The 72089-nt window shown below is 39.1% G+C and overlaps 3 protein-coding genes and 1 long non-coding RNA gene across 11 annotated transcripts in view; 3 read left to right on the top strand and 1 right to left on the bottom strand.

Moving 5' to 3' along the window:
- Positions 1-373, top strand: part of LOC118576626 (zinc finger protein 54-like) — a 13255-nt gene extending 12882 nt beyond the window's left edge. For all 3 annotated transcript variants that reach the window (XM_036176819.1, XM_036176820.1, XM_036176821.1), the window contains one exon: positions 1-373. This exon is cut by the window's left edge and continues 1736 nt beyond it. In XM_036176819.1, coding sequence (XP_036032712.1) covers positions 1-279 — 279 coding nt within the window. In that variant the 3' untranslated portion in view covers positions 280-373.
- A 21881-nt stretch (positions 374-22254) lies between these two features.
- On the top strand, positions 22255-47398 carry LOC118576629 (zinc finger protein 54-like). 2 transcript variants are annotated; one of them, XM_036176822.1, is made up of 4 exons: positions 22255-22487; positions 26329-26410; positions 30873-31008; positions 32365-33795. In XM_036176822.1, exons 2-4 carry the CDS (start codon positions 26381-26383, stop codon positions 33387-33389), a joined length of 1191 nt encoding a protein of 396 aa, XP_036032715.1. In that variant the 5' UTR covers positions 22255-22487; positions 26329-26380; the 3' UTR covers positions 33390-33795. The 2 variants fall into 2 exon arrangements, 1 of the variants encoding a protein (XP_036032715.1); XR_004943960.1 differs by lacking the exon at positions 32365-33795 and adding an exon at positions 47370-47398 and having other exon boundaries at positions 22263-22487.
- On the bottom strand, positions 34319-53072 carry LOC118576630. The gene is made up of 3 exons (XR_004943961.1): positions 52942-53072; positions 38941-39009; positions 34319-34525 (listed from the first exon to the last, which is right to left on the bottom strand). It is a non-coding gene; the product is annotated as an uncharacterized LOC118576630 (long non-coding RNA).
- Positions 53073-55874: 2802 nt separating this feature from the next.
- On the top strand, positions 55875-66565 carry LOC118576647 (zinc finger protein 54-like). Of its 5 annotated transcripts, XM_036176836.1 has the most exons (5): positions 57786-57869; positions 60762-60808; positions 61721-61812; positions 63219-63345; positions 64446-66565. In XM_036176836.1, exons 2-5 carry the CDS (start codon positions 60787-60789, stop codon positions 66458-66460), a joined length of 2256 nt encoding a protein of 751 aa, XP_036032729.1. In that variant the 5' UTR covers positions 57786-57869; positions 60762-60786; the 3' UTR covers positions 66461-66565. The 5 variants fall into 5 exon arrangements, with proteins under 5 accessions (XP_036032733.1, XP_036032729.1, XP_036032730.1 ...); XM_036176840.1 differs by lacking the exons at positions 57786-57869; positions 60762-60808 and adding an exon at positions 55875-55895; XM_036176837.1 differs by lacking the exon at positions 60762-60808.
- The last annotated feature ends 5524 nt before the right edge of the window (positions 66566-72089 follow it).

The raw sequence follows: 72089 nt of genomic DNA on the forward strand, positions 1-72089 counted from the left end.
CCTTACAAATGTCTGGAATGTGACAAATCTTTTACCTACATGTCAAATCTTAGAACACATCAGAGAGTTCACACCGGAGAGAGACATTACAGATGTAAGGAATGTGACAAGTCTTTCACTAGCTGCTCATATCTTAGAGCACATCAGAAAATTCATACTGGAGAGAAACTTCACAAATGCAAAGACTGTGGCATGTCCTATATCCACCTTTCAAATCTTAGAAGACATCAGAGAGTTCACACTGGAGAGGAAAGTACTGTTGTAAATCATGTGACATAGCATTTATATGGTAGTCTCTACTTACAAACCCCAAGAGTGTACATTATAGAAACAAAGACAAGAAATTTGTGAAAGCCTTTAATGAATTTTTAAATCTTACAAAATACCAGTTTATATTCAAATAAAATTCTACAGTAATAATTATGAATTATTTTTAATTTGTGTGGGTGCTTTGTCTACAAGACTTTCTGGGCACTATATTTTTGTCTGATGCCAGTTGAGGCCAGAAGAGGGCATCACATTTACTGAAGCTAGAGTTCCAGACAGTTGTGAGCTATTGTATGTGTTGAAAATTGAACACAGTGCTCTGGAAGAGGAACCAGTGCTCTTACCCTCCAAACCATTTATCCAGCCCCTGGGAATAGCTGTAATAAAAAACATGTATCTTGTTCAGCATCCAGATAATAATACCAGGCATGGTGGTGCATGTCTTTAATCCCAGCACTCAGGAGGCAAAGGAATAAAGATCTCTTGAGTGTGAGGCCATCCTGGGCTATGTGGTGAGTTCCAGGACTGTAACTACATAGACTCTATCTCAAAAGAATAATAATGCCAAAATTACTAACAAAAAATGTTTATTTTTCTGCTGTGGATATTGTTCTGTATAAATAAAATGCTGATTGGCAGAAAGTGTAGGCGGGACAAGTAGAAGAGAGAATTCTGGGAACAGGAAGGCCATGAGTACAAACATGTAAAATACTAGTAAGCCACAAGCCATGTGGCAAGGTATAGATTTATAGAAATGGGTTAATTTAAGATGTAAAAACTAGATAACAAAAAGCCTACCACGGCCACACAGTTTGTAAACAATATAAGTCTCTGTGTGTTTACTTGGTTGGGTCTGAGCAGCTGTGGGACTGGCGGGTGAGAGAGATTTGTCCTGACTATGGGCCAGGCAAGACTGGAAAAAACTCTGACTACAGTTTTCCTTCTAAATGTGCTGTACATCACTAAATTCATACTTCTGAGAAAACATAAAAGGTACACCATATATAATCCCTATTATCTTGCTGTTCATTGTAAATTACAGTCACCAAATGTATTGAATTTATAAAATCCTTTACACATAAAAGAAAACACAAGAAAATCCTCTGGTAAAGTCTCATTTTTTGTTCACTTTCAAAAATCTTATCTTAGTGTCAAAGCTCACAAATAGCAGAAGGTGAGAAACTGTAAAGAGAGCAGCTGTGCATGTGACATCACAGGCATGACACTAACAGTTTAGAAATCCCCAAAAACTCTGGATGGTGGTCCCTGCTTTTGTTGTAGGAATTTGGCAGAATTGCTGTAAGGGGTAGATATTACAATGAACAGCTATTTTATAGGAGTACTTTGACCTAGAAGAATCCTTGTGGAAAACAGTGATTGTTTGCTGAAGGGGCATTGCAGCCATCCCATGACTTTGGTCACAAGATGCCTTAGACACACCTGAGGCTCTTGTACTCTTGTGTGTTGCAAACAATACATAATAAAGGACGAGAGTCATGGGGCATGTGATGCTCTCCTTTAGTAAGATGTATAAATTAGATTATAGATATTGGTATGAGGAAATACTTTGTATAACTTTCAATAAATATGCCTTCATGTGGCTGTTCAGGATTCAGTTGATCAGATGAGGTTGGACCTTCCTACTGCCACAGAGGCCTTAAAATTTCATGCCTTCTTTCTTCAACTGACCCATGCTACAGGGAACACCCCAGCATTTGGTGACCAATGGTGTAGGGTATGAGGAAAGAAGTGTCCAGACACCCCAAGACTGGAAGTAACATATGTCCATAGTAGTAGTCAAGACTCCAGGATAGGGCAGGAACATGGAGAATTTAAATTCTCCCTCTCAAGTGTAGCAACAAATAAAATGGCTCCTGAGACAAATGATAAATCCAAGAAAAAGAATCTTCCCAGTAGAGAAAGAAAAAAGAAAGGAAGTTTTAAAAAATAAGTATCTTCAGAATAGAGAAATGTGAAGGAACAGAAATGAAAAAGGAAAAACTTTTCCCTCAGAGCAAGAATGACCCAATAGTAAAGGTCATTTTATGGGAAATGGGTTTTTTTTGTTTTTGCATAATAATAACTTATCAATGGACCCTTTGAGGGAGAAAGAAAAAAATTAAAACAAGCCCAATTTGTATTTAAAAAAAAAAACAAAAAACAGTTCCAGTCAAAATACTAAGCCAATGCTGTTTGAATTTCCAGAGGTGTTATTCAGTGTATGAAGGATGTTCTCTAGATTGTCTAATTAATGTTTAATTTTCATAGTAAATGGACTAAAAACAAAATTCATGATTTTAAACTGTAATATTGGGTATGCTCTTGTTTGTTTATCATTTCATTACTGAAAATATGGATCTGCTCCTTAAGTTGCTTTCTGGAAATTATTGGTTAGATTCTATAAAATGTAACTTATTAAATAATGTGATTACTAAGGTAAAAGTTATAAAAAATTAATCTCTTACTGACAAAGAGCTGGTAGTAGCTATTTAGGGGAAATCAAGAATGCATACCCCAAAAGTGAAAAACTTAAGTTCATAAAAAGAACTGAATGGATTATTCCCAGAACAGTGAAAAGAGAACCTTTTTCTGGGGTTCTTCCATTCTATACTGATGCAAATAAATTAGGACTGGCTGGTTATAAAGCAAGAAACACAAGTAAAGTGATTTGAAGTCCATATGATTCCATTAAAACATAGGAGTTGTATGGAATTCTAATGGCTTTATTTGACTCTAATGAATCTCTTGATATAATTACTGATTCTCAATATCCAGAAGGGGTTGTATTACATATTGAAACTGCTGAACTTATTCCCAATAATTCAGAATTAACTTTATTATTTGTACAATTACAACAGGCAATCTGAGAAAGGAATTGCCCACTTTATATTACCCATATTTGGTCCCATACTGGATTGCCTTGGCCATTAGCAAAAGGAAATGGAGAAATTGATCAAATATTAATAGAAAATATATTAGAAGCTTCAGAATTTCATAAAAAAATGTTGATAGTAAAGGCTTGAATAAAATTTCCATAACCTGGCAATAGCTAAAGAGATTATAAAAAATTATCCTAATTATTCTTTGTATAACCAAATTCCTTTACCTACAGGAAGTAACCCTAAGTCACTCAAAGAAATGAAATTTGGCAAATGGATGTATTTCATTTAGCAGAATTTGGAAAATTAAAATATGTTTATCATACTATTGATACATACTCTGGACTTCAATGGGCATCTGCCTTAAGTTGTCAATAGGCTGATTCTGTAATTACACATTTATTAGAGACAATGGCTAATACAAATTAAAATTGATAATGCTCCTGCTTATGTTTCCAGTAAAATAAAATATTTTTACACATTATAACATAACACACACACACACACACACACACACACACACACACATCATGTAATCCAACAGGACAAGCAGTTGTTAAGATCTAATTACACTCTAAAAGAGATGCTTATAAAACAAAAGGAGGATGCAAAGACTCCCAAAGATAAATTACATAATGCTTTACTAACATTAAAATTTTTGAATGCTAATGAGTCAAGGACAACAGCAGATGAAAGGCATTGGACCACAGGAAAAAACTGCAGCTGGACAGTGGTGGCGCACACCTTTAATCCCAGCACTCGGGAGACAGAGCCAGGTGGATCTCTGAGATTGAGGCCAGCATGGTCTACAGAGCGAGATCCAGGACAGGCGCCAAAACAACACAGAGAAACCCTGTCTTTAAAAAACAAACAAACAAACTGTTGAATTAAGACTGTACAACAAAGATGCCATGAGATCTTCATGGAGAATGGGGAAGTTGTTACGATGGGGTTGAGGTTATGCTTATGTTTCTGCAGGAGACAAGAAGTTGTGGATACTATCAAAATTAGTTAAATTAGACATGAGCAAGAGAAGTCTCCCAGATGCCTTGGCTGCTGTTTGGATAGCGTATCTCTAGGAAGAAAAATACCGAAAGCCTTTAAAGCAGACAGCTGATCTCCTACATGGGGACAGCTTAAGAAATTGACTGAAGGAGAAGCAATAGTTTGGCTGGCTTGGGAACCTTTGAAAGCTACAATATTCCTTGCTATGCTGTCTGTGGTAACTGTACAGGTAACAGGGACCAGTCATACCTACTGGGCTTATATTACCAATCCTCCAATTAACAAAGGGGTAAGTTGTGGAGATCTGGATATTTCTGTTATGGTCAATGAATCCTCTTGGCTACCTGGTCTTTATGACCACAGAGGACCTGCTAAGCCTGAGGAAGAAAGTAAGGTAACTACTGTTTTTCTGCCATCATAGCAGCTGCACCTGACTCTACTGCTGTTTCAGCCAGTAAGTGTGATTCCAAAATCACTACCCCATTTCTCAAGCAATGGGCAGGCAGGCCTTCTATATCCCACCAGATCTTCATCCTGCCAATGCCACCAAATGTAGTTTATAACAAAATCTCTATCATTCTATTTCCTAATAAAGACTCAGAGTCAGAGGCTAGGGTGAAAACCTGCTAGCTCAGAGAGGCTGAGGAGCAGCTAGCTGACCTTCCCTCTTTGAAGGCACTTCAGAAACAGAGAGTGTCTCTTCCACCACTCCAAACCAAAAAGGACCACTACACTCAAAGTCCCTCCCTACTACTTCCTACACATTTCTCTATCCATTTTCTGGATACCCTCTGACTCTATGCTTACTATCTGTAAACTAGTTGTTGACCCCACCTCCTGACCCAAGATTGATTTTATTTAATTAATGCAAATGCAAACTCAAGATTCACAGTGTGATCATATATCCCAAAACAGGTAATTACAAATTATACTGTGGGAGAACAAGGAAGTCCTATTTGTATGAATAATAGAAATCACTGTCTAAATATAACTTTTCAAATTTGGCTGTCTATACTTAATCATAATAGTACCCAGGATTTTCATAATAAACTTTATATGCTTCATTCATCTGGTTTTAGGGGACAGGAGATTAATGCTGCTAGTTCCACAAATCTATTGTCTTGTGAGACATGTGTTACTAACAAGGAATCTGACTGGGTACTTTGGCAATAGCGTAATGGTAAGAAACCTCAAGTGCTTACTGATTTTTCCAAGGAGACATCATTGATTGGAGTCCATATAGCTTCCCTCGAGAAAAATATTCTCAGTCAGAATTAAGATGGCAGAAGTATAGTTTTAATGGAACTGTGGACATTACCTCTATTGTTAATGAACCTATCCAATGGCATGGAATTGGGAGGTCAGGTCCTATGTTGCACTTTGGCAATTTAGTTCAGACTAATTTATGGAAATTGGCAAGTACCTTATACCTTCTTAAAATATGAAAAGGAATATAAAAAAGTGGAGGACCTGTTTGATAAGAACTTTAAATTTCTAAAGAAAGATTCTAAAAGAATCCTGTATAATAAAGCAACCTCTGGAGACATCACCATCCCTGAGCTCAAGCTCTACTATAGAGCTATAATAATAAAAACAGCTTGGCACTGGCATAAAAACCGACATACAAACCAATGGAATTGAATTGAAGACACTGACATTAATCCACACACGTATGAACACCTGATTTTTGACAAAGAAGCCAAAACTATACAATGGTAAAAAGGAAGCATCTTCAACAAATGGTGCTGGCATAACTGGATGTCAATATGTAAAAGATTACAAATAGATCCATATCTGTCGCCACGCACAAAACTCAAGTCCAAGTGGATCAAAGACCTCAACATAAATCCAGTTACACGGAACTTAATAGAAGAGAAATTAGGAAGTACTCATGAATGCATTGGCACAGGAGATCACTTCCTAAATATAACATCAGCAGCACAGACACTGAGAACAATTAATAAATGGGACCTCTTGAAACTGAGAAGCTTTTGTAGTGCAAAAGACACGGTCAATAAGACAAAAAGACAGCTACAGAATGGGAAAAGATCTTCACCAACCCCACATCAGACAGAGGGCTGATCTCCAAAGTATATAAAGAACTCAAGAAACTAGACATCAAAATACTGAACAATCCAATTAAAAAATGGGCTAGAGAGCTAAACAGAGAATTCTCAAAAGAAGAATCACAAATGGCTGAAAGACATTTAAAGAAATGCTCAACATCCTTAATCATCAGAGAAATGCAAATCAAAACGACTCTGAGATACCACCTTACACCTGTCAGAATGGCTAAGATCAAAAACACTAATGACAGTCAATGTTGGAGAGCAAAGGGAACACTCTTCCACTGTTGGTGGAAATGCAAATTTGTACAACCCCGTGGAAATCAGTATGGCGGTTTCTCAGAAAATTGGAAATAAGTCTTCCTCAAGACCCAGCCATATCACTCTTGGGCATATACCCAAGGAATACTCAATCATACCATAAAGATACATGCTCAACTATGTTCATAGCAGTACTATTTGTAATAGCCCAAACTGGAAACAACCTAGATGCCCGTCAACTGAAGAATGGATTAAGAAAATATGGTACATATACACAATGGAATGCTACTCAGCAGACAAAAACAATTACAGCATGAAATTTGCAGGCAAATGGATGGAACTATAAAATATCATCCTGAATGAGGTAAACCCAAACCCAGAAGGACAAACATGGTATGTACTCACTCATAAGTGGATACTAGATATAAAGCAAAGAACAATAAGACAGAACCAGGGAGGCTATATAGCAGGGGGGACCCTAGGATGACTGTGCTTATAATAACTTTTGGTTTTACTTGTAGTAGGAATCTTAAAGAGTCTTATTAATAAAACTCAAACCCGAGGCCAGTTATTGGAGTGATTGCTGGAAGATCAGAGAAGCAGAACAAGCCACGGCTATCTCACCTTGCTAGTTCCTCAGGTGATCCTGTTTCCTCATGCTGGGAGCTTCTGAGTCCTCCTCCACATGAATCTCAGCTGAACTGTGTTGCTCCAAAGCCTGAATGCTTAATCAGCCAAATGCTTAACTAACTACATGCTTTACCCTTTAGTTCCTGGTCCTTGCACCTTATATACCCTTTTCTTTCTGCCCCCACTCCCTGGGATTAAAGGCGTGGGTCACCAAGTCTAGCTGTTTCTAAAGTGGCCTTGAACTCAGAGATCTGGCTAGCTCTGCCTCCCAAGTGCTGGGATTAAAGGTGTGTACCACCACCACCCAACTTCTGTTATGGCTTACTCTTCCCATTTTCTAGCCACCATTTCTGGCTCTGTTCTAGTGGCTGTCTGTTCTCTGACCCCAGATATGTTTATTTCGGGGAACACACAATATTTCAGGGAACACAATACCCACCACATTTCCCCTGTTTTTGTCTAAAATTAAAAAAAGGTTATAACTAATACAAGAAATATCATATCCAATAAGTATATACAATATACACAGTCAATATTACATTAATGATGTCTAGTCCATTAACATTTGACAGATTCAGGTGAAAAACTCCATTATCTATAATAATGTCCAGTCCAGTAACATTTGATAAACTCAGACAAAAATTTTTCATTATTTATCCTATCTTTTCTTTTCATAATAGATTCAGTAGTCTACCTTTTGTCATTTTTATATCTTCTCCTTTTTCTTTTTAGAGTAGATCTACCCATTTATCCTATTATTTCTTTATCTTTTTTAGCAGGGTAGATTCAGTGATCTACCTCATATCTATTTTCTCTTTTTCCTTTTCATTTTTTTAACAAAGCCTCTGAATCTAATCTTCATGTTCAGCTTTTTTCCTGACCATTAACAATTAACAACTTGTAACCAATCATCATAAACAATGACAATATCCAAAACTCATTAAATGACCGAAAACCTCCCATCCCACTTTTTGGGGATGTGGGCGTCATCTTCTTAAAATTACTTCCATCATTAGGGGATCCTGAAAAGAAAATTTTTGGGTTAATTGTCAAGTCCTGTAGCATTTGTCCCGCTGCTGCATAGTGAGAAAGTGCAGGGCTTGTTTCAAGTCCTTGTTCAGGTAGTCTGTCAGGCTGGATCATCTCAGCTAGCCATCTCAAAATTGTCCTAAACAGTTTGTAATCCAAAGTCGATCTTTCCATGGCACTAATGGCTTTACCATAGTCCATGTGGCATCATCATTGTGGAGTCCCATCATCCTTTTGAAGATTTCAAAGTCACTGTTAGGCATGATTATGGCTCCCTGTAGATTTTTTTTTCTTTTTTTTTTTTTTTTTTTTCTCCTCTGGTTTGGAGCAATCACAATCTCATGTCTGTCTGTCTTTCGGAACCATGAGTATTGTTCCCTAGAAGAGAAAATCTTCACAACAATTTCTCCCCACCATTTGTCTTGCCAAACGTTTTCAAACTGACCTTTGCCAATGCTTTCTTGTAACATGCTGGTCCTGGCAATTCTTCTCTGAACAAGCAGCAGTAAATTCTTTGTCCCAGGTATCAGCATCACTGCAGTCACCAACACGATGAGAAATAGCCAGCAACTCAAACAGCAGCCACTGCCTTCATGGTCCCACCAACACTGTTTATGTCTAGGCCCCGGCCAAAGCTTCTACTAGGTCGGCCTCAACTCGGGATCCTCCTGCCTCTGCCTTCTTCAGTAAATCCTACCAGCATGTGCCACCACAGCCGGCCCGAGTGTAGCTCGGTCCTGAGCTGGGCCTGCAAGGCCACAGGCAAGAGGCTTTTTCATGAATTCGTACCACGAACGTTGGGCGCCAGATGTAGTAGGAATCTTAAAGAGTCTTATTAATAAAACTCAAACCCGAGGCCAGTTATTGGAGTGATTGCTGGAAGATCAGAGAAGCAGAACAAGCCACGGCTATCTCACCTTGCTAGTTCCTCAGGTGATCCTGTTTCCTCATGCTGGGAGCTTCTGAGTCCTCCTCCACATGAATCTCAGCTGAACTGTGTTGCTCCAAAGCCTGAATGCTTAATCAGCCAAATGCTTAACTAACTACATGCTTTACCCTTTAGTTCCTGGTCCTTGCACCTTATATACCCTTTTCTTTCTGCCCCCACTCCCTGGGATTAAAGGCGTGGGTCACCAAGTCTAGCTGTTTCTAAAGTGGCCTTGAACTCAGAGATCTGGCTAGCTCTGCCTCCCAAGTGCTGGGATTAAAGGTGTGTACCACCACCACCCAACTTCTGTTATGGCTTACTCTTCCCATTTTCTAGCCACCATTTCTGGCTCTGTTCTAGTGGCTGTCTGTTCTCTGACCCCAGATATGTTTATTTCGGGGAACACACAATATTTCAGGGAACACAATACCCACCACATTTACTCAATTACTGGGCAAGCCTCAATGAAACATTTCACTATTAGGATAAGAATTTATACTGTATCAAGCTGATAATAGCAAAATAAATAAATATGAAAAAATAAAAGTGTAATGTAAAGTTCTAGTACTTGAAATCTGTTAAGGATAATAAAGAATGACAGATTAATAATTAGTCATCTATAACAATCAAAAATATGAAAAGGAAAGGTAAATGTTTATGATGGTAAGTATACTTTGTCCTTGAGATTAAATCAAAGTCAAACACTTATAGCATGTATACTATTACCTAAAATATTATACAATTGCACCCTAATAACTATAGTATTATGTGTGAATGTTGTACTCTTCATACATGTATTAATGCTAGTATGTTATTGGATGTCACTTGCAAAAGATTAAAAATTCTTAGAAGAAAGTCAGCAGTCTGGATACTGGTGAAGCTATCAAGCCCGTGGCAAGACTTAACTCTGAAGAGTCTAGTCCAGATACGCGATGAGAGAATATTAAGATCACATTGGATGATTGGACTGATTACTGCTGTATTTGTGGGAATTATTGCTCTGACTGCTACTGCTCCAACAGCTTGGATTGGCTCTGTGAAAATAAATTAAAACTGTTGAGTTTATTACTGACGGGCATCAACATTCCATGGAACTTTGAGCTCAACAGAATAAAATAATGAGATAGTGCAAGAGGTGACTTTAGACAAGCTGTGCTACTTTTGGGAGATCAGTTAAAGACTATGAAGGAAAAAATTAAAATGTGATTGGAATATTATATCTTATTGTTTAATGAAGCAAGTAAGGTTGGGGAAAGGTTAAAATGCATTTGTGGAGTTCTTCTTAAACAACTTGTGATTTACAACAAGAAATTAAGGAAATCTCTTCAAATAAGTTGCCTGATACACTTGGGATGGATTTTATGAAAAGCTTTATAGATGCCGTCTTCATTTAAACCTATGCATCACTTTAATAGGTTTCTTATCCTAGTGACTGTTATACTTGTTTTTGCTGTAATAATTTTACTAGCTTTAAAATGTATTCTTGATCTATCTACATAAGACTATGAGACAGCATAAAAGCGAAAATGTTCTCTTCACTGTGTGGCTACATAATCATCAACATAAATAATTTAGCTTAAACAAAGGGGGGAAAGGTAGGAATCTAGCAGAGGTAAACATTAGAATGAATAGTTTGTTTTGTTTTTTTGTTAAGAAGCACTTTGTCCTTGAATAAATCATTCTGGAAAACAGTGATAGATTTCTGTGATTTACAGAACTGTTTTTCAGAAGGAGCTTTACACCCTCTGCATGACTTTTGTCACAAGATGTTTCTTATATTACTGAAGCTCTTACATTCCTGGATACTGGAAATGGTATGCAAGAAAGACTAAAGTGGTGGGGGTTTGATGTTTTACTTCAAAATAAAAACCCATATAGATTAGATCAGGAACTTTGGTATGAGAGCTTCTTTACTCAAAAAAACTTTGTTTAAAAAAAATCAATAAATATGCCTTTGTACCAGTGTTCAGGGTTTAGTTCATCTGGACTTCCCTGCTGCCACACAGGCCTAAAAAAATCATCTTGGAGTGACCATCTTTGTAGTGATACATAAGTAAAGTTTTTATTCCTGGCTTTCAGTGAAATGCATCATAAAGCCTTTGTGTCTGACTTTGAGAGAAATGTTTCAGGAAAGCCTCTGCTATATTTAATCAGTAGAGACTGAGAAAATATTTTGAGGATGTTTAAATCTTCAAGAAATGTTGTTTCCCTGGGAAGTCTGCACTTGGTGCTACATGAGAGCTTCCAGTTGTAGTGACCTTGTCCCTAAAACACTCCTGGAAGACCTGGAGCTCTTACCTTTCAGTATGGCTTGCCATAATCAAAAGAGACTGAGATTTGTGTGGGTTTTCTCCTTTCATAGGCAGCAAAAACAAAATGACTTTAGTGTTAGAACCTTTCCCAGCCCCTGTTAACCTTGTCTGTGTTTGAATAAAGTCACTGGAGTAAGCTAGACGGGGGGTGGGGGGGGTCAGTTTTTTTTCAAGAAGGTTACCTTTCTGCTCCTTCAGAACATGAAGGCTTAACATCTTGGTGAGCTTCTCTCTCTCTGCTGTGGCACCTGTTGTGCCCAGATCATGTTTCCAAAGAGACCACTGAGGACTGAGGATGTCCAGAATGCAAAAGCAAGGTTTATTTCCATTTACAAGTTTACAAGCAGGGAAACTTGTCCCAAAACACTCACTCATGACTAGCTCTTAAAGGCACAGACCACATAATTCATTCTCCATAACCCTCCTCCCTCTTCTTGGTTAGTATCAGTTCCTTTTTTCCCAGTCTTTCATGTTATCTTTATTTTTCATTTGTTCAGCAACCATGTCAAGAGTTTTACAAGCTATCTCCAGGGTTGAGATGTCTTATAGCCAATTAGTCCCCACCAGATGACCAAATATCCTGACCATTTTTTAAGTTCCTGTAGCTGATATCACCATCTGGGAACTTGAAACGGGCCTAAGTTTTTATCTACACTAAGATATTCTAGTTTAAGCTTCTCTTTGTCTGTGGGGGGCCTTACTGAGGTTTCACAGCACCTACAACCCAACATCAAACAATATCTGGCACAAACATCATGGACCAGAAAGAGAAGTCCAACTTACTGGGACTGGAGTGAAAAAAAGTTGTGCTTACAAGGAGGTAAGTGTGTCTCCGGGGTCTTGGCAGAGGTCATGGGAAATTCAGCAGCTGGTCTGAGAGTTTTCTCATCTCAGGAGCAGAAGTATGTGCAGTTAATGCAATGTTTACTGAGCAGAGTGAAAGAGAAAGAAAGACAAATTGTTGAGCTCTGTGCAGTAACTGAAAATGATTGTCTATGGTTGAAATCAACTCCAAATGCTGAATTAAAATGGTTGTTATGGAAACAAGTGATAGGAGTTTAAGACAGGCCCACCAGAAAGGAGAGGAAATATTTATAAAGACTTGGTCTTTATGTAATTTAATTTCAAATGCCTTAGAACCATTACAAAGTGAACAGAAACATATAGAGCTAATAATGTACAACAGGGTAATCTGTCAATAAATGAGGAGGTTAACTTGGAAGAAACTGGAAGTGAGGCAAGTGAGAAGGATGGAGAGGAATTTCCTCCCCCTCTCAGATGTGATAGACTCAGAAAAGGAAGACTTTGAGTTTACTGCACAACTTCAAATATGTAAACAAGTATAAAAGCTCCTGAGACAAAAAGGCTAACTCCTGAAACAAGAGGAAAATAAAAATGGTTTATTCCTGATATAAGAAGGTTGTAAAATTTTTTTAAAAAGATACTTCCCAAAACAAGAAGGGTACGAAAGACGAAATTTTTAAAATGATGTTTAGACAAGAATTAAATCAAACAAAGCCCTTCTCCTTAAAAAGAGAAGTGTTTAGCCAGGTGGTGTGCTGGTGGCACATGCCTTTAATCCCAGCACTCTGGAGGCAGAGGTAGGTGGATCTCTGTGAGTTCGAGGCCAGCCTGCGCTAAAGAGTGAGTTCCAGGACAGGCTCCAAAGCTACACAGAGAAACCCTATCTTGAAAAACAAAAACAAAGACAAAAAAAAAAAGAATGCCAAAAAGTGATAAGACCAATAAAAGCTCAAGGTGCCTCTCTACATCAATGGATAAAAGCTACCACTGATATTGGATCTGCTGCATATAATGCAACTTCAATTGGAAAACCCTTAGCTAAAGTTTTAACTCTCAGAAAATATGATGCTTTAACTGTGGGAGGCTTGGACATTTGAAAAAAGAATGTAGACATTTGCCTACTAGAGGAAATACAACATTCAAAAATAATCAAAATATACCACCAAGAATTTGTAGTAGATGTGAAAAAGGCAGACATTGGGATAATGAATGCTGATCAGTAAGAGATGTCCAAGGCAATTTTTACCATCAGTAAACAAGATAATGTGTTCACTTGGGGCCCAAGAACAAACAGCATAAGCCAATAATATTCTGTCAACAATGGAAATAGTTCACCAAAAAGGCAATTTGGGGCATATAAACACAGTATTGAAGATTTAATAGATGCTGTTTCAGGTAGTGATGCTCTTGACTTAGTAGTTGGTAAGCACTGTCTCCACTAATTACTTGTTATAAAATAGCCATAGGCATGTATGGTACTATTCCTAGAGGAACAATAGGGATCATTTTGGGAAGTAGTTTCACAGGTCAAGTGTTTTTTGAACAAGCTATATTTATAGATGATTATCTGGGTGGAATTAAAATCATGGCTTATGTTAAGAAAATTATACAACTAGAGCCAGTTGATAGGATTGCTCAATTATTATTATTTTCAAATCATAAAGGTAAATCAGTTCTAATAAATAGGAAAGGAGGATTTGGAAGTACTGGGAAGAAAGTATTTTGGCAAACTATTATTAAGGATGAAAGGCCAAAATTAAGGTTAATGGTAAATGATATTGAAATTGAAGGCCTGGTGGACACTGGGGTGGATGTATCTATTATTTCTGAGGAATCTTGGAATCAAAATTGACCTTTGGAACAAGCCTCCACTCAGTTTCTAATGTTGGAACACTATCTCATGTGGAACAGAAAGTTGATTGGATTAAATGTATAGGGTCAGAAGAACAAGTTGGACAGTTAGAACCATTTAGTGCTGACCAATGGGGAAGGGATTCATTAGAACAATGGGGAAATCAAATTAATATTTCTTTAATTTCACAAACAGTTTGTAAAATCATGATTAAAATCAGTTATATTCCTGGAAAAAGATATTGGATACAGGAACTATACAGGTTGTCCATAAGCAGGACAAAGCAGGAATTGGCTTTACAGATTTAGACTGGGGGCCACGGCTAATAGTGTACCAACTGCCCTGCCTTTAAAATGGCTTAATAATAAGCTATTATAGATAGAGCAGTGGCTTTTAACAAAAGAAAAATTACAGGCACTGGAGCAACTGATGCAAGAACAATTGAATGCTAAACATATTGAGGAGTCTATTAGTTCTTGGAAGTCTCATGTATTAGTAATAAAAAGAAACCTGGCAAATGGAAAATATTGAAATATTTAAGAGCAGTAAATATTACTTAGGATTTAAATTGAGCCAACAAAAAAATTCAACCACAAAAGGTTTGAATTAGGAGAGAGAACTTAAAAAACTCTTAATAATTTCAAAAATTATTGCAAAATATTAACTGGTTATGTCCTACTATTGGAATAACTCCATAGTTAAGTAACTTGTTTCAAACCCTGCAAGAGGATTCAAATTTAAACAGTCCGTGAAAATTAACAAGTGAAGCAGAAAAGGAATCGGTCTAGGTAGAACAGAGATTACAAGATGCCTATGTGGACAGGTTAGATACTAAATTTGACTGAATTTTAATTATCTTACCCTCTACTCATTCTCCTACTGGGATAATTTTGCAAAGAGATGATAATATTTTAGAATGGATTTTTTAGCATGTAAATGGATTTAAAAATTAAGAACCAATATAAAAAGTTTCTGAATTATTAAAGTCAGAATAAGATTTTATCTATTTTTTTTTTTAATGAATTTACTTCATGGCTGGAGAGACAGCTGTGGGTTCTGGGAACTGAACTCTTATATTTTTGGTTGTGAGCCTAGCCTTTAATGGCTGAGCCATCTCTCCAGCCCAAGATTTTATCTATTGAAAAGAATTGATCCAGCAGAGATTGTAGTCCCATATACAAAGGCTCAAATTACACAATTATGGATTATTGACAATAACTGGCAGAGAGCTTGCAGTAATTACTTGGAAGAAATTAACAATAAATATCCTAAAAGCAAAAGACTTCAAGCTATAAAAAGAACAAAATGGTTTCTCCCACGAATATTGAAAAAAAAATCACCAGTACATGGAGCTTTAGCAGTTTACACTGATGCAAATAAATTAGGAATGGCAGGTTATAAATCAGGCAACAAAAGTAAAGTAGTTCAAAGTCCCTATTCTTCAGTTCAAAAATTAGAATTTTGGCCGGGCAGTGGTGGCGAATGCCTTTAATCCCAGCACTCGAGAAGCAAAGGCAGGTGGATCTCTGTGAGTTCAAGGCCAGCCTGGTCTACAAAGTGAGTTCGAGGAAAGGCGCAAAGCTACACAGAGGAACTCTGTCTCCAAAAGAAAACAAAACAAAAATTAGAATTTTATGTAATTCTTACAGTATTATTAGATTTTCCTGAAACTCTCAATATAATTACTGATTCTCAATATGCAGAGTTGTTTATATACAGAAACTGCATAACATGTTCATGATACAATAGGTAACTAGAAACAAATTATCCATTGTATATAACTCATATTCACTCTCATACTAGATTTCTAGGACCACTGACACAAGGTAATGATGAAACAGATCAATTAATAATAGGAATGTGTTAGAAGCACCAAAACTTCATGAAACATATTACATTAATAGTAAAGGCTTAAAGAAAAGTTTCTCCTTTAATCCCAGCACTCAGGAGGCGGATCTCTGTGAGTTCGAGGCCAGCCTGGTCTCCAAAGCAAGTTCCAGGAAAGGCGCAAAGCTACACAGAGAAACCTTGTCTCAAAAAGAAAAAAAAAAAAGAAAAGAAAAAAGAAAAAGAAAAGTTTCTCAGTGACATGGCAAGCTAGAGAAATATAAAAAAAACGGTCCTAATTGTTCCTTATATAATCAAATTCTTTACCTGCAGGCAGTAATCCTAAAGGTGAACAAAGAAATGAAATTTGGCAAATGGATGTATTTCATTAAACAGAATTTGGAAAACTAAAATAGATACATCATTCTATTAATACTTATTCTGTGTGTCAGTGGGCAACTACTTTAAGCTCTGAAAGTGAAATAATTTTTACATAATATAACATAAAACATGTTACAGGTATATCTCATAATCCTACAGGAAAAGCAAGTGTAGAAAGATCTAATCATACATTAAAAGAGATGATTTAAAACAAAAGGGAGAAAAAATAAGGACCCCCGGAGACAGATTGAACAATGGCTTATTAACCTCAAATTTTTTAAATGCTAATGAAACAGGAGCAACAGCTGCTGAAAGGCGATGGATTATAGAAAAATACTGATATAAAATCAGCCTGTGTATTACAAGGATGGAATATCATAATGGAAATCAGGGAAGGTATTATGATGGGGTTAAGACTATGCTTTTGCTTCTACAGGAGAAGAAAAACTGTAGATACCATTAAAACTAATTAAAATTTGACATGAGAAAGAGGGTTCTCATGGAAGCCTTGGCTGCTGATATGGACAGCATGGCTTAAAAAGAAAATACAAAGATTTTGAGGCAGACAGCTGATCCTCCTAATTTAGGACAGCTTAATAAATTGGCTGATGATGGTTGGGGATTTAGCTCAGTGGTAGAGTGCTTGCCTGGAAAGCACAAGGCCCTGGGTTTGATCCTCAGCTCAAAAAAAAAGAAAGGGAGGGAGGGAGGGAGGGAGGGAGGGAGAGAGAGAGAGAGAGAGAGAGAGAGAGAGAGAGAGAGAGAGAAAGAGAGAGGGAAAGAAAGAAAGAAAGAAAGAAAGAAAGAAAGAAAGAAAGAAAGAAAGAAAGAAAGAAAGAAAAGAAAAATTGGCAGATGAAGGAGGCACAATATTCAGCTTTCTGGAAAGCCTCTGAACACTACAACCTTGTTTCTTGCCATGTTGTACATAGTAACTCTACAGGTAATGAGGATAAATCATACTTATTGGGCTTATATTCCTTATCCTTCAATTAACATAGGAGTAAGTTGAGGAGATATGGATATTCTTGTGGTAGTCAATGATTCTTCTTGGCTACCTAGCTAGTTCTTATGACCCTCATGGACCTGCTCAAATTGCAGAGGAGGGTACGAAAATTTTGCATTATATTGTGGAAATAAAAGGAATTTCTATTTGTGTGGTGATATATTGTGTACACTAATAAACTTACCTGGGGATCAGAGGACATAGCCAGCCACTAAATTAGACATAGAGGTCAGGCAATAGTGACACACACTTTTAAACCTATCACTTGGGAGGCAGAGATCTGTCTGAATATCTTTGAGTTCAAGGCCATTCTGGGAACACAATGGATGCTGGGATTGATAATTGCTGAGGTCCTGGGAACCACGACATTAACTGCTACTGCTACCACAGCTATAGTTACTCTTCATAAAATAAATAAATAAATAAATAAATAAATAAATAAATAAATAAATAAATAAATTCAAACTGCTGAATTCATTAAAGACTGGCATACACATTCTTATAAACTTTGGGCTCAGCAAAATAAGATAGGTGGGTAAATAGTTGATGAAATAGCTGAATTGAGACAGGTTATAATCCTCATTGAAGATCAGTTAGAATTATTAAGAGAACAAATGAAACTGAAATGAAATTGGAAAATTATTCTTACTGTATAATGTCTTTAAGATGAAATGGCAGCAAATATGATTGGAAAAAGTTAAGATGCATTTGTTGGGTCATCCTAATTCTTCTCAAATGATTTATAATTTGCAGAAATTATAGAAACATTTTCAAAGAAGCTGCCTGAAGTAACAGGGTGGATGTTATAGAACATCTTGCAGATGTTGTAGCCTCACTTTATCCCAGGAATCATTTCGATACGTTCCTTGCTTTTGTGATTTTTTTAAAAAATAATTCTCTTTATTGTGATAGCTTTGCTGGCTTTGAAATGTATGCTGATTTATTTGCATAACACTGTTAGAAAGACAAAAGGCCATATTTACAGGAAAAACTTCATAATGTACAATACAATTGCTATCCCTAACCACACTGCATTTTGATTAGGTTTGGATTTTTGTACTGGTGTCTGTCTGATGAGAAGAGATGTTTCCTGGATGAGGGGGTGAAAACTAAGCTTACCTGTGGGAACAAGGAAATATGTTTAGTTATTTGTAGGGATTATGATAGCTTAGTAAAATGGTGGTTCTTTCTTGTCCTCCAGGATTCATGACTTCACCAGCACCAGTAGGTAGCTAGATTTCAAGTACCAGTCATGGTTTCTGTTTTGTTAAGAGGGTCTTAAGTCCAGTGAAAGGAATCTTGGTTATCACCAAGGTATGCTTGCCACTGCCACATCCTTAGGGCTATTGTGCCAGGATGATAGTTGATGTGGCTCATAGGCATCATAGCTGGCTAGGACTGTTGGTTGGCTCCCTCTTTTAGAAGCTTGGATGGTGCTTCTGGTATCATGAAAGCAATTCCTCAGGGAGCAATTTAATTTATTTTGAGACAAGATCTCTGTATTTCCAGCTGTCTGAGACTCACTATGTAGAGTTTGCTGGCCTTGAACTCAGAGTTCCCCTTGCCCATGCCTCCTGAGTGTAGGGTTAAAGGGCTTGCATGACCTTACAGGACTACACATTACTTTTTGCTATTATGTCTTTTTGTTTTGTTTTGTTTTTTTTGAGACAGGGTTTTGCTGGGTAGCCTTAGCTGAACTGGAACCCATTCTGTAGACCAGGCTGGCCATTAATTCACAGAGATCCTCCTGCCGCTGCCTCAGTAGTGCTGGGATTAAGGGGCTGTGCCACTACTACCGGCCTGACAGTTGCCCAAGGTAACTGCACAGCTTACTTGACAGAAATGAGTGATCACCTGGATCTCTTCTTCATTCACATTAAAGACTTCAATTACACTAAATTGGCAACTCTAATTGAAATAGATGAGTTTCCATGTGCATAAAACATACCAGATTTCAACAACATGAAATAAATAATGTAAACAGAACTACTAGCAATGAGACTGAAGCAGTCATAAAATGTCCTTAAGACCAATCAGGACCAGACAGACAGGGTTCCATCAGAGCTCCAAAGAAGAACTAACTGCAAAGCTACTTAAAATACTTCTTGACATGAAAAAGAAAGACTTCTTGACTCTTTGAATGACCTGATATTATACCAGATCATGAGCCACGCATGGTGGCACACACCACATTCTAGAGGCAGAGATAGGTGGATCTCAATGAGTTCGAGGCCAGCCCGGTCTGCTAAGGGAGCTCTAGGACAGCCAGCCCGGTCTGCTAAGGGAGCTCTAGGACAGCCAGCCCGGTCTGCTAAGGGAGCTCTAGGACAGCCAGCCCGGTCTGCTAAGGGAGCTCTAGGACAGCCAGCCCGGTCTGCTAAGGGGGTTCTAGGACAGCCAGCCTGGTCTGCTAAGGGAGCTCTAGGACAGCCAGCCCGGTCTGCTAAGGGAGCTCTAGGACAGCCAGGGTTACACAGAGAAACCTGCTTCAAAAAACAAGCCAAAACAAACAAAGAAAAACCCACAGATTACAACCAAAAAGAAATTAGATTGATAAAGTCGTTTAAAATTTTTTCTCAGCAGTGCAGGGTGAGGTACACCTTTAATCCCAGCACACCTGAGGCAAAGGTAAACAGATCTCTGAGATTTCCAGGACAGTTTGGTCTACAAAGCTAGTTCCAGGTTACCCAGGGTTTAAGAGAGAAACCTTGTCTCAAAAAAAAATCTATTACTATCTATTACAAACACACACACACACACACACACACACACACACACACACAGACACACACACACACACACACACACACACACACACACACCCCGGTCGGTGGTGGTGCACACCTTTAATCCCAACACTCGGGAGGCAGAGCCATGTGGATCTTTGTGAGTTCGAGGCCTGCCCCAGCCAGTGGGGTTTCAACGGTAGTGACCCACCTGTGGGAATGAATGAAAGGAACAGGGGACACAAAGAGACGATAGCAAGACAGGATTCTGATCAAGCTGCAAATTTTATTTTCCTCTGCAAGGAAAATAGGAGGGGAGGGGGCAGGAAGGAGGGAAGGGATGTAGAAGGGGTGTAGAACGTGGGAGACGGGCAGACCATGCAACTGCAAGATGTCGGCTAAGGTCACTGGTCAGGGGCCATTTGTTCTGTTGCTAGGCTACCTGACCATGGAATGTTCTTTACATTTGGTTGTCATGGCACCTGACTGTGGAATGTTCTTATCTTTGGGAGCCTCTGGTTAGTAAATAGGTGTTACTGCTCTGGGGAATGGCAGTGGTCTTTATAATTTGTTCTCTGGCCTAGCTAGTACTTTCCCAGGGTTCATGTTTGGTTCCTGACATCTTGGTCCTTGACAGAGGCCAGCCTGGTCTACAGAGCGAGATCCAGGAAAGGTGCAAAGCTACACAGAGAAACCCTGTCTTGAAAAACCAAACACACACACACACACACACACACACACACACACACACACACAGAGAGAGAGAGAGAGAGAGAGAGAGAGAGAGAGAGAGAGAGAGAGAAACGTGTGTGTGTGTGTGTGTGTGTGTGTGTGTGTGTGTGTGTGTACTTCAAACACTGCCCACTCTCACCTCCTACCTCTCTACTGTCCTAGTCCACAGTTCCAACTAACCTCTGGATTGTGTTCATCTCTATTCATTTTGCTTGAGAATCACTGAGATTATCCAAAGCCATCTGTGAGAATGTGGGTTTGGAGCTATGTGTTGGAGTCTGGTAGGCTCAGCAGAGGACTACAGCTAAAGGCAGTGATTCTTCTACAATCCCTCCCCAGCCAACATTTCAGAAGTAAAGGCTGTTCCCTGCAAGCCTTTCTCTTTTCTATACTGATTGTGGTCTAGTGTGAGGTCAATGTAGGTAAGTACAGTTGCTGTTGGTTACTGATTACAGTACCTGTGTGACATGTCTTAGCCCTTCCTCCTCTTTCCCTTCTTATTCCCTTTCCTCTTCCTGTTCCTCAATGTTCCCAGAGTCATAGACAGTTTGGTGTAACTGATGTTTTTTAGGGCTGGGACCATGTACCTTAGTCATTTTCTGCATCTGGGACAGCAAGAGTCTGTGCATTCACCATTGCATTTTTTTTCTCTAAATAATTTTTCTATGTTTTATCTCAAATCACCTTTAGCATGAGTCACAGACTAACTTGTTTCTGAGGTAGTAAAATGACGAGACCATCTAGTAGTGAGAGCAGCAGTATAGTGCGTGATAAACTCAGCCCTAGGCTGTTCGCAGTGGGATGATTATTGACTTCTTCTTTGAGTTTTTGTTTGTTTGTTTTTGTTATTGTTTTGTTTTTTGGTTGAGACAGGGTTTCTCTGTGTAGCTTGGGAGCCTTTCCTGGAACTTACTCTGTAGCCCAGGCTGGCCTCGAACTCACAGAAGTCTGTCTGCCTCTGCCTCCCTAGTGCTGGGATTAAAGGTGTGCGCCACCACTGCCCGGCCAACCACTGACTTCTTGAGTCAACCTATTCCTTTTCAAAAGTCAAGTTCCTGAAATGTCTCTCCTCAAGTCACAACTGCAGTATTCAGTTTGGAGTTGTCATGTTTGTGTCAGCGATGGGAAGCTGGCATCTGAATTTACCCTGTTATCATTTGGTGTAAGTATGTAACCAGGGAGGCTGGTAGTCAAGTCGAGGTTAGGCTGCCTGTCTTTTATCCAAAGGGTTCAGAACTCACTGTGGGGCTCAGATACCGGGGTGCAGCGTCCTCCTAGATGCAGTTCTGGTCCAGGCTGGCAGCAAGCATGTGGGGAGGCTGTGCAGAGCGGGTCCAGGGCAGCCTGACAGCTGGAGCTGTGTGGAAGGCAGCCTGAGACCCAGTGGGAGGGACGGTCCCCGATGGGGCGGGTCCGGAAGGACCGGGAACTCCTGCGCCATTAGCTGAGTTCAGGGAAAAAGAAACAGCGCGGTAGAACTGGGAAACAAGGGGTGGGGAGCCCGCGGGAGGCGGGTTTAGAGGGAATACGTAACCGGAAGCGGGGTGTATGGGCAGGGCCAGGAGGAGAGGCTCCAAGGAACCAGGTTGAAGGGACAGGAAATACCACCATTCTGTGTTGGACTTGGGGAATGGCGTGTTCCCGGACTGCATGAGGAAGACCCGGCGGGTCCTCGGGACCTGAAACCTCCCGGAGCCGCAGTCTCCGCGCGGGCGGCCTGGGAAAGTCACAGTCACAGCGCAGTGGCGGGAACCGCAGCCCGGCGGCCCTGGAACCTCCCAGGTCAGAGGAGCTGCGGGGCTGGGACGCGGGAGGGAAGGACCGGGTGCGAGCAGTTTCTCTGCTGTTCCTAAGGAAGCCGGCTCTGAAGTTCTGCTGTGAATGCCCTTGTCTGCAACATGTGTTTGTGGTATTTTGGTGACATTCACATGGCCATTGCTATTGGGCAGGTTCTGCTGCTGTAGTACATTGGGCTGTTTCTTTGTCTTCTCCCGTTTCTAGGATGCTGTGGTCGTGTGGCTCCGCAGTGTCATCTGGAATCACACTGAGGTAGCTCCAGCATTGTAACATTTACCTGGGGTTGCTCTGTACCCAGGGAATTTGTGTCAATATGAATTCTAGGTTTCTCTTTACTATTTCTATGAAGTATGTTGTGGGAAGGTTAAATGTCCTGGAGTTTGAACTGATCACATAAACCACTTCAAGAAATACGGCAAATTTCACAATATTAGGTTCCCTCCCATCTCTGTGAAACATCTTTCTTTGTCCTAGTTAGCTCAAGGATTTTTAATTTTGTTCTCTCTCTCTCTTTCTCTCTCTCCCTCTCCCCCTCCCTCCCTCCCTCCCTCCCTCCCTAATTTTATTGACTATTTGGGTTTTTGTTCAAAGAGAACAACAGGTGCTCTGAAGCACTGAGCCTTCTCTCTAGCCCCCTACTAAGTTTAATTATGTGAAGAGCAGTTATAGAAAATATAATTTTTTATTTCTTCTGTCTCTTCCAATGTTCCCACCCCTCTTTCTCAGTGTTCCCTGAGCCTGAGGTGAAGAAGATGTGTTGCTTATGTATCACTGGGGCATGAACATCACAACTTGCATTTTGACTGATTGTGATTTTCTGTTTTAATCTCCATGTGTTCCAAAAAGAACTTTCCATGAGGGGTGAGAACTCAGTTATCCATGTGAATAAGGAAAATATTTAGAATGCAGTTAGGGATTATGCTGATTTAGTAAAAAAGTGATTGTAGGTTCTCCTCCAAGATCCATGCCCTTACTAGCTCTAGGGAAACTAGCCAGGTTTCCAGTACCAGCCATGACTTTCCTCTTGTCGAGAGGGTCTTAATCCAATTAGAAGCTGTTGGTTACCACCAAGGTTGTGTGCCACTCTTGCACCCTTAGGGCTATCGTGCAGTGCAGATTATTGTTGTGGTTCATGGGAGTCATAGCTGGGTAGGACTGTTGGCTGGCTCCTTCCTTTGGAAGGTTGTATGCCTTCTGGAACCATGAAAACTACCCCCCAGAGAGGAGGCTTTAGGTCATAACCATCTGGAGTCCTCTGGGTTTTGTGTCTGAAGTGCATGGCCTCTTCAGCAGTAGTGGCTCACCTTCAACAGTAGTGCCTGACATCTAGGAGGCAACCATGGGCAACAGCAATAGCCTAAATTGTATTGAGAGTCTCTTCGACATTTGTGACCAACAACTTCTAAGTAGGCTTCTCGTGGCTGGTTTCAGCAATTCTGTTAGAAAATCTATGGCTCTCGTAAGGAGCATCATCAGTCCAGATGGGAACTCTTCATTTATACTGTCAATGTGTGTGCTTACGCAGACTTACATGTGTTGTGGGATATCTAGGATACATCAATGGTAGTATAATTCCTTATGTCTCTTTAACATCTTTACTGTTATTTCACCCTTGTTTATGTCTGTCCCTTCTCCATAATTAAATCTACCCCCCCCCCCCCCACCCCGTTTTTCTTTTTCCCCTTCAGATCACTTGTTTCCCCTTACTCCAGTCTCTACTATACCCCACTGTGGTCTCTTTTTACTTTTCTGGTTACACAGTTACTGCAGGTTGTGTACTCACATCTGAAGATTTGGAACTAGGAACTTCCTATGAGAAACAACGTGCAATGTCTGTGTTTGGGTCTGAGTTCCCTCATTCAATGTATTTTCTAGGTCCATCCATGTACTTGCAAAGCTCATGATTACAGTTTTCTTTACAGATAAATACTATTGCATATTGTATATGTACCACATTTTCACTATCCAGTTGTCAGTTGAAGGACATTTAGGTTGTTTCCCTTTTGTAGCTATTGTGAGTAGAACAGTAATGAACATAGCTGAGCAAGTATCTCTGGAATTGGATGTCAAGTTCTTTGAGCATTCCCAAAGCTTCAGTGGGGTTCAGTTCCCAAAGAAGAGTCGAGTGGGTGGGGGGGAGAAAAGGATGAATGCACATCTGAGGGTTCAGCAACTCTTTCTCTTAATCAGAAAAACTCTTTATTTATATAGCATATATACTACATAAGTCATTTGACAAGCATTAGAGCATTGAATCTCTTAGGTGTTTCCCCATTAAATGTTCAGACTGAAAAAGCAAAGTACAAAACAGACAGTCTTATTTGAAACAATATCTTCAGACAGCATTTGTAAAATCAGCAAATTACAAATTTCTCAGGGTCTGCAAAGTGTAGGACCTTCTGATTTTACAGCCTGTAACTAGGCTGGCTACTTATGCAGTTATATTATATTAGACAGTCTGAAATTATTTTTACCTTAACCAGGTTACATATAGAATCATTTTATATTTTCTAAAATGCAGGGGTTATGAAATATCTCATAATAAGCATTTAACTAACTGATTATAATATTTTTCTTTTCCTCAGTTCTATAGTAGAGGCCTGTTCTTTTCATACGCTTTCAGAAAGGAAGACCCTGGCATCTCATTCCTTTTTCATCAACTCACTCTTTTTTTTGTTTGTTTGTTTGGTTGGTTGGTTGGTTTTTATGTTTTTTTGAGACAGGTTTTTCTGTGTAACTTCGGAGCGTGTCCTGGAACTCACAGAGATCCACCTGCCTCTGCCTCCCAAGAGCTGGGATTAAAGACCTGCATTATCACCACCTGGCAACCCACACTATTATTTCTTCAATATAGGCTGCAGTACAGGGTAACGGATATGCTTGTGACATCTTGTATCCAGAGCTAAGTTAAGACATTTCTCAGAATTTTCCCTACTGGTACCACAGTCCTTGAGGTACAAGGAAGACTCTTCTTACTCTAGCTCACCTTTCATGCTGTGACCCCTGTCTTCAAAGTTTTCTCTTGGGAGCATACGTATATTTCCACAGGGGCTGCATGAGCAGAATCTGCCCTCCTCCTCCTGCCTCATTTTGCAAAGGAATGCTCCTGAAGGGAAAGCAGAAGCCAGCATGCTGGTGAACCAATCTCTTGGCAAAGTTTTGCTGGAACTTTGTCAAGCAGTGTCCTCTGCCCCAGGACTCAAGCTGTCCCTTGTGCCATGCCTGTGCCAGAGCAGATACCAAGGAGTAGAACAGCTGGGTCTTATGCTGTGTTTATTTCACTTGAGGATTTTTTATATTTCTGGTGTGGCTAGGTATTTTGTTGCTATCGTTTTTATTCCCCATGCTTTTGTTTTTGATGTTGTTGGTTGAGTTATTCATAGTATTCCTCTCCTCTGTGAGAATTAGTGGTTTTCTGTCTTGAACATGGATGATTACTTCCCATTTCTCCTGTGTTTATGTTTTTCACATGAAGTTTATGTTTGCCCATGTTCTCATGGATGATTCCTCCTGTATGTATTTTGCCTTTGATACATTGTCTGCTGTCCTGCTTTGTTGAAATGAATTGTTTTACTTTATAAATATCTTGAACTGTACTTACATCTCCATCAATTTTAAGATAGAATTTTTCTAGATGCAACAATATGGTTGACAGTGATTTTCTCCCCAAGCTTCAAATATTGTTCCATGCTCTCCTGGCTTTAGGATCATTAACTAGACACCTGGTTATATTATATTTCTTGGTCTTTACAAGTGTTTTGACATTTTTCTTTAACAGCTTTCAGTATTAATTTTTGCTGTTTCTTTTTGACTCCTTATATGAAAGGGCAACAAACCATTTGTTCATTGTTCCTGAAAGAAAAACTCAAAGAAGAGAAATGGCTGATTCTCCAGTAAACATGTCCCAGGTCAGTAGTTATGTCTTCCTTATTTTGTAGAAATGTTATAGTTTCAGACATTGGAAGCCTTTAATTTTTTGCTTCTGGTTGGTTGTTTTAACTTTGTTATGAAAAATATTGTGAACAAACGAGCAGACAAAATAATTACAGACAAAAATTAACCAGATCCATCAAAAGATTATGCAACTCAATGTACATTTGTACCCTTTTTTTATGACTTTTTTATAACTTGTGCCCATTACCTGCATTCAGTTCTACCTCAACCCTGATATTTAATGTTTCTTGTTCTCTTTTCTTTGTGTTCTGCTGTGCCCACATGTACATTATTTCCATATACACATATTGTTGGCTAGATTCTGCATTTGGGAGAAAATATGATTTCTTCCTTCTGACACTGTATAACCTCACTTAATATTACATATTTGAGTCCATCCATTTTCTTGCAAATTTTTATTCTTGCAGGCCGCAAGAATATATTATAGAGATTCAGCTGTGTATTAAAGCTATACCTTGACATGCCAAAGGTCAGTCAAGAGGCAAGCCATTTAATATGAATATTTGGTGATATCCAGCCTTTAATATTTCAGCTGTCTTCTACTATGAAATTCTTGCTTGCCCAGTCCAGTTGGCAAACAATTCAGCTGCCCAGACCTGCTGATCTCCTAAGTCACTAACTCCCCTGCTGAGCCTAGGAGACAAGCTGGCTGGAGACACATAAGTTTGCTTCCTGTGCAAATGAAGCTCAGACTATCCCCCCTACCCCCCTGACCCGAGGCCTAGTGGTTCTCTAGAGCAACTGACCGAGAACAAAAGAGGTTTTTACATATCAAGGTGAGAGATAGAATAACATTCCAGAGGAGGCAGAGAACCACGTGCCCAGGGAAATAAAGAGCAGGCATTTTCTGTAGAAACAGGCAGACAGCATGGTAAGAGAGAATAGGTTCCCAGAGTAGCAGAAATGGAGAAAGAGGATACTGGAAGATGAAGCTGGAAGCAGTTAGTCATTAGCAGGACTATGAGCTGGGGAACTGGACTGACCTGAAGCTATGAAAACAGGATTTTGTCCCAGAGAAATATAGTAGAGGGATATAGAGCTTGGTATGTCTAGAGTTATTCCTGCCCTGAATGCCTGATGGAGCTATAGTTATATTGATAGAATTTAGTCTTAAAGGAATAAAGTTAACAGACACAAGAGCATAGTGTACATAGATTTTTTTCCCTCAGATATCCCATGCCAGATGTAGCTAACCCCCAGACCCCTGGGTGCTCTATATTTTATTACATATTTCTATTCAGCTGAATACTATTCCATTTTATATGTGTATCATTTTCATTATCCACTGACCTGTTGATAGACAATTAAGTTGATTCCAATACTTTGCTGTGGTGAATACAGTTCAGTGAACATAAGATGTAAATATCTCTATGTTGGGGCGTGGAGTACCCTAGGTATATGCCCAGGAGTGAGAGAGCTGAGTCTTATGTTAGTTCTGTCTTCAGTTTTTTTCAATAATCTCCAGACTGATTCCCACAATGGCTGTATTAATTTACACTCCACACACACACCAACAGTTAATGGGGATTCTTTTCTCTGGGGTGAAGCAGTATTTCAAAGTAGTTTTAGTCTGTGTTTCCATGATGGCATTTTAAAAATCCTGAAGTCTTTTGCACTATTTTGTGGCTGTTTATTTGTCTTTGAAAGTGCCTATTTAGTTCATTTGCCCATTTGTTGGTTGGTAGTTTTATTCCTCTGGTATTTAATATCTGTAATTGTTTGTAAATTCTTTATATGAGCCCTATCCAGAGTATCGCTGGTACAGATCCTCCCCCATTCTGTGGGGTGTCTGTGTGCTCTGCTGACAGTTTCTGTTGCTGCTAGGGTCAGTTCTTGTGCTGGTGGTTTTCTTTCTAATCAGTAAATCCTTGCCCATCCCAATATTTTCATGGGTATTCCCTGTTTTCTAGGTTTCTGTGTGTCTGGCTTTAAATAAGGCTTTTGATCCATTTTAATGGATTTTTGTACAAATAAAAGATAAGAATCTAATTCTTGCTGGATCCAGTTTTGCCAGCACCATTTGGTGAAAAGGCCATCGTACTCTAATCTATCAATTTGCCTACTTTATTAATAGTAAATGGGCATAGCTCTACAGTATTCTTTCTGGATCCTGTCTCATATTCTGTTATATTCCTGTCTAATTGTCTGCCTATACCATTTTTTATGACTACTGCTATATATAGTAATTCAATAATTCCACATCTCCTGGAGCACTTTTCTTTTTCTTTTTTTTCTTTTTTCTTTTTTTTTTTTTTTCTCTTTTTTTAATTTTTTGAGACAGGGTTTCTCTGTGTAGCTTTGCGCCTTTCCTGGAACTCACTTTGGAGACCAGGCTGGCCTCGAACTCACAGAGATCCGCTTGCCTCTGCCTCCCGAGTGCTGGGATTAAAGGCGTGCACCACCACCACCCGGCCACTTTTCTTAATTCTACTCTTCCCCAATTATTTAAAGGTAAATATCTTACATGGACTTATGGCCTTAATTTTGAAAAATTTTCCATTCTAACATGTAAACAAAACATATATCGAAGCCCAATTGCTGTAGAAGATGGACTATAACTTTATATATTAGTGGATGAGGATTCCTGTGGCATGTAGGCTCTATTTGTGGGCCTGTCGTATTTCCTTGAATCATAGTTAGAAAAAGCGCATTGAAACATGGGATAGTTGTCACACCATCTTAGCAATGTGTGGAATTAAAAGAGACATATCTTGATTTTTGATGCTATGGAATACTTGGTTCCTACTATTAAAAATTTATGCACACTAGACAATGCAGAACATGGATTGATGTTGCCATGAAACTGATATTCTTGAATGTAGAGTCAGACTGTAGCCTACTTGTATTTCTCCTTGGTGTTTAATATCACAGTAGTGATGATGTGTCCATGTGTTTGTTGACACCTGCTATCTGTTTGTCTCAGGAGAATTGCTGCTTACATCACTCATTTAGGATGCTCAGTGGTAACTTCTCAAACTAGAAAGATCAGTATTTTTTATTTCCTTTTTTTTACTCCCCCAGACAGGATCCCATTGTGCAGCCCTTCTTTCTGGATGGGACTCATTATGTAGCATTATATGGAATGTATCAGGAATAATGTCTTGAGGACACTGACTGATTGATGTGCATAAACCATCCCATTCGATGCAGAAAGAACATTCCTCATGATTGCCTTGCTCTAGTCAGTTCCTGTGAGAGTCATGCCTCTCCCCAACCCTGAAGCTACAGGGTTTTAAAGTGGAGATCTGGGGAATGGGCTCTGACCCAAAGGTTTGCATTTCCATCCCTGACTCATGGCTCAGACAGAGTGTGTCACCAGTGTGCACTTCCAGAGAAATAAAAGAAGAATCATAAGCACTGCTAACCTAAAAATCTGTTAGACAATACAGCATAAGTACTAAAAAGGAACACCTTGAGGACTGCAAATCCAGACACAGTAGCTCAAGTGTTCCCCTGAGCCAGTCTTCTGAACTATATATTTGCAAAGCACTGGAAGGTGACAGTGATTCTCACACACTTTAATATATTCATGACTCTCAGGACATCTGACTCTTCTGAATTCACCTGAAGTCACTACACTTACTTGTACATGCTTAGCTGCAACTTAAACATTATTTGATGTGCTTTTGAACTTCCCTCAACTTTTATAACTCTTTGAGAGTAAAATATTCTTCAAATCTTCTGAAAATGTTACTTGTCTAAGTTGACCTATGCCTATTTTTTTAAAAGAAATTTTAGATTATATCAAATATGGCTGATGTGGATTTTTCTATCTGATTGATTGTGGCTCAGATATTCCTATAAAAGTAATTCTATAGACTACTTGATCTTATATTTTAATGTTAAAATTGACATTATGCAGTGCTGTTGTACTCCTTGTTACTGTGGGGGTAAAAAAAATTCTTTGCCTATAAAGCCAACCATGAATTCTGTCTTCCATATCTACCTGTTCTCTGTAATGGAATGGCACTGATGGAATGGAGTTTAAACATAGGAACTGAGCATGTTAGAATACAATCATGTAGGCATAGAATCAAGGAATGTACAGAATTGATTCACTATCAGTATTTTAGTGTGATAGAGCAATTAAAGCACATTTCCTCATGACTGTTTTCCTCTTGAGACATGTACACTGTGATGCTGTGGGACATAAACACAACATCCATAAGAAATAGATAGTCATGTCCAGGCCTTAAATATGTGTCTCTTTTTTTTAATGAATCTGCTTGTGAAACTATTGTGTCATCCTGATTTCAGGAACTTAGAACATTCAGTATAGAGTGTGACTATATCAGCAATCATCACATTGACTAATTGTCTTTGCTCATCTATATCCCTAATTTCCTCAAGTCTCCTTATGTCAAGGAAAGCATGCTTCCCAGGATCATATGATTCAACTGTACCTTTTCATTTCAGGATCTGCTGGGTCTGCTGACATTCAAGGATGTGACTGTGAACTTCTCCCAGGAGGAGTGGGAATGCCTAGACTCTGCTCAGAGGGCTTTGTACATTGATGTGATGTTGGAGAATTACGGCAACCTGCTCTCTGTGGGTGAGAACACTTTGCTTGTAGAACACCTAACTCATCCTTTGTATGTACCTACATCGTAGGTTGTAAACTCTGTTAAGCTGTCTTGGAAACAAAGTAAGACTAGGGAAAGTTTGGAAGTAGAAAAGAACTTTTTCATGGAATTTGACCTTTCTTTCCATTTTCCATGTTAGAGGTATTATGAACTCATTTTGGTTCCAAAATGCATCCAGAAACCCAGTAGCATATAATATTTCCATACATAACTTAAAGCTACAAATTCATCATTGTACCTCACATGGTTTTCTGAGAAAAAACTCAAGATAGGGGAACTGAAAATTATTCTTAAATATGCTAAAGCTATGACAGGAAATATAAATTGGAAATCATTCCTAGATTCCTCTATTTCATGTTCTCTTCATATACTGATAACAGTACTGGGTTAGACGTCTGTATTCTTTCTAAAACTTCTAATATGAGTCATGGGCTACCTCACAGAACACGTGGATTGTTATATGCAAGGTAGTCCTGGTCACCTGTCCAGAGCAAATGAGATTGCCCTGGAATATAGAGAGGAGAGAGTAGCCACAACCAGGGTGGTCTAGAGAGTGACTGGGACAATTACCTTCTTTGCATACTTGTCTTCATATTACATTTTTCATTTTTGTCCCAGTGGAGAATACACAGATAGCCTTCTGGAAAATAATCTCAGGAATCAGTGTACCAAATGGACTTGAAAATAACCCTATGAGGAAAGTTAAGAAACACAGCAGTGTGTGGAGCTCAGACAGTGGAGGATAGAAATAAGCAATAGCTGCCCATGACAGCTCTGCCTCAGATGATCTGAGCCTCTTGTGACTGGCAGAAACTTCCTTTACATCCATTACTTTTGAAGATCTAATGTGTTTTTCTAGAGAGAAAAAACCCTCTGATGCTTTTAAGTAAGACTTTAATCTTTAAAGGAACTGTGTCTTCTGACCAGTACTCCTCATTACCTATCACTTAGTAAGTGTAAATACTGTTAACCTGGGATTGAAATAAACTCCTCTTCATCAATTTCTGAGAAGAAATATTTAAAAATAGAGGCAGGTACTCTAAATATAATCAGTCAATGAGCTCTATCCCAAAGCTAATTGTTAATTCCTCAATTTCCTGATCCATCTTGTGCCATTAGACATTTTTGATAAGGATGAGATACCTATTATAACATAGACCTTGAATGCTGGCAGGCTGTTTTTGAGAGAATACATTCAATTATAGTGAAAGAAAAACGTGTGAGTACATCCTGGTTCACTTAAGAGAGAATTTAGGAAGACAGTTATTTATCAAAGGTTTAATCTTGGAATAAGCCCTTTTAATCTGAATTATACTCATTTTCAGGGAACTATTATATATGTGATCCTGTCTATCAACATGTGAAGACTGAAAAGGAGTCTTGTCAGTATAATGAGTATAGCAAAGTGTTTCATGACCCCTGCACGTGTGCACTTTATAGATCAAGTGAAACTATAGAAAACACTAATAACTACACATGCAGTAATCCCAGGGATGTCTGTGTTGACTCATCAAACACAGATCGACATGAAAGCATGCACACTGGAAAAGAGCCTTCCAAATCTAAAGATTGTGAGAAATCATTAAATTTGTGTTCCAGCATTACTCAAGATCAGAGACTGTACACTGCAAAGACACAACACAGGCAGGGAGAATATGATGCCTTTTTTGACTCTGCATACAGTCTTTTGCAACAAAAATTCTCCATTGGAGAGAAACCACACCAGTGTGGGAAATGTGGGAAGTACTTCAGTGCTGCCTCAAGCCTCACTAGACATCAGAGAATTCATACTGGAGAGAAACCTTACAAATGTGGAGAATGTGACAAATCCTTCAGCCAACGTTCAAATCTTAGAGCACATCAGAAAATCCATACTGGAGACAGACCTTACAAATGTATGGAATGTGACAAATCCTTCACCCATAACTCGTATCTTCTGACACATCAGAGAGTTCATACTGGAGAGAGACCTTACAGTTGTAAGGAATGTGACAAATCTTTTATTAGGTGCTCCTACCTCAGAGCACATCAGAAAATTCATACTGGAGAGAAACTTCACAAATGTGAAGACTGTGATATGTCCTTTCTCCGGATTTCAAGTCTTAAAAGACATCAGAAAATTCATACAGGAGAGAAACCCTTCAAATGCAAAGATTGTGACATGGCCTTTCTCCGGATATCTCTTCTTAGAATACATCAGAAAATTCATACTGGAGAGAAACCTTACAAATGTCTGGAATGTGACATATCCTTTAAATGGATTTCAAATTTTAGACGACATCAGAAACGTCATACTGGAGAGAAACCTTACAACTATCTGGAATGTGACAAGTCCTTTACCCATTTGTAAAATCTTAGAACACATCAGAGAGCTCATACTGTAGAGAGCCCTTACAGTTGTAATTTTTCACTATTCTCTGCTTATAAATCCCAGTAGCATACATAATATGCTACAGGATAACCTTGTATGTACTGTGAAGATGTGTGTTTTCAAAAGAACCTTCTGATCGGTTTAATAAAAAGCTGAATGACCAATAACTAGGCAAGAGAGAATAGGAAGAACTTATGAGGAGAGAGAGCAACTTGGGATATATCTGGTGTGGCAGGAGATGCCAGCAAGACATGAGAATAGTCAGTTGTACAGAATGGAGAAGTAAAGAACCACTTGACAAAATGTAGGTTAGTAGAAACAATTTTTAAGAGCAAGTTAGGAACAAGCCTAAGCTAAAGGCCAATCTTTCATAATTAATAACAAGTCTTTGTGTCATTATTTTGGAGCTGTCAGTCCAAAGAAAGTCCAACAAGAAAGACAAACTGTAATAATAGAAACATAAAGATAAGAAGCGTGTGAAAGACTATTACCAAGTTTTAAATCTAAGTATCACAGTTCATATTTTTAAAAATTCTGCAATAGTAAATGTGTATGGGTGTGTGCTTTGCCCAATGTGTAAAGAGTTGCCTTTCAGCTCTTTCCGTACACTACATGTTTGCCAGGTACATCTGAATGCCAGTAGAAGGCATAAGACTCCCCAAGAGTGAAGTTACATGCAATTATGAGCACCTATGTGTGTGTTACAAATGGACCCCCAGTCCTCTGGAAGAGCAGCCAGTGCTCTTAATTGCTAAATTTTGACTCCAGCCACTGCGAAATGCCATAATTATTTATCATAGCTGGAAAATGGTAGCACACACCTCTAATCCTGGCATTCAGGAGGCAGAGGCAAGTGGATAGGTATGAGTTTGGGGCCAGCCTAGTGTACACAGCTAGTTCCAGGACAGCTAAGGCTGTTACATAATGAAATATTTTCTCAAAAACCAAACAAACAATATTGTTCAACATTTAAGAATTCATAATAAAGACAGGCAATGTGGTGTATGCCTTTAATCCCAGCACTCAGGATGCAGAAGCAAGAAGATCTCTATAAATCCAAGACTATCCTGGTCTTCATAGTGAGTTCCAGAACTGTCAGGAGTACATAGACCCATCTTGAAAAAATTAAATCATAATAAGGACAAAATGTAGTAACATGAAAAATGTGACAGACCTCTAATTATACTGTACATCAGAAAATTCATAATTCTGAGAAAAGATATAGAGGTATACCATACATAATCCCCATGTCTTCTGTTCATTGGATGTTATAGCCACCAAATGAATTGAATTTGACAAATCCTTTACCCAGTGCTGAAATTGCCAATATAAAAGCAAATTCAACCTGAAAGAAAATGTTCTAATAGAGTCTCATCTTTTGTTCACTTTCAGTAATCTTTATACTAGACTCAAACCTTACAATTAGCAAGAAAGTGAGAAACTGTAAAGAGGTAGGCTGTGACTGTGACTACAGGGGCATATCACAAACAGCTTAGAAATCTCTAAGGACTCTGTGCTTGGTGGTACATGCCTTTAATCCCAGCTCTCTGGAGACAGAAACAGGTGGATCTCTGTGAGTTCAGCCTGGTCTACATTGCAAATTCCAAGACAACCAGAACTACACAGAGAAACCCCATCTCAAAAAACCAAAACAACAGCAACAAAAAAATTCTCTGAGGACATGCAGAAATTCATTTTGAACTACTGAAGAAAAATGGGGATTTACTCCACACAAAATAATAATATGAAATGGCTTTCGTTAACTGCCAAGAGACCCTCATGGAGGTAAAGGAGACTTGTGAGACCCTCTCTCAGCCATGATGACATGATAATATGTAGTAGAACAGGCCCACAGGGTTGAGGAAATTGGCTCAAACCAGTTGCCAAGGTATGTACGTAATGTACTTCCTTATAAACCAACCTAGAGTCTGCCTCTGGGCCTAGCAACAGGTGCTGTCCAGAGTTCCCTATTGTGCAGAATCTGCCTGAGGGCCTAGCCACAGGTGCTGTCAGAGGTTCTGATTGTGCCCAGCCAATGAGGGACAGCCACACAATGTCACCAGATCAGGACATAGCCTGGGTGCTGGGAGGAGAGTATATAAGGTTTTCCTTATATTTCCTGAATAAATGAGTCTGCTCTTTGTCTTTCACCTGACTCCTGGTGTATGTGTTAACACCATGCCTTCTCACCACCTCCCCTGAGGGAGCCATTAGAACCCAGCAACATGTGGCACTCAACATCCCAGTTGTACACAGTTGCTTGTTCTTAGCACTTTCTGAACAGTTATGAGTCTCCTATTACCCACTACCTACTGCGACTGACGACTTCTTTCCCCAAGCATGAGAATACTAAAAATTTGTCATTCTAAACATTAATATTTAAATGGCAGACTAACAACATCACCATTAATAAAACATCAGTAGGTTCTGTCCATGGAAATCTTGGTTTGTGACTGGCATGAATTCCTCTCTGAAGCAGGACTCAAATCCAATAGAGAGAGATTAGTTATGCCAATGAGCAGTTGTGACAGTGTTGCACCAGTGTACATATTTTTGCTCAGTAGGTTGGTATTGTAAGATGGTAAGACTATTAACATATTTGCTTTGCCAGCAGCCCTCACATGACCTTACAGTTCTATGAAAAAGTACCCAGTTGGGATTAATTCCTGCTAAGTTCAAGATTGCTCTCTCTCTCTCTCTCTCTCTCTCTCTCTCTCTCTCTCTCTCTCTCTCTCTCTCTCTCTCTACTTCTCTACCTTGCAACCAAAATCTTTGGTGTCTTCAGCAACACTATGTACTTATGGTGGCCAAGCAAGAGCACTGGTGATAACCGTTTTTGTTTATGATGCCTATGGGAATTTCCTGACTAGGAATTCCTAGACAGATGACCAGTACCTGGTACAAAGAGTTTACTAGCACTGGGGTCTGGGAGCAGCATTATTCATCCATTTGGAAAACATCTGTTCAAAGTTTTAAGCTTATATTTATTATTAACCTGTAAGATAGTAGAATTTCATGAGGCTTCTTCCTTTTGGTTAACCTTCCCACTCTTCCTCCTTCCTGACTCATCCCCAGTTAAACATTTAGCACACATTATCCAATGCCCCATTCATTTATAATACAGTGTTACTACATTCATATGTATATGCTTAACTGTAACTTAAACATACCTCCTAATAGTGCTACTCCCTGTGGTTAAGTATTAAAACACATGAGTCTATATGAACCATTCCTATTAAAATAACCATACCCTTCCACACTTCCTCTTTTATGCCCCATCCCAAGTTAAGCACTTAGCATACATTATCCAATTCCCTATTATTTTATTTAGTTGGGAACAGGCAAAAGTACCTTGTCCTAAGTACTGTCATTTTTACTTCAGGGTCCATTTTACCTGTAGGGTGAAATAAAGTTCACATTCCCAAACACAAGGGGAGCTGGGGCTTTCCAAAAGCTGACCACCCTCCTCCTTAAGCCATAGAAATTGTCTCTTACACATCTCTGATTCTCTAAAATATTGAGGCTGTTCCTAACAACACACAAAGAACAAATCAATCTAATTAGTTAGACTGAAAGCTTACATTCTATATACATTGGATGTAGCTTGGATTCTAATTGGTCTTAATAAAAACCCGGAGTCAGATATATGGGTAAATGCTGAAAGATCAGAGAAGTGAAGGAGCTAGCCAAGTCACCTGTTACCTCCATGACTTCTCAAACCAAAAAAGGGGCCAAGCTCCTGTCTCTGCCTGTCTTATATTCCTCTCTCCACCCAACCATATCACTTCTTGTCTCCTGTCTATACAGACTTCCAGACCTCTATGGTTAACTAATGATCTTCAAGCAAGCTTTATTTGTTAGAGCACAAGCAAAATATCCCATTTCCCTCCTTTTTGTCTAAAATTTTTAAAAAGGTTATAACTAATATAAGAAAAACTATATACAATAAGTACAATAACTATGTACAATATATACAGGCAATAAATACATCAAGAATATCTAGTCATTTAACATTTGTCAAATTCAGAGAAAATACTCCATTATCTATCCTATCTTGATAAGTCCAAAGTGTTATAACTAATTCATTTTCTATTCTAACTTGAATTACCCAAACTATCTTTATTGTCTCTCAACCCTATACACTTTACACTTCTTTAGTGAGTTTCCTTTCTGAATTTGTTAAGAAGGAAAACTATAACTATAACTACAAAGTCTTCAAATCCATCAGAGACCTGAGAAGGAAATATTACCCAAGAAAGCAGGAAGTACAAGCAAGCCACTTCCAAAAAATGTGAGAAATGACCGAAACACCTCGCTGTCTGGACAGTCACCCAAGGTTCTTCTGTAATGTTGGGGCATCCATCTTTGGCCTACAGGCCTAGCATATCTGACAGACTTTTCTGTGAAGCAGGGTATTCTGAAGGGCTGTCCTACTTTGTCTTGGCAAAATTCAGCAGTCACTTTCTTTTGTGTCCTGCTTGTCCAATTTGGACAGCATACTGTCAGCAGTCGAGGCAAGGGCAGTTTCTTGCCCAATGGCTAACTTTTGCCACAAAGAAAGTAAACTCCATATGGAGTTTCTTTGATACCCATCATCTTCTCTGAATTAGATTAGTGCTGTCAGGTCTCATTATCATAAAAAAAAAACTATGTTATTAAGATATCTTAAATGCCATATCCTGTAGGTCTCTGAAGTGTTTGAAGATAACCTATCTATCTGAAATATATCTTTGTTTGACCTTGAAAACATACCTAATTACAAGTTTGAGTGTACTGACTAATTACTAATTTGCATTTCTTTATATCCTAATTAGTTAGAAATAATAGCTTTCGCCCGGCAGTGGTGGCACACACCTTTAATCCCAGCACTCTGTGAGTTTGAGGCCAGCCTGAGCTACAGAGCGAGATCCAGGAAAAGGGCACAAAGCTACACAGAGAAACCCTGTCTTGAAAAACCAAAAAAAAAAAAAAAAAAAAGAAAGAAAGAAAAAGAAATAATAGCTTTCAAGGACTAGAAATTTGCATTACATTGTTAAATTAGTTGAATAAGTACAACACCTTAAACAAGAATAGAAATGTATGTATAGTATGTTCTAACAAAAATAATCTCAAATTTGTGTCAATATACAAAGATCCATATCAATGTAAAATATTTAAAACAAGTAATTGCTTTTTTAAAGTAGATTCAGGATTTAGCTTAGTGTTAGAATGCTTGCCTAACAAGCGCAAGGCCCTGGGTTCAATCCTTAGCACAAAAAAATAAAAGTAGATTCAGTAATCTACCCTTTTATCCTATTTATAGCTCCCCTTTTTCTTTTCAAAGTAGACACAATAATCTACACTTTATTCTATCATTTCTATATCTCCATTTTTTCTTTTTCCTTTTTTTAAAGCAAGAACTCTGAATCTGCCTCCTTTGTTCAGCTTTTTTTTTAACCATTACCAATAATAACTTATAACTTGTAACCAACCAGCCTAAACAATGACAAATATCCATAACCCATGGAATGACAAAAACCACTCATCCTACCTCTTGAGAATGTGTGTAGTGTTCTTAAATCACTTGCTGCTGTCTGGAGGGGATGGCATCTTGGGGATTCTGAAAAGAAAAATGTGGGTTAGTTGTCAAGTCCTGGGAGAGATAGCTGTATCATTTATTGTCCGGTCTCTGCATAATGGCGGCAAAGTGTAGGGTTTATCTCAAGTCCTAGCTAGAGTAGTCTCTGAGGCTGAATCATTTTAGCTGTCTTGAGCAGTTGTAGTCCTTACTGGCAATATTGTAGCTGAAAGTTTCTCCAGATGAATCTCTTCCCACTCACAGTTCCACAGCCAGTTATGAAATAATCACTCAGAGGCTTAATATTAATTACTAGCTGTATGACCTATGGCTCAGGCTTCTTGATAGCTCTCACAACTCAACCCATTCCTATTAATCTCTGTTTTGCCACATGGCTTCATGGCATTACCTGTTCTCTCACATCTTGCTTCTCCAGGTGGCAGCTCACAGCATCTGCCATGACTCCACCTTTCTTCTATCCATCTTGGATTTCCCACCTAGCGCCATCCTGCCTTGCCATAGGCCAATGAAGCTTTATTTATTAATTAATAGGAAGAACACATATTCACAGCATACAGAAAGACATCCCACAGCATATTATCCTAATGCAGATGGAGTCGTCATTGTGAGGCCCCATCCTCCTTTTGGAGACTTCAGAGGTCACTGTTAGGCATGGTCATGGTTCATTGCAGAAAACTTAAACATTTTATATGTCACATGCAGCAGATCTCAAAGAGGATAAAGAACAATAATTTGCTACATACATCTGGAGTACGAAAATTTATTTCCTAGTTACTTGATAGAGACTTGAACATGAAATCATGTATAGGAATCTAGAGGAAATCTATTTCTAGAATTAGTACTGTATATGACCATTATCGATTTTATATATATATATACATATATATATGTATATGTATATATATATATATATATATATATATATATATATATATATATATATGTTTTTCAAGACAGGGTTTCTCTGTAGCTTTGGAGCCTGTCCTGGACTAGCTCTGTAGCCCAGGCTGGCCTCGAACTCACAGAGATTCACCTGCCTCTGCCTCCCGAGTGCTGGGATTACAGGCGTGCGCCACCACCGCCCAGCTGGATCTTACAAATTTTGAGATAATATGCGTACCTTAAAAAAGTTTTAAAGAGTCAAAATAAAATCAAAGGATTATGAGATTAGTAGCAATAGAATAGTCCCTTATTTTAGTTTTTCTTCTCTCCCATATCAGGTGGCTCTTCTGACATGAGACAGAGATTTTGGATTTTACTTTAACAAGCATGCTTGGGTTTAGAGAAGGAGAAAGCCACACAACTACTTCAAATCCAACTTTAAATTTTAATTGAACTGGAACTAGAAAAAGACCATTTGTATTTTATGTCTCTAGAGAATAGTAGATACAAACATTTGAAAAGGTTTATTAAATTTTATCCGGTTGGAGATGTGATATGCCAATAGGACAATTTACTCTTTTTTCCTGGGACATTTTCTGTGGATGATTCATTCTTTTCTTCAGATGTCTTATTTGTCCAGTCTTCAGATTCCTTCACTGGTTACCTTCATTCTCCTGGAAGACAAAAACAAAAGCCTTCCCAAACCCTAATTTTGGAGAGGTTCCTTCTTGGCAAGTTATGTCTGATCAAATGAAAATCATTTGTTTGATTTATGGGTTAGTTTAGATTGAATGGCCACACTGTTTGATGAACTATCATATCTTCTAATTAAGAGGTCTCTCTTGTTCAAATCGAACCTTTATAAATTTTGATGGTATCCACAGCTTATCTTCTCCTGTAGAAACAAAAGCAAAACCGTGTCCCCAACATAACACATGTCCTTGTTTCCATTCTGAGGTCAGCACATCTTTAAAGTATACAGGCTGATTTAATTTTGTAGTATTTTTTTTCTATTATACAGTGTCTCTCTACAGCTGTTTTTCCATCCTCATTAGCATTTAGAAAATTCAAAGTTAATAAAGCATTATGTGATCTATTTCTAAGGGTCTTTATTACCCCTTTCTGTTAATTTAGCATATCCTTTATAGTTCAATTTGATCTTTCTATAACTGCTTGCTCTGTAGGATTGTGTGGTATACTTGTAATATGCTTTATATTGTACTAAGCAAAAAAAATACTTCATTTTACTAGAGACATGCTGGAGCATCATCAGTCTTAATTTATACAAGTATACCCATGATGACCGTAACTTCTAACACATGTGTGATTACAGAATCAGACTTTTCAGAACTCAAAGCAATTGCCCATTGAAATTCTGAATATAGATCTATGGTATGGTGTACATATTTTAATATTCCAAATTCTGCAAAATGAAACACATCCGTATGCCAGATTTCATTTCTTTGAGTACCCATTTGGTTACTTCCTGCAGGTAGTGGTGTTTTGGTTGTATAAAGAACAAGTAGGACATTTCCTTATAATTTCCTTGGCTTCTTGCCAAGTAATAGAAAAATAATTTTTCAAACCCTTGCTATTGACATGACTTTTTATGAAACTGAGGCATCCAGCACATTTCCTATCAATAATTATCAATTTCATTATTACCTTCTGCTAGAGGGCCGGGCAGTCCGATAAGGGACCAGATGTATCTTATATATAAATGATAATTTCTATTTCTGAATATTTCTTGTAACTGAATAAATCACAAAGTTAATTCTGACTCATCAGGAATAAATTCAGCAGTTTCAATGTGTAAAATAACTTTCTGCATACTGAGAGTCAGTAACTATGTTAAGACTTTCTGTAAAATATATTAGTACCATCAGAATACCATATAATTCTGACTTTTGGACAGTATCATGAGGAATTTGAGCCACTTTACTTAAATTTCCTGTTTTATAACCTGCTTTTCTTGATTTGTTTGCATCAGTATAAAATATAGATGCTCCAAATATTGGTGTTCCACATAAAATATGAAAAAGGATCCAGTAAGTTTTCTTTATAAATTCAATTCTCTTGCTTTTGGGATATTGTTAATCTCTCCCCCCGCCCCGCAAAAAAAGAAAATTACTGCAAGCTCTTTGCCACTGTTCACTTTCTGCCCATAATTTGTTAATTTCATCATTAGTAAAAGGTACTACAATGTCTGCTGGGTCTATTCCTAATTGATAAAGTCTCAATTTTCCTTTTAGAATCAACTCAGATCTTTCCACAAAAGTTTTTAATATTTTACTCTATTTATGTGTTAATATTCCTGTAGGAGAATGAATTGAGGGTAAAATAACCAGAATGCAATCAAGCTCTGAATCCAAATGATCCACATGTACATTCTGTAATTTTTTTCCCCACCAAAGAATTCTCTCTCAGCAGTGGCTGATAATTCACTTAGACTAATTAAGTCCTTGTAACCTTTGAAGGTTTGAAACAAATTAATCTGTTCTTGATTTTTTTACTCCAGTAGTGGGCCATAGAAGGGCAATGTCTCCCAGCAATCTTTGAAAGTCATTAAGAGTCCACAATTGATCTCTCCTAATTTGTACCTTTTGGGGTCTAATTTTTTGTAGACCTATTTTATATCCCAAGTAATTAATAGAATCTTCTCTTTGTATTTTTCAGGAGCAATTTTTAATCTCCAACAAGGCAAATTTTTCTTCAAACATTCTTTCTAAGGTACCTACATTTGAAGCAGCTAGTAAAATGTCATCCATATAATTAGGTAAATAATAGATTGAGGAAATTGCTTATTTCTCATTTCCAATCACTGTCATACAAAATACTGGCATAGGGTGGGGCTATTTAACATTCCCCATGGGAAAAACTTCCATTGATATCAATTAACAGGCTGAGAATTATTGTAAATAGGCCCCGTGAAGGAAAATTTTTCCTCAGTGTTTTTATTGTAAAGGTATAATGAAGAAACAATCTTTTAAATCAATAAATATAAGAGGCCATCTTTTAGGTAATAGAGAAGGCAAAGGAATTCCAGACTCTGGAAAGCCCATTGGCTGAATCACCTTATTAACAGCTCTTAGATCTGTTACCATTCTCCATTTTCTTTCTTTTTAATAATACAGGAGGGCTAGAGAGATGGCTCAGAGGTTAAGAGCACTGATTGCTCTTCCAGAGGTCCTGAGTTCAATTCCCAGCATCCACATGGTGGCTCAACCATCTGTAATGAGATCTGGTGCCTTCTGGCCTGCAGTCATACATGCTGTATACATAATAAATAAATAAATCTTTAAAATATATATTTAAAAAAAACACAGAAGACAGCTTATGCTGGAGAGGATGTGGAGCAAGGGGAACTCTCCTCCACTGCTGGTGGGAATGCATGCTTGAAAAGCCACTTTGGAAATCAATATGGCGCTTCCTTAGAAAATTGGGAATCCATCTCCCACAAGACCCAGCTATACCACTCTTGGGCATATACCCAAGGAATGCTCAATCATACCACAAGGGCATTTGCTCAGCTATGTTCATATCAGATCTGTTTGTAATAGCCAGAACCTGGAAACAACCTTCAGCTGAAGAATGGATAAAGAAAATATGGTACATATACACAATGGAGTACTACTCAGCAGAGAAAAACAATGACATCATGAGGTTTGCAGGCAAATGGATGGATCTAGAAAAAATCATCCTGAGTGAGGTAACCCAGACTCAGAAGGACAAACATGGTATGTACTCACTCATAGTAGGATACTAGATGTAAAACAAAGATGACTAGACTGCTACACAGCTCCAGGGAGGCTACCTAGAAAATGGGACCCTAGGAAAGACATAGGGATCGCACAATGACAGAGAAATATATGAGATCTACATAAACAACCTGGACGAGAGTGGGAGTAATGAAGGGCAAGGTTCGAGGAAAAGAGAGCTCAGGGGAGCAGGAGATCCCAGCTGGATCAAGAACAGAAAGGGAGAACAAGGAATAATAGACCATGATAAATGAAGACCACATGAGAACAGGAAGAAGCAAAGTGCTAGAGAGGTCCCCAGAAATCCACAATGATACATCCACTGTAGACTACTGGCAGTGGTCGAGAGTAAGCCTGATCTGACCTAGTCTGGTGATCAGATGGCCAAACACCCTAGCAGTCATGCTGGAATTCTCATCCAATAACTGATGGAAGTGGGTGCAGAGATCCTCGGCCAGGCCCCAGGTGGAGCTCCAGGACTCCAATTGTCGAGAAAGAGGAGGAACGGTAAGAGTGTGAATTGTTGAGACCAAGATTGGAATAGCACAGTGACAAACAGCCAAACTAATGGAAATACTTGAATTATGAACCAAAAGCTGTGGAGCCCCCAACTGGATCAGGCCCTCTGGATAAGTGAGACAATTAAATAGCTTCAACTATTTGGGAGGCACCCAGGCAGTGGGACCCAGACCTATCCTTAGTGCATGAGCTGGCTATTTGGAACTTTGGGCTTACACAGGGACACTTTGCTCACCCTGGAAGGAGGGGACTGGACCTGCCTGTACTGAATCCACCAGGTTGAATCCCTAGGGGAGTCTTGGCCCTGGATGAGATGGGAATGGAGGGGAGGGGCTGGGGGAAAGGTGGGGGGCGGGAAGGGAGAGGACAGGGTAACCCAGGGCTGATGTGTAAAATTAAAACACAAATATAATAAATAAAAAAGGAGGAAAATAATAATAATACAGGAGAATTCCAAGGGCTGGTTGATTCTTGAATATGCTGAGCATTTAACTGCTTCTGTACCAGATGTTCTAAGGCCTTCAGTTTCTCTGATGTTAAAGGCCATTGCTCAAGCCATACAAGTTTCTGTGTCAACCATTTTAAAGGTAGGGCTGTTGTTGCCTTTGAAAGAACAGCAGGTGTTTTACTCTGTTTCTGTACGATCTGAATGGTCATTGACTATTCTTTATAATACCTTCTAATATTTTTCCCACAAACATATGTTAATTTATGTGTTGTTGCTAAAATTGGAGGAATGTTAATTTGAGTACTCCATCAGTGTGACAAATCACATCCTCATAAATTCATTGCTATGTTAGCCACAAATGGCTTTCATTTTCCTCTCTGTCCTTCTGTCCCTGTACATTTGACCCATCTCACACTCAGTTTTACCTGAGATAATGTTCCAATACCTGAAAGCTGAACATTTACCTCCTGAGGAGGCCAGTTTGGATGCCAAGAGTCTACTGCAATTATTGTCACATCTACACCCATGTCTACAAGACCTTCAATAACAACGTCATTTATTTGTATTTTAAATTTTTGTCTTTGTTTATAGAAGTTTGCCAAAATATTTGCTTTTCGGTTTCTCCTGAACTTTTTGTTCTCTCTTCAGTAGCTGTTCTATCATCCAGAGTGGTATGGTTTTTTACAGTAGGCATTAGGTTCTTTAATTGCTCTGGGAAGGAGTTTTCTCCATGATGACAGAAAAGGGATAAACAGAATTTGACAAGAGGAGCTGCAACAAGGCCCTCAAGGTATTTCCTGATGGCAAATGATTACCTTGACTGTTTCTTGTTGAACTGCATTCATTAGTCCAATGTCAGGCTTTGCCACACCTTCTGAATACTCCAGAGGATAGGGGCATTGTGTTAGGATTATTCTTACAAAAAAAAACATTGTTTCTAGGAATGCCCTATTTCCAATCTCTTTTTATATGACTCATTTACTGCACTTGAAACACCTGACATTTTTATTTTTCTTCAAACCTCTGGAAATAATCTCTCCTATCCAAACATCATCATGGTTATGAGATTCAATATTGACTGTATCTTGGATCAATTCTGCTAAGGGTGATGATTTTGCCTTTAACAGTCTAATTACCCTTTTGCATTGTGCATTAGCATTTTCAAAAGCCAGAGATTCAATTATTATTTGTCTAGCTTCTGAATTTATTGCTGAAGTCAATCTTTGTAAGAAATCAGTGTAAGAAATTAGTAAATGATTCTGTTTTCTCTCCTTTACTTCTTCAGTTCGGTCCAAAGCATTCAAGGCCACTGTGTGGCATAAAGCCAGAGTGTGATCATCATATAAAGATTGGCTTTGTACATTACCATAACCTCCTTCTCCAATATGTTCTTGGGAGATTTCCATACCTCTACACCTACTTCATTGTTCAATGGTCTTAGTCTCATATTCCACCAGGTTCTCCACTGTAATTGAGGAACAGGCTCCAAGGCTGCTGTAACCTAATCTCTCCAGTCTTGAGGGATAATTCTATTACAAGTTGGCCAGGAGTTCAACACCTGCTTCACAAAAGGTGAATGCATGCCATATGAGACTATCATTTCCTTGAATCTCCTCAAATCTAACACAGGAGTTCATTCAACTCTTACACAGCCTTGGGGATATCTATCATTTGGCAATTCCTATAAGGTTACTTTATAAATTAAAGTTGGTTGTTTGAAAACCTTAGGCTGTCCCTCTCTAACATTATAATCCAATGCTGAGATTGATTCTCTTTTAAATTTGTCTGTCTGGATCTGAATATCTCTATGGTCTGCTTTAAGAAGTTGTTCGAAAACTTTTATCTTAGCATTCATATTAATCAACTTTTTAGTGATAAAACAAAAATGATAAAACCAATAATGTTTACAATACACATTACATAAATCCCATCTAAGTTAATCATCATCTTATTTAATTGTTCCATTTCAAACTGTCCAGCATATGATTCAGAGATCTAACTCCCTCCATTATAATAGTGTTTCCCATTTTTTAATGTGGGAAAAACTCTCTCTTTTAACTAATTCCGTCCTTTAAGAATTCCCAATTGTTTTTACCAAATGTTAAGACAATGATGGTGAAGATGTGAGGCTGACTACCTCTTTGTAGAACATTAGAAGCCTGAGCAGGATTTCAAGGCAGCTACATAGTTTGGCAGCAGCATGAGGAGGGGTCCAGAGAAAGACCCCAACACACTGGGAGAGGGAACACACTGTCTGAAAAATGCACACAATGGATCATCTTTGGGAAGAACAGCAAGGAGGAAGGTGCCTAAAAGCAGAGCTGGCTGGTTATGAGGAGCTAACTCCACAGTGTTTGGCACCCAAATACCTGTGGAGTTTGCTGCAGAGAGGCTGCAACAGAAAATTCCCAAATTCATTCAGGGAGCTTGGGAAAGGAAGGAAAACCTAGCAGGGAGGTTGTTACTCTGGTCAAGTGCAGCTCCGACCTGTACCAGTGGCTAAAAAGCCACAGGCAAGCAGCTTTTCCATGAATTCATGCCCCAAAAGCTGGATGCCAGTTGTAGCATGAGTTGTAATTGTTCTTAATAATAAAAACCTGGAGTCAGATATATGGGTAAATGCTGACCGATCAGGGAAGCAATGGAGCTAGCCAAAGTCACCTCTTACTTCCATGACTTCTCAGACTGAAAACGGGGGCTGAGCTCCTGTCTCCACCTGCCTTATATTCCTGCCTCTGACCAGCCATATCACTTCTTATCTCCTTTCTCTCCAGACCTCCAGACCTCTTTGGTTAGCTCCACCCTCTGATCTTCAAGCAAGCTTTCTTTGTTACAGCACAAGCAAAATATCATCACAGCTGACAGTGATGGAACATATAGGAAATGCCACTAAATTCTACATCCTGATGGATGTAAATTTAATTGTAATTTGGCACAGATGTTGTGGTTTTATGATTAAATACTTGATGAATGAATGTTCAGGGACACAGTCAGCTCCAGGATCTGTACTGTTGTCCCTGACTGGTCAGTTTCTGCTGCTCAATTCAAAAATTGCTTTATGTGGACTCTTGTACCTGCTTATGTAGTTTCAGACTCTCAGAACCAACAACAATATGTGTTCTGTTATATTCTAAAATTATTTCAATTCCTACCTTGTAACTAATTTTGCTACCATTATGAACCATAATGTAAATATCTAATATTTCAGATGTCTTATATGTGTCCCTAAAAGGGTCCTGATACAAGAGTTGATTGTCACTCTTGTGAAATATTTCATCCTGCAGAGAAGCTCACAAAGCTCAGAAATACACAAATTAATAGCTTCGGGAAGTCACAGAAATTGACAATATTTGCTAGTACTCTGCTGCCTGAAGTATATATAATCAATAATGACTGCTGACACTGTCAGACAAACTGAGCTGCACAGAAGATGCTCAGACCAGCCATGAAGCAAACACAGCCAAGCTGACTAGACCAGACAAGTCAAGACAAGCTGCCTGAAGGAGGTAGTAAGTGACTTAAAAGACATTTTCATTTGCTCTTGGGCTGCCTATAAGCTGTGCAGGGATTCCTATATTTTCAGCTTCATTAGCCATCACTCTCATAGGTTGATGCAGCTGTCATTGAGCCCTTTGTGCTTCTATGAGTAACTCTTCACCCACACTCTTGTACATCAGCCCAATAAAACTCACTGGTCAACTTGACTTTAGAGATGACTCAGTGGTTGAGAGTACTATGTGCTCTTTCAGAAGACTCACTTTGAATTACAAGCACCCTGACATGGACACTCAATGTGTAACCTCAATTCCTGGGCATTCAGTGCTCTCCTCTGGTCACATTGAGCACCAGGAAAACACATGGAACACAGACATACATGCACAAAAAACAACTCTAACTAAAAAAACAAACCGAGAACTGTTCCCTGAGACAGAGCCTGCCAGCACCTGGCTGGACAAAGAGGTGAGTTTTTATCCCCACACTCGAACACCCCAGCACCTAGGCTTTGGGCCCAAGGGCAAAACCCAGCGCCCCTACATCACCACCCATTGCAGTCCCAGTTTCAGGCCAGTTGGCAGGCAGACCTCCTGCAGACAGGTCTGACTACCACCATCTACCACATGCTAAGACTGCAGCTAATCCCTGAGACAGAGCTGCCTACTAGCGCCAATTGGACTAAGAACTTCTCCTTGAGACAAAGAGTCCATCAGAATCGACTAGGCCAAGAGCTCCCACTGGACCAAGAGTATCAATCAGACCATGAGAGGCTCCCTCAGACACAGACACCACTTGCACCAAGTGGAGAAAGAGATGGGTAGATGACAGTGCAAAAATACAGTAAACAACATAAAATCCAATATGGCTCCATCAGAACCTATATCAGCAAGACCTGAACATCCCAACACAGAAGAAATAGAAGATATCAACCATAAAAATGACTGTAAGAACATATTAGAGATCTTAAAAGAGGAAATGAGGAAAAGTCAAACAAAAAATAGGAAGAAATCAGTAAATCCCTTAGAGAAAGCAATTAAACAAGTGAGGGAAACAGTTCAAGATTTGAAAACTGAAATTGAGACAATAAAAAAGACACAAACTAAGGTAATGCTGAAAGTGGAAAATCTGAGCAAATGAGCAGGAACTACAGATGAAAGTATAACTAGCAGAATGCAAAAGATGGAAGAGCAGATTGCTGGCCCTGAAGATACAGTAGAGAAAATAGATTCATCAGTCAAACAAAACACTAAAGCCAACAAAGTCATGACCCAAAGTGTCCAAGGAATTTGGCGCACCATGAAAAGACCAAACCTAAGAATAATAGGGATAGAAGAAGGAGAAGATACCAACTCAAAGGCACAGAAAATATATTCAACACAATCATAGAAGAAAACTTTCCCAACCTAAAAAAGGAATATAAAGATACAAGGAGGTTACAGAATACCAAATACACACTGGACCAAAAAAAAAAAAAAAAAAAAAAAAAGTCCATTGCTACATAATAATCAAACCACTATGCATACAGAATAAAGAAAAAATATTAAGAGCTGCAAAGGAAAAAGGCCAAGTAATATATAAAGGCAGACCCATCAGAATAACACCTGACTTTTCAATGGTGATTCTAAAAGTCACAAGATCCTGGATAGATGTTATGTAGACACTAAGAGATCATGGATGCCAACCCAGACTATTATACCCAGCAAAACTCTCAATTAAAATAGACAGAGTAAGCAAAATATTCCATGATAAAACCAGATTTGAATAATATCTCTCCACAAATCCAGCCCTACAGAAAACACTTGAAGGAAAAATCCAACCTAAGGAAGTTAGATACACCCATGAAAACACAGGCAATAGATAGCCCACACCAACAAATACCAAAGAAGGGAAATATAGAACACTACCACCAAAAAATAACAGGAATTAACAATAACTGCTCATTAATATCCATTAATATCAATGGTCTCAATTCACCTATAAAAAGACACAGGCTAACAGAATGGATACAAAAACAAGATCCATCCATTTGCTGCATACAAGAAATACACCTCAACTTCAAAGACAGACACTACCTCAAAATAAAAGGCTGAGGAAAGACTTTCCAATCAAATGGATAAGAAGCAAGCTGGTGTAGCTATCCTAATATCTAATAAAATAGACTTTAAACTAAAATCAGTCAAAAGAGATCAGGAAGGGCATTACATATTTATCACATGGAAAATCCAACAAGATGAAGTCGCAATTCTGAATATTCTGACCCAAATATAAGGGCACCTACATTTGTAAATGAAAAATTACTAAAGCTTAAATTGCACATCATACCCCATACACTAGTAGTGGGAGACTTCAACACCCCACTCTCACCAATGGACAGGTCTGCCAGACAGAAATTTAACACAGAAATAAGAGAACTAACAGATATTATGATTCAAATGGACTTAATAGATATCTACAGAATATTCCACCCTAACACAAAAGAATATACCTTCTTCTCAGTACCCCATGGAACCTTCTCTAAAATTGACCACATACTCAGTCAGAAAGCAAATCTCAACAGATACCAAAAAATTGGGATAACCTCATGTATTCTGTCAGACCACCATGGTTTAAAGTTAGATTTCAACAACAACAAAAATTACAGAAAGCCTACAATCTCATGAAAACTGAATAATACCCAATTGAATCACCAATGAGTCAAGGAAGAAATAAGAAAGAAATTAAAGATTTCCTAGAATTCAATGAAAATACATGTTCAACATACTCAAACCTATGGGACACTAAAAGCAGCACTAAGATGAAAATTCATAGCTCTAAATGCCCACATAAAGAAGTTGGAGAGGGTTTGGGGATTTAGCTCAGGGTTCGGTCCTTGGCTCTGGAAAAAAAAAAAAGAAGTTGGAGAATCTCACACTAGTGAATTAACAGCACAACTGAAAGCTCTAGAACAAGAAGCAGCAAACTCATCCAGGAGAAACAGATGCCAAGAATTAATCAAATTGAGGGCTGAAATCAATAAAAATAGAACAATACAAAGAATCAATAAAACAAAGAGTTGGTTCTTTGGTAAAATCAACAAGATAGACAATCCCTTATCCAAATTAACCAAAAAGCAGAGGCAGAGCATCCAAATTAACAAAATCAGAACTGTAAAGGGAGACATAATAACAGACAATGAGGAAATCCAGAGAATCATCAGGTCATACTTCAAAAACCTGTACTCTACAAAATTGGAAAATCTGCAAGAAATGGACGATTTTCTGGATCGATACCCCATACCAAAATTAAATCAATATCAGATAAACTATTTAAATAGACCAATAACCCCTAAAGAAATAGAAATGGTCATTAAAAGTCTCTCAACCAAAAAAAAAAAAAAAAAGCCCAGGACCAGATGGTTTCAGTGCAGAATTCTACCAGATTTTCAAAGAAGAGCTAATACCAATGCTCTTTCAATTGTTCCACACAATATAAACAGAAGGAACATTATCAAATTCTTTTTATGAGGCTACTGTTACCCTGATACCCAAACCACACAAAGATGCAACAAAGAAAGAGAATTACAGACCAATCTCCCTCATAAAATTGATGCAAAAATACTCAATAAAATACTGGCTAACTGAATCCAGGAACACATCAAAAAAATTACCCACCATGACCAAGCAGGCTTCATCCCAGGGATGCAAGGATGGTTCAACATACAAAAATCTGTCAATGTAATACACCATATAAACAAACTGAAAGAAAAAAAAAACACATGATCATCTCATTAGATGCTGAGAAAGCCTTTGACAAAATCCAATACCCCTTCATGATAAAGGTTCTAGAGAGATCAGGAATACAAGAAACATTCCTAAACATAATAAAGGCAATTTACAACAAGCTGACAGCCAACATCAAATTAAATGGAGAGAAACTCATAGTGATTCCACTAAAATCGAGAACAAGACAAGGCTGTCCACTCTCCCCATACTTATTCAACATAGTACTTGTAGTTCTAGCTAGAGCATTAAGACAACAAAAGGAGATCAAGGGGATACAAATTAGAAAGGAAGAAGTCAAACTTCCACTATTTGCAGATATGATAGTATACATAAGTGACCCCAAAAATTCTACCAGGGAACTCATACAGCTGATAAACTCCTTCAGTAAGGTGGCAGGATACAAGATTAACTAAAAAAAAAAAAATCAGTAAACAAATGGTAAATGGGCTGAGAAAGAAATCAGAGAAATATCACCCTTTACAATAGCCACAAATAATATAAAATACCTTGGGATAACACTAACTAAACAAGTGAAGGACCTGTTTGATAAGAACTTTAAATCTCTAAAGAAGGAAATTGAAGAAGATATCAAAAAAAGGAAGAATCTCTGTTTTCCTGCCTGGCCCATGGTCAGGGCAAATCTCTCTCACCCACCAGTCCCGCACCCACTTGGACCCATCTATCTTAAATTAACCCATTTCTACTAATCTATACTTTGCCACATGGTTTGTGGCTTACCGGCACCTTACATCTCCTTTGTCATGGCGGCGGCTTGCAGTGTCTCTCTGCTTCAGCCTTCCACTTCCCAGAATTCTCTTCTCTGCTTGTCCTGCCTATACTTCCTGGCTGGCTACTGGCCAATGAGTGTTTTATTTATTAACCAATCATAGCAACATATTTGACATACAGAACATCCACGGCAGATCTCCAATGCTCATAGATAGGTAGGATTAACATAGTAAAAATGGTGATCTTACCAAAAGCAATCTACAGATTCAATGCAATTCCCATCAAAATCCCAACACAATTCTTCACAGAAAGAACAATACTTAAGCTCTACTATAAAGATATAGTAATAAAAACAGCTTACCTGTGGGTATCAGGAGAGATTATGATGGTTTATTAAAGTGGTTGTTGTTTGTCCTCCAAGATTCAAGTCTTCACCAGCACCAGTAGGTAGCTAGATTTTCAGTACTACTCATGATTTTTCCTTTGTTACATGGGTCTTAAGTATAATGAAACAAATGTTGGTTACCACCAAGGGATGCTTGCCACTACTGCATTCTTAGGGCTATTGTGCCAGGATGATAGTTGATGTGGCTCATAGGCATCATAGCTGACTAGTACTGTTGGCTGGCTCCCTCAATGGGAAGCTTGCATAGTGCTCCTGGTATCATTAAAGCGATTCCTCAGGGGGCAATTTAATTTATTTTGAGATAGTCTGTGTATTTCCTGCTGCCTGAGACTCACTATGTAGACCTTGCTGGCCTTGAACTCAGAGTTCCCCTTGCCCATGCCTCTTGAATGCCGCGCTGAAAGGCTTGCCTGACATTGCGCAACTACACTTAACTTTTCCTTATCAGTCTTTTTTATTTGTTTGTTTTTTGGAGACAGAATTTTGCTGTATAGCCTTTGCTGACCTGGATCTCACTCTGTAGACCAGGCTGGCCTTGAACTCACAGAGATCTAACTGCCTCTGCCTCCTGATTAAAGGAGTGTGATGCTGCCACCTAGCCTGTTATCATGTCTTGAGAATTACCCGAGGTAACTGCGCAGCCTGCATGATAGAAATGAGTGATCAACTGGATCTCTTGTTAACTGACATTAAAGACATCTGTTGCACTACATTGGAATGTTTATTGAAATAGATGAATATAACATACTAAATTTAAACAATATGAAATAAATAAGGTAAACAAAGATACAAGTAGCAATCAAACTAAAGCAGGTGTAAAATGCCATCCTTAGAACAACCCCAAGACCAGACTGGAGGATTCTGTCAGAACTCCAGAAAAAAACTAACAGCAAAGCTGATACTTAAAATGCTTCTTAACACAAAAAAGGAAGACTTCCTGACTCTTAGTATTACCTGAGGTTATACCAGACAATGAGCTAAGCATGGTAACATACACCACATCCTAGAGGAAGAGGTAGGTGGATCTCAGTGAGTTGGAGGCCAGCCTGGTCTTCAAAGTGAGTTCCAGACAAGTCTGTTACACAGAGAAACCCTGTCTTGGGAAGGAAAAAAAAAAGCTAGATAAATAAATAAATAAATAAATAAATAAAAATAAAATAAATAAATAAAAACCACTAGATAATAAAACAACAACAACAAAGAAACTACAGATTGATACATGCATTCAGAAATTTTTTGAGCTCGGAAGGATGGCAAATGCCTTTAATTCCACCACTCCTGACGAAGAGGCTGGCTGACCCCTGGAACTTCAAGGTCAGCCTGGTATACTCTTTAAAAGCTAGGTCCAAGACTGCCTTGGTTACACAGAGAAACTCTATTGCAAAACAAAAAACAAAAAAAAATCTATTATTAGCTAATTCACATGCACACAGACACACACACACACACACACACACACACACACACACACACACACACACTGCCCACTCTCTCTCCTACCTCTCCACTGTCATGGTCCACAATTCCAACAAATTTCTCTACTATGTTCTTCTCTGTTCCTTTTGGTTGGGACCCACTGAGATTGACCACATGTGAGACTGCGGGTTTGGAGCTGTGTGTTGGAGCCTGGTGGGTTCAGCAGAGCACTACAGCTAAAGGCAGTGATTCTTCTACAATCCATCCATAGTCAACATTTGAGAGGTAAAGGTGGCCCTGTGAGCCTTTCCCTTTCCTAGACTGATTGTGGTCTAGTGTGAGGTCCATGCAGGTCAGCACAGCTGTTGTTGGTTACTGATTACAACAGCTGTATGGAGTCTAGAGAATGGCATTTCTTAGTCCTTCCTCCTCTTTCCCTTCTTATTCCCTTTCATCCTCCTCTTCCTTCGTGTTCCCAGAGCCACAGATGGGAGGTAACTGAGCTTTTTCCGACCTGCGACTACATACCTCCCTTATTTTCTGCATGTGGGACAGCAAGAGTCTCTGCATTCACCATTGCATTAAAAAATTTTTTTTTTATATTTTATCTAAAAGCCACCTTCAGCATGAGTCACAGAAGACTAACTTGTTTCTGAGTTAGTAAAATGACTAGACCACCATCTAGTAGCGAAAGAAGTACAGCGCAAAAACGAATTCTGCCGTGGGCTGTTAGCAATAGAGTGCCCAATGACTTCTGAAGAACACTTTGTCTTTTCAAAACCCAAGTTCCTGAAATGTCTCTCCCCAAGTCACAACTGCAGTATTCGGTTTTGAGGTGTCATGTTTGTGTCAGCGATGGGAAGCTGGCATCTGAATTTACCCTGTTATCATTTGGTGTAAGTATGTAACCAGGGAGGCTGGTAGTCAAGTCGAGGTTAGGCTGCCTGTCTTTTATTCGAAGGGTTCAGAACTCACTGTGGGGGTCAGATACCGGGGTGCAGCGTCCTCCCAGATCCAGTTCTGGTCCAGGCTGGCAGCAAGCATGTGGGGAGGCTGTGCAGAGCCGGTCCAGGGCAGCCTGACAGCTGGAGCTGTGTGGAAGGCAGCCTGAGACCCAGTGGGAGGGACGGTCCCCGATGGGGCGGGGCCACTCACCCGGAAAGAGCAATTGAGAGGGTGTTGGATCTTAAGTGGGTGGAAATGGGAGGATTTAAAGGAGTGACGAAAACGGAAGCTGTGAAACCTAGTGAGAGAGGACTAGGAAGTGGATATAAGAGCCAAAGCCAGAAGTGGCAGTTGCCGGTTCCCTGTCATTGCTCCGGGCCTGCCCGGTGGGGAACCGCGTGGTGCAGACCTGGGTGCGGAGGACACGGCGGGGTGTCGCGGGGACACGAAATCTCCCGGAGCCGCAGTCTCCGCGCGGGCGGCCTGGGAAAGTCACAGTCACAGCGCAGTGGCGGGAACCGCAGCCCGGCGGCCCTGGAACCTCCCAGGTCAGAGGAGCTGCGGGGCTGGGACGCGGGAGGGAAGGACGGGGTGCGAGCAGTTTCTCTGCTGTTCCTAAGGAAGCCGGCTCCGAAACTCTGCTGTGGGTGTCTTCCCTTAGCGATAAATTTCAGATAATGTTAACTGGGACAATCCTGATGGTTTTTTCATTGATCTTCTGATTGCCAAAATATTCTCAGAAAAACAACCTACTAGAATATCCGAATTTATGTGTTGATATTTGTAAACACGGTTCTCTTTTTTTTTATGGTGGGAAAGACAAAGCTCTCCACATTTACATTCATCCACGCCAAGTATCGTGTTAAACCACATCACTGTTCAGGAGAATGGCACATAGAATTAGGGATTTCTCAGAGAGCTTTTATGTATTTGTCATGAAATGAACGCCTGCAAATTAAATTGAATCCGAAATTAAATTTTTGCGAGTTCCATAGATATGGTTGTAAACATTAACATTTAAAAGTAAACTTTTTGTCTGCCATTAAATTTTTATCTGACACATATACACTTTGTGGTGTAAATAGAGCATTTTGAAAAGTGTCTGGCAGGCTTGGTGGCACACACCTTTAATCCCACAACAGGGGAGGCAGAGACAGGTGGATCTCAGTGTGTTGGAGGTCAGCCTGGGCTAACTAATAAGTTCCAGGAGAGCCAGAGCTTCATGGTGAGACTCTGTCTCAAAAGAAGAAAGAAAAGAAAAGAGGAGAGGCGACGGGAGGGGAAGGGAGGGGAAGGGAGGGGAAGGGAGGGGAAGGGAGGGGAAGGGAGGGGAGGGGAGGGGAGGGGAGGGGAGGGGAGGGGAGGGGAGAGCAATGTGTATGTATTTTTGTGTTGAGTTGTTAATGTGCAACTTAGAGCCTGGAAAAGCTCAGTATACTTTCTTACCATTAGGTCACAGTATTTTCACAGTTAGCAAAGACGTTAAAGCTACATGGTGGTGGTGGCACACTCCTTTAATCCCAGCATTTGCAACACAGAGGCAGGTGGATCCAGGAGTTCCTTGACAGCCTGGCCTACAGAGTGAGTTTAAGGACAGCTGGATCTACACAGTGAAATTCTGTCTCCGGGAGGAAAAAAAAAAGTAAAAAGAAATAGAAAGGTATTATAGTATAGGAAAATGTTAGAAAGCAACTTTTGAACAATTACAATAACTTATCTACATCAGAAAAAAATTTCTAGAGGAATCTTTTCTCTCCTTGGTTAAAGAAAAGCACCCTGGCCATGGACACATGGCCAAACTGTTATTTTTTGGTTCTTGTGTTTGCTGTGTTTGAGTCCTGAATTCATTGTGTTGCTCTCTCTGGATTAAGACTCACCTTGTAGTCCAGTCTGGACTGGAACTTAGCCCATTCCACCCACCTCTGTCTCCCCAGTGCTGAGATTAAAGGTATGCACTGACACAACTGTCCCAACTGTTGTGTTTTATTTTGTGGTGTGTTGACATTCCGGGGTGTGACTGTGGACTTGTCCCAGGAGGAGGGCCAATGCCTGGACCCTGCTCAGAGGGCTTTGTACAGAGAGTGATGTTACAGAATTAGAGCAGTCTGGTGTCTGTGGCTGAGAACAGTTTGCTTGCAGTCTCCCTTGCTCTATCATATTGGATCTGTTATAAATTCAGAATGCCACGAGTGTATGATATTCTCAGACCAATCATTCATTTCCATTTCTGTCCCCGAGATTTGACTGAGCTGTGACTGGAAGTAACATTCAAGTTACACTAACTGAAAATGCTTTCTAAATATTTTCCGTATTCTGACCCTACATGACAATTGGGGAATCACTTGTATAATCCTGTATTTTTTTTTTCCTCTTTACTGAGCACAGTACTATGTTAGAAATCCAGATGCTTCCTGAACAATCCCTTTCTCATGCCAGGGCTCACTGACCATCCAGACCTGCTCACCTGTGCATCAGAACAAAGTGACCTGGGAGGAGAGAGGAGACAGTAGCTGAGGGTCCAGGTATGGTGGAGACATTGGTGAAGGCGTGGAAAGGGGATCAAGAGAATGTGGAAGTGGGACATGAAATCAGTTTTGCCACATTCTGTTTCACTAGAGATAATTCTGGAGATTACTACTGAGAAAGATCTTAGAAAGATATCCTGTTGTAGGTATGAGAACAGGTTCTACAGAAGCATTGATACTAGAAGGCAAGTAAGATTGTATTTGAGTATGTTTGTGAGTGATGCTGTCCTTATTCACATCACTGACTATGTCTTCATAACAATATTCATTGATTTTCACTTTTATGATTTTAGTGTATTATAAAATAATCAAAATTAATACCTCTAGGTTTATTTATTGTTTTCATAATCTTGTAGCTTTTGAAATTCTAGCACATTCTGTACCTTTTTGTGTTAATGTCTCCATTTCTGAAAATAATACTAACATAGTTTTAGGAGAAATTAGAAAGTATATTTACAGACTGTTAAACTCATCTGTACTGTCTTCCCATGGATATCTCCTATTGTCTGTGGTCATGACAATTCCAAGTGGTTTCCATTGCTGTAATTGTAACACACTGTGAGATCACCTCTAGGTTTGAACCTCTTTGGATTTTCTGGCTCTTTGCTGTTCCTTGGTACTTTCAGGGTTACTTTTTGTAAAACATGCAATAAGATTGTGGTAAGAATTCCTCAGAGTCTTAGAGAAGACCATCTTCCTTCGAGGTTGTCTTCTTGTGTTTGACAAGAACATGAGGCAGTGTGCCACTTTCCACATGTTTTGTATATTCTTCTGTTTCCTGCCTGCTGTGGATGTCTGTGTTCTGAGTTATGTGACACGCACCCATGTTGATCAAGGAATTTTCTAATAGATCATTTTATCCTTTGCTATAGGATACTCTTTATTTTGTACTTTGATATTTTTGTTTTGATTTTTCTGTCACTATTCTAATTATGATCATCAGTCCTCTTTACTGCACTCCATAGTCATAGTATTTTTTAAAAAAATTCCTTCTTTCTCAGTATTTTGTATTTTTAGATGTGCAGTAATTTTTTTCATCAAAAAATATATTTTAATATCAGCTGTCAGTTTTCTTGAATTCTATGGTTTGTTTATATCTTTTGGTTATGGAATACTATCTATTTACATTTCAAGAAATTATTGGAAAATGCACTAGTTATTGTTTAGGGACTTGAGTGTGAATACTGACTAGGGAGAGTTAGAATCTCTTTATATTAAATTGATATTATCTTATGATCTACACTGTAGAGTGTAGCAAGAATCCTAATTGGTCCTAATAAAAACAGAGTCAGATATCAGGGTGAAAGCTGAAAGATCAGAGAGAGAAGCAGAGAAGCCAGCCACTAGAAAGACTTCTTACCTCTGCTCAATCCTGAGCCTAAAAGGGAGTAGGAGCTCCTTTCTCCTCCCACCTTATATTCCTTTCTCTGCCCAGCCATACAGCTTCCTGTCTCACCTCGCTAGTGCTGGGATTAAAGGCGTGTGTGCCTCCCCAGCACTGGGAGCAAAGGCATGAGATCCCAAGTGCTGGGATTAAAGGTTTGTGCCGCCACTGCCTGGCCTCCATGGCTAACTAGTGGCTAGCTCTGCACTCTGATCTTCAGGCAAGCTTTATTTGTTAGGTCACAAGTAAAATATCACCACAATAGAGCTTTTAAATATGTACATATTGGCCTTAAAACTGCTGTTGTACACAGTCTGTTCAATCCATTTGCTTATTTGTTGATTATATTATCATTTGCTTCCTTTGTATTTTTGATAGGTTCTGTATTATGCATTGTAGTATAAATAGATAGCTATTAAGTGTATCTGCTGTATAGACTGTCTCTTCATACTTTTAATTATAACCATTTACCTGGGTGTTTCTCATTTTACCTAGTACTATTTGTCTGGTTCTGCTCTGGTTTCAAGTGTTTCCCTTTGTGTTACTCTGCAGGATTCACTGTTTTAGATCATACACGAAGGCTGATGATTCATTATATGGTAGGAGAGATTTGAACCCACGTTCATGTTTTTATATTGGGATAGATACTTTTCCCAGTGCCACTATTTGAAGAGGTTTCTAGCCTGCAACACATTTGTGGTATTTTGGTAACGTTCAAGTGGTCACTGCTATTGGGCAGGTTCTGGATCTGTTGCTCTATTGCATTGCTCTGATCTGGAATCACACTGGGGTAGCTTGAGCATTGTAACATTTTCTTGGGGCTGCTCTGTACCCAGGGAATTTATGTCAATATAAATTCTAGGTTTCTCTTTACTGTTTCTGTGAAGGTTATTGTGGGGAGTTTAAATGTCATGAGGTTTGAACTGATGATATAAACCGTTTACCTCTGGGAGGCAACCACGGACAACAGCAATAGCCTAAGATGTTTGAGAGTCTCTTGGACAGCTGTGACCATCAACTTCAAAGTGGGGTTCTGACACCTGGTCTTGGTCATTTTGTTAAAAAATCCGTGGCTCTTGTGGGGAGCATCATCAGGCCAGATGGGAAATTTTCATTTACACTCTAAATATATGTGCACAGTCAGACTTATATGTATTGTAGGCATTTTTCCTAGATGGATAATATTTAAGGAATAGTTGGATTCCTTTTGACTGTGTAGAAATCCTTTCCCTCCTTCTGTGTTTATATCTGTCCCTTCTCCATAATTAAATCCCTCCCTGTATTTCCATTTCTCCCTTCAGATCTCTTGCTCCCTATTACTCCTGTCTCTCTTACCCACCCACACTCTACAATACTCTCTTTTTACTTTTCTGGTTGCTGCAGTTACTCCAGGTCGTGGACTCACATCTGAAGATTTGGACCCAGGAACTTCCTATGAGAGAGATAATGAATGCATTGTGTGTCTTTCTGTGTCTGTGTTACCTCACTCATATAATCTTTCCTAGGTCCATCCACTTAGCTGCAAAACTCATGATTTCAATGTTCTTTACAGGTGAATAATATTGCATAGTGTATATGAACCCCATTATCCAGCTGTCAGTTTTGGGCATATAGGTTGTTTCCCTTTTGTAGCTGTTGTGAGCAGAGCAGCGGTGACTGTGGCTGAGCAAGTGTCTGTGAAGCAGGATGTTGAATTCATTCAACATGTGCCAAGGATGGAGCAGTGGGCCATGTGCTATATTAACTTGAGGAGTTATTTATTTAGTTGAGGATTTTCTATATTGATTTTGAGAGTGGCTAGATATTTTCTGATGGAGTTCTTATTCCCTATGTTTTTGCTTTTGATGTTACTGCTGATTGGATTATTGGGAATATTCCTCTTCCTTCTCTGTGAGAATTATTGCTTTGCTTGTCTTGTCTGTGGATGATTACTTCCCAGTTTTCCTGTATTTATCTATTCCTTACATGAAATTTATTGGGTACTTCCTCTGATTTTCCTGTATTTGCCTTTGATATATTGTCTGCTGTCCTGCTTTGTTGAAATGAATTGTCTTGCTTCATAAATATCTTGAAGTACACTTACGTCTTCATCAGTTCTAATTATAGATGTAACAATGTGGTTGATAGTGATTTTTTTTTTTGGTGTTTGGAGACAGGGTTTCTCTGTGTAGCTTTCGCCTTTCCTGGATCTCGCTCTGTAGACCAGGCTGGCCTTGAACTCACAGAGATCACCTGGCTCTGCCTCCCGAGTGCTGGGATTAAAGGTGTGCGCCACCACTGCTCAGCCGATAGTGATTTTTTTTTCTCCAAGCTTCAAATGTTGTTTCATACTCTTTTGGCTTTGGGATCATTGACCAGACACCTAGTGTATTCTGTTGCTTGGGTCTTTTCATGTGGTTTGACATTGTTCTGTAAGCTTTCAGTATTAACTTTTGCTTTTTCTTTTTGACCCTTCATATGAAAGGGCAGCAAGTCATCTATTCATTGTTCCTCAAAGAAAAACTTAAAGAAGAGAAACAGAAAGAAATGGCTGATTCTCCAGTAAGCATGTCCCAGGTCAGTGGTCATGTCCACTCTTTTTGTAGAAATGTTATATATTCAGACATTGCAAGCCTTTAATTTTCTGCTTCTCATAATTTTTTAAATTTTACTATGAAAAGTGTTTAAATAACAAAAACAAAATCACACACTAAAATTAACCAGACCTAAATACTATACAGCTCAAAGTACTTTTTAAAAAATAATTTATTTAACCTTATGTGCATTGGTGTACAGGTGTTATCTCTTGAAATGGGAGTTACAGTTGTGAGTTACCATGTGGGTGCTGGGAATTGAACCTGGGTCCTCTGGATGAGCATCTCTCTAGCCCTCTCAATGTACTTTTTTTTTTTTTTTTTTTTTTTTGGTTTTTCGAGACAGGGTTTCTCTGTGTAACTTTGGAGCCTGTCCTGGAACTCACTCTGTAGCCCAGATGGCCTCGAACTCACAGAGATCCCCCTGCCTTCCAACTGCTGGGATTAAAGGTGTGCACCACCACCGCCCAGCTCAATGTACTTTTTTTTTTTTTTTTTTTGGTGTTTTGAGACAGGGTTTGTCTGTGTAACTTTGTGCCTTTCCCGGAATTCCCTTTGAAGACCAGGCTGGCCTTGAACTCACAGAGATCCACCTGCCTCTGCCTCCCGAGTGCTGGGATTAAAGGCGTGCGCCACCACCCAGCCTCAATGTACTTTTATACAGTAAGAGTAGTCATTGGGAACAGAAGCTCTGGAGCCTCACATGGGATTTTATATTTATATTTTAGCTATTAAATATATTTTTATGAACTTATCTGCTACAAAAAAGAAAAAAACTGTGACAGAATTAGAACTAGAAAAGCACTTAGCTTTATATCCTTTTTCATAACTGGTGTCCATTACCTGACAATATGAAATGCTGTTATACTCATTGTTATTGTTATAGCCAAAATTCTTTGCTATAAAGCCAGTCATGAATTCCACCTTTCATATCTACTCCTTTTTCTTTATGGAATAGCATTGTACCTAGAGTTTAAACATCCCAGCTGAGCCTGTCAGAATAGAGTCATGTAAGGCCCAAGTACACACAGGATTGATTTGTATCAGTGTTTTAGCATGATCTACAGGTACAGCATTTAAAGCACATTTCCTCATCATGAGTTTTCCTTCTGAGATTTGTCTGCTGTGATCCTCTGTAACATAAGCACTGCATCCATAATAGATAGATAACCATGACCAGACCTTAAATGTCTGTTGTTTTGTGTATATGCTTGTAAGACCATTGTGTCATCCTGTTTTCACAGAGTTGAAAAATCCATTATACAATATGACTATACTATAAATCTTTTTTCTTTCTTTCTTTTTCTTTTAGTAATTATCTTCACTCATCTACATCCCTCTAGGAAGGCACTCTGTCCTGTACCACATAATCAAACTTTTTTGTTTCAGGGTCTGTTGACATTCCGGGATGTGACTGTGGACTTCCCCCAGGAGGAATGGGAATGCCTGGACTCTGCTCAGAGGGCTTTGTACATTGATGTGATGTTGGAGAATTACAGCAACCTGGTCTCTGTGGGTGAGAACATTTTACTTCTAAAATTCCTAACTAATCCTTTGTATGTACTGGCATTATAGATTGTAAACTCTCTGTTAAGCTGTCTTAGAAACAGCAGCAGACTCGGGAAAGTTTGTTAGTAGAAGAACTTTTTCATGGAATTTAATTTTTTGTTAACACTTTCTTTGTTAGAGGTGTCATGCACCCTTCATTTTGGTTCCACAATGCATTCTTAAACTTAGTATCCTGTAATATTTACACCCATATATTAGAGCTCCATGCCCATAGTTGTACCTGACATGATTTTAATTGTGAAAAATACTCAAAATGTACAACCTGAAAATTCTTCCTATATATGCTGAAGATTCGACAGGAAATAGCAATTGGGAAATCATCCCTCTACTTTGTGTTCTCTTCATGTACTGAGCCCAGTACTGTGTTAGATGTCTGTATTCTTTCTAAAAATTCTAGCATGGGTCATGGGCTACCTCAGAGAACACGTGGATTATTGTGTGCGAGGTTGGCCTGGTCATCTGTCCGGTGCAGATGAGATTGCCCTGGAATGTGGAGAGGTGAGAGCAGCCACAACCAGAGTGAGCTAGTGAATAAGCAGGACAACTGTGACACCTTCAAGTGAGAGAGAAAGGAAGAGAGGAGAATGTTCTTGTGATATTCGGTTCCACTTGAAAGGATTCTTGATCATTTAACGTAGTGTAGTGTCCTGCCCCAGGATGTGTCCTGTCTGTTGTAACTGTTAGAAGGAGGCATTGTGTCTTCCTGCACTTGAGTTATGATGACAATACTAGTGTAAAATGCAAATTTATTTGACTATGCTGACATCAGACTGGAACAATTTTACAAATGTTAAGTCCAACATGAGTCCGTGAAGTATGATTATTTTGTAAACTGCCTTCCTTGCATACATATATTCATCTTACATCTTTATTTTTTTTTCCTAGTGGAAAGCACACAGACACCCTCTGGGACTTGAGAATAACAGTGAAAGAAAAATGTCTAGGTAGTTGCTGGTTGACTTATCTTAAGAAAGAACTTAGACAGTCATTTATCATAAATTTTTTATTGGAACAAGTCTTATTAATCTGAACTGTCCTCATTTTCAGAGAACTATTGCAAATGTGACCCTATGCATCCACATATGAAGACTGAAAAGGAGTCTTGTCGGTGTTATGAGCTTGGCAAAATCGTTCATCAATCCTCCACATGTGCACTTTATGGAACAAGAGAAACTACAGAACACTCTAGTAACTACACATGCAGTAATCACAGGGATGCCTCTACTGACTCATCAAACCCAGATGGACATGAAAGCATGCACACTGGAGAAGAACCTTGCAAATCTGAAGACTATGAGAAATATTTAAATTTGTGTTCCAGCATGACTCAAGATCAGAGACCGTACACTGCAAAGAAGGAACACAGGCAGGAAGCATATGACACCTATTTTGGCTCTGCATACAGTCTTTTGCAACAAGCAGTTTACATTGGAGAAAAACCATACCAGTGTGGTAAATGCAGGAAATGTTTCAGTACCACCTCACGCCTCATTGTACATCAGAGAATTCATAGTGGAAAGAAACCCTACAAGTGCAGCCTTTGTGGCAAATCCTATAACCAGTGTGCAAATCTTAGAATACATCAAAGACTTCATACTGGGGAGAAACCTTACAAATGCAAAGAATGTGGAAAGTCATTTCGACAGTCCTCAGCTCTTAAAAGCCATCAGAAAATACATACTGGAGAGAAGCCTTACAAATGTAAGGCATGTAACAAATCCTTTGCCCACCATTCCAGTTTCAGGACACATCAGAAAATCCATACTGCTGAGGAACATTGTAGTTGCCAAGAATGTGGCAAGGTCTTTCATCAGCTTTCACACTTTAGAAGACATTACAGACTCCATACTGGAGAGAAGCCTTACAAATGCAATGAGTGTGACAGATCCTTTACGCACTACTCATCACTTAGATGGCATCAGAAAACTCATTCTCTAGAGACATTTTACAAATGCAAAGACTGTGGTAAGTCCTTCCTTGAATTATCACATCTTAAAAGGCATTATAGAATCCATACTGGTGAAAAGCCTTACAAATGTGAGGTATGTGACAAATCCTTTACTGTGAACTCAACTCTTAAAACACATCAAAAAATTCATACTGGGGAGAAACCTTACAAATGTGTGGAATGTGACAAATCCTTTACCAAGTGCTCACATCTTAGAAGACATCAGAGTGTTCATACTGGAGAGAGACCTTACAAATGTAAAGAATGTGAGAAATCTTTTCCTGAGTGCTCAACTCTTAGAGAACATCAGAAAATTCATACTGGAGAGAAACCTTATAAATGTGGAGTATGTGACAAATCCTTCATCCAGCAATCAAATCTTAGAACACATCATAGAGTCCATACTGGAGAGAGACCTTACATATGTAAGGAATGTGGCAAATCTTTAACTACACGCTCAACACTTAGAGCACATCAGAAAATTCATACTGGAGAGAAACTTTACAAATGTATGGAATGTGACAAATCCTTTACTCATAACTCACATCTTAGAATACATCAGAGAATTCATACTGGAGAGAGACCTTACAGTTGTACAGAATGTGGCAAATCTTTTACTACATGCACATATCTTAGAGCACATCAGAAAATTCATACTGGAGAGAAACTCTACAAATGCAAAGACTGTGACATGGCCTTTCTCCGCATTTCTAGTCTTAAAATACATCAGAAGATTCATACTGGAGAGAAACCTTACAAATGCAAAGATTGTGACAAGTCCTTTAATCAGGTTTCAAATCTTAGAAGACACCAGAAACTTCATACTGGAGAGAGACCTTACAAATGTCTGCAGTGTGACAAATCCTTTACCCACAAGTCAAATCTTAGAACACATCAGAGAGTTCACACCGGAGAGAGACCTTACAGTTGTAAGGAATGTGACAAATCTTTTACAAGATGCTCCTATCTCAGAGCACATCAGAAAATTCATACTGGAGAGAAACTTCACAAATGCAAAGACTGTGACATGTCCTATATCCACCTTTCAAATCTTAGAAGACATCAGAGAATTCATACTGGACAGAAAAATACCGTTGTAAATAATATGACATAGCTTTTTTTTTTTATTCTCTGCTTATAAATCCCAACAGTATACATAATGGAAGCATAAAGAAACTTGTGAAAGCCCTTAATGAAGTTTTAAATCTTAGAAAATATCACAGAATTTATATTAAATAAAAATCTGCAATAGTAGCTATGTGAATTTTTTTTTTTTAAATGTGTATAGGTGCTATGTTTGCAGGTATTTCTGTGCACTAAATGTATGCCTGTTCCCAATGTGTGTGTGTGTTGTGAATTGAACTCCAGTCCTCCAGAAGAGCAGTCCCATGTATCCAGCCACTGGGAAAGGTGTAATAAAATCATTTCTCTTAGCCAGGTGGTGGTGGCACATGCCTTTAATCCCAGCACTGGGGAGGCAGAGGCAGGTGGATACATGTGAGTTTGAGCCATCCTAGTCTACATAGCTAGTTACACGACAGCCAAGGCTATTACATAGTGAAATCACATCCTGAAAACTAATAAACAAAACAACCTAAAAACAGTTTATCTTGTTCAGCATTCAAGGATTCATAATAATGCCAGGCTAAGTAGTGCATCCCTTTAATCCTAGCATTTAGTTAGTCTGGGGTCATCCTGGCCCACATAGTAAGTTCCAGGACTTCCAGGAGTGCATAGACCATGTCTCTAAAATAAATAAATAAACAAACAAATAAATAAGGACAAAATGTAGTGACATAAAACAGTGTGACGAAGACCTCTGATTGTACTGTTCATCACAAAATGTATGCTTCAGAGAAAGCATTTAAAGGTATACCATATATAATCTCCATGTCTTGCTGTTCATTGGAAATCACATGAACCAAATGCATTGAAATTGACAAATCCTTGACCTAATGCTGAAATTACCAATATAAAGGCAAATTCAATATGAAACAAAACACAAGAAAATGCTCTAATAGAGTCTCGTCTTTCTCACTTCAAGAAAGTGAGAAACTGTAGAGATGAACTGTACACATGACAACACAGGCATGTCACAAAGAGAATCCACAAGGGCTTTGGGCTTGGTGGTGCCTGCCTTTAATCCCAGCACTCAAGAGGCTTGGTCAGGTGGGTCTCTGTGAGTTCAGCCTGGTCCACAGTGCAAACTCTAAGACAGCCAGAGCTATACAGAGAAACCTCATTTAGAAAAAAACCAAATCTTAAAAAAATAAAATTAAAAAAATCCCTGAGGAATGCAGAAATTCATTTTGGACTACTGAAGAAATATGTGTATTTATTCCACACTGTTAAAAAATTATATCGCTCCCATTAACTGCTAGTAGACCCTCATGAAGATAAAAGAGACTCATAGGACCCACCCTGAGCCATAAAGAAATGGTAATTGCCCCAGTTTCACACAGTTGCCTGTTCTTAGTACTTTCTGAACAGTCATGAGTCTACCTACTTGAAGAGGAGTCTTCTTTCACCAAGGTTGAGAGTAGTACAAATTGATAATTATAAACGTGAATATTTAGATGACTCTTTTTTCTTTTTCTTCTTCTTCTTTTTTTTTTTGCTTTTCCGAGACAGGCTTTCTCTGTGTAGCTTTGCGCCTTTCCTGGAACTCGCTTTGTAGACCAGGCTAGCCTCAAACTCACAGAGATCCACCTGCCTCTGCCTCCCGAGTGCTGGGATTAAAGGCGTGCGCCACCACCGCCTGGCTTTAGATGACTCTTGAACAACATGATCTTGAACAAAACATCAATAAGTTCTACCATTGGACCTATACTTCCCAAGCCTTGGTTTGTGACCATGGCATGGATTCCTCTCTATGCAGCAGAACTCAAAACCAATCAAGAGAGAAGTTGGTTATGCCCATAAGCAGTCATGCCAGTACTGCACAAATCTTGCCCAGTAGGTTGCTATTGTAAGATGTAGGATCCAGGGGTAAGTAAGACCATTGACATCATTTCTCTGCCAGCAGCCTATGAAAGGTTACCAGGAAGACGAGTTCCCTGGTAAGTTCAAGACTGCTCTCTATCTTGCAACCAAAGTGTTTGGTGTCTTCAGCAACACCATGGACTTAAGGTGTCTAACCAAGAGCACTGGCAATGACCTATTTTGTTTGGGGTGCATCTGGGGACTTCCTGACCAAGTAAGTCCTAGGTGGATAACCAGTTCCTGGTACAGAGAGTTCCATTTAATAGCCCTGGTGTCTAGGAGCAGCATTATTTACCCATGTGGGACACATCTATTCAAAGTTTTAAAATCATGCTTACTATTAACCTATAAGACAGTGGGATTTCATGAGGCTTCTTCATACATCCTTTTGGTTAACCCACCCATTCTTCCTCCTTTCTTCCTGCCCCATGCCCAGTTAAACACATTAGCTCACATTCACATTTATAACACATATGTTCGACCATCCTCTGTTACTGTATTACTTACTTGAGTTGCGAAATGATAAGTTCCCATGAAGTGTTTTCATGGACATCTCGCTTGAGTTGACCTTTCAGCAGGCCCCACTTTTGCCACCACTCCACTAAATACTTGCACCATTCTGCCCCCATAATACCCACTCTCTAATTCCATATCGCCTATATTCTACTGTGCATTTTCTCTCCTTGCATCTCCCTACTAATGATTCACTTATAGCTTCCTGGTTTCTACATGTAGTCTTACTGGAACACGTGAATGGCAGCTCATCATATTGTCTTGTTGCCTACATTTAAATCTAGATTTCACACTCTGATTTTTATTTACAGCTAACTAATATGCATTTGTAGATGTCTAGCACATTTTCATTTACCCATGATCAGTTGATGGACATTTGGGATGATTGCATATCTACATACTGTCAGTAAAGCAGCAATGAACATGATGGGCAAATGCTCACTGATAAGATGGCAGTCCTTAGAGTTCATGCTCAGGAGTGGTTACTGTGTATCAGTTTTTTTCTGAGATTAAACACCTCCATCTTGGAGAAAACTCCTTAAAACACTGGATATTAAAAGAGAGGTAAAAGAACAGGATTTTCTATGGGAGGTGATACATTCAGTACAACAGGGAATCTTCCAAAGCTTAGAAATAGATAATACATGGAGGAAGTTGCAGAAACTAGCAAGATTCACTAGGGAGGTCCTGCCTCAAGCACATATCATCAGTAAGGACTGCTGACACTGTCAGACAAGCTGAACTGCACAGAAGATGCTCATACCAGCCATGAAGCAGACACAGTCCAGCTGCCTGGACCAGACCAGACAAGCAGCCTGGAGGGAATAGTGAGTGGCTTGAAAGACACTTCCAGCCTACCTTGAGGTGCCTGCAACTATGTGGTGATCCCCCACGTTTCCAGCTTCATTAGCCATCACCCTCACAGGGTGACACAGCTGTCATTGAGTCCTTTGTGCTTCTATAATTAACCCATCACCCACACTTTTGTAAGTCACCCCAATAAAACTCACTGGTCAACTTGACTTTAGAGATGACACTGTAAGACAAATTGCTAAATGGTCTTATTAATTAAAAAACAAAACCTGGAGCCAGATATTGGGGTGAAAAGCTGAGAGATCAGAGGAATAGGAAAAGCCACAGCCAACCTCACCTCACCAACACCTCAGTCTCCAAAGAGACCTACTTTCTGTATACCCATGCCTATATGGCTTTCTGTTCTACCATCTCATTTCCTCTCTCTGCCCAGCTATATCACTTGCTCTTCCTGCCCAGCTCTGTCATTTCTTGTCTGTCTGTACAGACATCCAGACCTTTATGGTTAACTAGTGTTGAAATTTAAGGCATGTGCCACCATACCTGGCTCTGTTACTTGTGTGCCTTGAACTTACAGAGATCCAGATGACTCTTTCTCCCGAATGCTAGGAGTAAAGATGTGTGCTACCACTGCCTGACCTCTGTGTTTACTATAGTGTCTGACTTTCCTCTGATCCTCAGATAATCTTTATTTATTAAGAGGACAAATAAAATATCAACACAGAACACTGTCTGCTCTTTCAGAAGACTCACTTTGAATTCCCAGCACCCTCACATGGGGACTCAATGTGTAACCTCAACTCCAGGGCATCCAATGCCCTCTTCTGGGTTGGCTAGCACTAGGAACATGCATGGCACACTGGCATACATGCAGACAAAACTTGCCTAAAAGACAAAAAACAAATAGACATAAACCTCTTTGGTTCGGTTCACCAAGTTAGACTTCGTTGGTTCCCAGCTTTGGTTTGTCATTGTTCCTTATCTGCGATAAGTAGATGTTGTCATTGTTTCCACAGGAATATTGTCACACACCAGTGCTCTGAGTCACAATATAGTTTTCTTTCTTTCATTTCTTCATTTATCAGTGGGGGGCTTCAGGACTAATTTCAAATGTTCATCCCCTAATTCTCTCTCCCACAGCAGTGTATGACCTTTCCCCACATTTATGTCAACATTAGTTATCATTTCTATTCCTGATGATTGACATTTTATCTAGAGCATCATGCAATCTTAAAGGAGTCCTAGTCTGCATATCCCTGATAAATATATAACATTTTTTGTTTCTTTTGGTTTTGGTTTAGGTTTGCTGTTGTATGTTCATTTGTTTTCTTTGTTTTTCTTTTTCACATTTTTAATTTGAATTTGTTATATTATTAGAACATTTCTCCATTCACTTTCCTCCAGACAGATCCTCCCAAATACCCTCGCTGCTAACTTTCAAATTCATGACATCTTTTTCATTAAATGCTATTGCATACATATATATCTATGTGTATACATACATATTTGTAAATAATCAACTCAACACATATGTTACCTGTATGCATGCTTTCAATGCTGACTATTTGGTATTGAATAACCAGTTGGTGTGCTCTTCTCCTGCTCCCACCGTCCCCCCAGTTGCCTGTAGTCCTCTGTGTACAGTTGAGGCATTGTGAGCTTTTTCCCATCCACTTTGGCATGTCTATTGTTCTTATCTTTGTCCAGCTCACCTTTAGGAAGTCATGTTGGTGAGATCTTATAGACAAAGTTTCTGGCATTGCTAGGTGTAATGGTTATTCTTTGTTGTCAACTTGACTACGTCTGGAATGAACTACAATGCAGAAGTGGAGGGCACACCAGTGAGATTATTTTTGCTTGTTTTGAAGGGACAGAATCCCCTTCTGGTCTGGAACTTTGAGATAGGAAGACAAGTGCCATTAATCCACATCTTGAGGCTGAGGGGCACACACCCTTGATCAGGATAGAGAGGCTGGAAGGAAGATACACCTTTGATCTGGCCCACACCTTCTGCTGGAAGACTATATTAGGGCATGGAAATAGGAATCATTTTGCTCACTGCCAGTTTGTTGGTTCATTTTCTTGCTACCACATCCATTCCTTCACTGCATTGCAGCCCACTTCTTTGGGATTCCAGCATATACTGAAGACCAGCCAACACATCCAGCTTTGTGGACTAAGCAACTGCTGGATTTCTGGACTTTCTATCACAGCCAGTCATTGTTGGATTAGCTGGACAGCAGCCTGTAAGTCATTCCAATAAATCTCCATTATATATATATATATATATATATATATATATATATATATATATATTCATTCTGTAAGTTCTGTTACACTAGAGAACCCTGACTAATACACTAGGAGACACAATCTCACAACAAAGTCCCTGGTCCTCTGCCTCTTTTAATCATTATACCCGCTCTTCAAAAATG

This window comes from Onychomys torridus, unplaced genomic scaffold (assembly GCF_903995425.1).
Source record: "Onychomys torridus unplaced genomic scaffold, mOncTor1.1, whole genome shotgun sequence".
Taxonomy (NCBI): Eukaryota; Metazoa; Chordata; class Mammalia; order Rodentia; family Cricetidae; genus Onychomys; species Onychomys torridus.

Excerpts from the sequence above, each read along its gene's own strand:
- LOC118576629 (XM_036176822.1), top strand. The coding sequence starts at position 26,381 with ATGGCTGATTCTCCAGTAAACATGTCCCAG. Across the intron at positions 26,411-30,872 it reads CTCCAGTAAACATGTCCCAG|GATCTGCTGGGTCTGCTGAC; the intron begins GTCAGTAGTTAT and ends TTTTCATTTCAG. Across the intron at positions 31,009-32,364 it reads CGGCAACCTGCTCTCTGTGG|GGAACTATTATATATGTGAT; the intron begins GTGAGAACACTT and ends ACTCATTTTCAG.
- LOC118576647 (XM_036176835.1), top strand. The coding sequence starts at position 60,691 with ATGAGAGAGATAATGAATGCATTGTGTGTCTTTCTGTGTCTGTGTTAC. Across the intron at positions 60,809-61,720 it reads GATTTCAATGTTCTTTACAG|GGCAGCAAGTCATCTATTCA; the intron begins GTGAATAATATT and ends TTCATATGAAAG. Across the intron at positions 63,346-64,445 it reads CAGCAACCTGGTCTCTGTGG|AGAACTATTGCAAATGTGAC; the intron begins GTGAGAACATTT and ends CCTCATTTTCAG.